Source organism: Nicotiana sylvestris, chromosome 10 (assembly GCF_000393655.2).
Source record: "Nicotiana sylvestris chromosome 10, ASM39365v2, whole genome shotgun sequence".
NCBI lineage: Eukaryota > Viridiplantae > Streptophyta > Magnoliopsida > Solanales > Solanaceae > Nicotiana > Nicotiana sylvestris.
This window is the reverse complement of record NC_091066.1, coordinates 148,845,983-148,917,453: the sequence shown is the minus strand read 5'-3', so window position 1 is coordinate 148,917,453 and position 71,471 is coordinate 148,845,983. Positions and strand designations below refer to the sequence as shown.

Here is a 71,471-nt window from a genome sequence, read left to right as displayed (position 1 = left end):
CATTATACTGGTGGGCGACCTAGAACTTAAAAGTATTCTCGCATTATACTGGTGGGCGACCTAGAACTTAAATGCATTCCCGCATTATACTGGTGGGCGACCTAGAACTTAAAAGTATTCCCGCATTATACTGGTGGGCGACCTAGAACTTAAATGTATTCCCGCATTATACTGGTGGGCGACCTAGAACTTAAATGCATTCCCGCATTATACTGGTGGGCGACCTAGAACTTAAAAGTATTCCCGCATTGTACTGGTGGGCGACCTAGAACTTAAAAGTATTCCCGCATTATACTGGTGGGCGACCTAGAACTTAAAATGTATTCCCGCATTGTACTGGTGGGCGACCTAGAACTTAAAAGTATTCCCGCATTATACTGGTGGGCGACCTAGAACTTAAAAGTATTCCCGCATTATACTGGTGGGCGACCTAGAACTTAAAAGTATTCCCGCATTATACTGGTGGGCGACCTAGAACTTAAAATGTATTCCCGCATTGTACTGGTGGGCGACCTAGAACTTAAAAGTATTCCCGCATTATACTGGTGGGCGACCTAGAACTTAAATGTATTCCCGCATTATACTGGTGGGCGACCTAGAACTTAAAATGTATTCCCGCATTGTACTGGTGGGCGACCTAGAACTTAAAAGTATTCCCGCATTATACTGGTGGGCGACCTAGAACTTAAATGTATTCCCGCATTATACTGGTGGGCGGCCTAGAACTTAAAATGTATTCCCGCATTATACTGGTGGGCGACCTAGAACTTAAATGTATTCCCGCATTATACTGGTGGGCGACCTAGAACTTAAATGCATTCCCGCATTATACTGGTGGGCGACCTAGAACTTAAATGTATTCCCGCATTATACTGGTGGGTGACCTAGAACTTAAATGCATTCCCGCATTATACTGGTGGGCGACCTAGAACTTAAATGTATTCCCGCATTATACTGGTGGGCGACCTAGAACTTAAATGTATTCCCGCATTATACTGGTGGGCGACCTAGAACTTAAAATGTATTCCCGCATTATACTGGTGGGCGACCTAGAACTTAAAAGTATTCCCGCATTATACTGGTGGGCGACCTAGAACTTAAAAGTATTCCCGCATTATACTGGTGGGCGACCTAGAACTTAAAATGTATTCCCGCATTATACTGGTGGGCGACCTAGAACTTAAATGTATTCCCGCATTATACTGGTGGGCGACCTAGAACTTAAAATGTATTCCCGCATTATACTGGTGGGCGACCTAGAACTTAAATGTATTCCCGCATTATACTGGTGGGCGACCTAGAACTTAAAATGTATTCCCGCATTATTAATCGTGGTGGTAGAGGGTGCCTTTCTGGCGAGCAATTTTCTCTCTTCCTCTTTTCTTGCTCTTTGTCCCCATAATTGGTTGGCGGGCAAAGTTGCCTGTTGGGGGTCTCTAGCCTGCTGGGGATTGGTTTTCAGTTTATCCCCTACTCTGCTTTCTCTTTAAACACATGATGTGGGAGTCTGCTTCTAACTCCTGAAACCACTCCCTTTTGGAGCATACTTCTTCCAACATTTCCGAGCACAATCCCTGCATTGCCTGGGGCCGGCCTTTAAGACTGTTTGTATTATCCTGCATTGGATGAATTCCCCTTCGGTTTCTGGTAGTAAGCTTTGAAAAATCCTTTAAAGACACATTTTAGGAAAAGAAATAAAGATATGGAAAGGAGAAAATCTTTCTGAACCAATATTTTGTGGGAGGAGACAATCAAAAGAACTTATCTGGAGGACACAACTGGTCCCCGTGATCATGGCGTGCACCATAGATTCCGACCCAGTCTATTTGTATCAATTGATTTGCCCGATGGTTTGACTTGCTGGGGATGATAAAGGAGTGTTCACTTCGTTGCGAATGTGGTAGCTTTTGCTGCTCTATCTTGTCGCCTCATAGTGCCCTTCGAGGGGTTTTCACTAATGAGACTCTCTCTTTTCTTTCATCTCCCGGCGCCTTATGGTGCCTGTGAAGGTTTTCACCAATAAGACTCTCTCATTTCATATCCCTTATCTTACGTCGCCTCTCGGTGCCTGTGAAGGTTTTCACCGATAAGACTCTCTCATTTTATTTCTTTCGAGGAATCGGGGCGTTGTAGATACGACCCTCTCTTCTGGAGATTCTTTTGACTATCAACTCATTCCCAGTCTTACGATCCTCTTCTTTGCTGGGGATCAGTGTATTATTCTCGGCCTTATTTGCCGGATTTGGCATCTCTCGAACATTGATCGGGAGGTCTTTTGGATGTTGACGTTGGTTTTGGTGTGGGATTGAAGAAAGGCTACAAAAATGAAAACAATTTGAAGGGTGATGTGCTACAACTTTTGGAATCTAACCTTTGTTGGAACTTAAAACATAACCTCTGCCCCAGTTTTCTTGCTTGGGGAATTTATTTTTTACGCTTATGTTGAGTTATGTGCGTTACGCACATTGTGCTATATTGTGCACACTATGTACATTATGCATCCTATATTCATTATGATGCATACTATGACCGAGCCGTGAGGCGCCTACGTATCCTCTTTGAGGAATCAGGTCAAACGTAGTTCCCACGGTTTTGTATTTCTTTATGATTTCATCTTCTTCTTTTTTTTCTTTTCTTTTTCTTTTTCTTTTCTTTTCTTTTTTTTTCGTATCTTTCCCATTAGTGATTCCAAAAGAGGGGTATTGAAAGAATTTGCTTAAGGCTCAAAGGGGGAAGCAAGGGTTAAACAGTGTTTGGGTAGAAGAAAGAATTGCCTCCGTCATCTCATTATCCAATAAATGCCAAATACAAACAAACAAACCGAATAATTGCCGTAATTAAAGAAATTACGCATAATATCTCTTGACTGCATCTGAATTGATAGCCATGTCGACACATCTACCCTCGACATCTGTCAAACACAAAGCACCGTTGGACAATACTCTGGTCACGATATAAGGCCCTTGCCAATTTGGGGCGAATTTGCCTTTCGCCTCGACCTGATGTGGGAGGATCTTCTTCAATACCTGCTGCCCTACTTCAAACTTCCTGGGGCGCACCTTTTTATTATACGCTCTAGCCATTCTCTTCTGGTACAGCTGACCATGGCACACTGCTGCCAATCTTTTCTCATCTATCAGGCTCAACTGTTCCAAGCGAGCTTTGATCCATTCATCATCATCAATTCCGGCTTCAGCGACAATTCGGAGGGACGGAATTTCGACCTCCGCTGGTATCACGGCCTCAGTTCCATACACCAACAAATAAGGAGTTGTGCCTATGGAAGTCCGGACGGTAGTGCGGTAACCCAACAAAGCAAAGGGCAATTTCTCGTGCCACTGTCTGGACCCTTCCACCATTTTTCGCAGTATCTTCTTGATATTCTTATTGGCTGCTTCGACTGCTCCATTTGCCTTAGGACGATATGGGGTGGAATTGCGGTGTGTAATCTTGAATTGTTGGCATACCTCTTTCATCAGGCTGCTATTAAGATTCGCACCGTTATCCGTGATGATCACTTTTGGGATCCCAAATCTGCAGATGATATGGGAGTGAACAAAGTCCACCACTGCCTTCTTGGTTACCGACTTGAAGGTTTTAGCCTCAACCCATTTGGTGAAGTAATCAATGGTCACTAGAATGAACCTGTGACCGTTGGACGCTGCTGGCTCGATGGGCCCAATGACATCCATGCCCCAGGCCACAAACGGCCAAGGTGCTGACATCGTATGTAACTCTGTTGGCGGAGAATGAATCAAATCTCCATGTATCTGGCACTGATGGCATTTCCTCACAAAAGTGATACAGTCGCGTTCCATGGTGAGCCAATAACACCCTGTTCGAAGGATCTTTCTTGCCAATACATATCCGCTCATGTGTGGTCCGCAAACTCCCGCATGTACCTCTTCCATAACCGTCATTGCTTGACTGGCATCTATGCATCTCAACAATCCCAAATCCGGGGTTCTTTTGTACAATACTCCTCCACTGAGGAAGAAACCATTCGACAAACGCCGAAGGGCTCTTTTTTGGTCTCCAGAGGCATGTTCTGGATATATCCCCATTCTGAGGTATTCCTTGATATCATGAAACCAGGGTTCGCCATCTGCTTCTTCTTCTATGGTATTGCAGTAGGCGTGCTGATCACGGACTTGGATATGCAGAGGATCAACATACATTTTGTCAGGGTGGTGCAGCATTGATGCTAAGGTGGCTAAGGCATCTGCAACCTCATTGTGAACTCTCGGGATGTGTTTGAACTTCACCGATCGAAATTGCTTGCTCAGATCATGCAAGCATTGTCGGTATGGTATGAGCTTTAGATCTCGTGTTTCCCATTCACCCTGAATTTGATGTACCAAGAGGTCCGAGTCTCCCAAGACCAAGACGTCTTGGACATCCATGTCAGCAGCCAAGCGCAGACCCAGAATGCAAGCCTCATACTCGGCCATATTGTTGGTGCAATAGAAGCGTAGTTGAGCCGTAACAGGATAATGCCGTCCTGTTTCAGAAATGAGTACTGCTCCTATTCCAACCCCTTTTGCGTTTGCAGCTCCATCGAAGAAAAGCTTCCAACCCGGTTCCTCAGGTAATTCCAAATCAGTCGTGTGCATCACCTCTTCGTCAGGAAAATACGTTCTTAAGGGCTCGTATTTTTCGTCAACGGGATTCTCTGCCAAATGGTCTGCCAGTGCCTGGGCTTTCATGGCCGTCCTCGTTACGTAGATGATATCAAACTCTGTGAGCAGAATTTGCCACTTTGCCAACCTTCCCGTGGGCATAGGTTTCTGAAAGATATACTTCAATGGGTCCAAGCGGGATATGAGATAAGTAGTATATGAAGACAAGTAGTGCTTCAACTTCTGAGCTACCCAAGTTAGGGCGCAGCATGTTTTCTCGAGTTGAGTGTACTTGACCTCATGCACTGTGAATTTCTTGCTAAGATAGTAGATGGCCTGCTCCTTCCTTCCTGTGTCATCATGTTGCCCCAGTACACAACCAAATGAATTTTCCAAGACTGTCAGGTAAAGGATTAGGGGTTTCCCGGGCTTAGGCGGGACCAACACGGGTGGATTAGACAGATACCCTTTGATTTGGTCGAAAGCCTCTTGACACTCTGTCGTCCAACCTTCTGCAGCATCCTTTCTCAGTAGCCGAAATATGGGCTCACAAGTTGCTGTGAGTTGAGCGATGAACCTGCTGATGTAATTGAGTCTACCCAGCAAACTCATTACCTCTGTTTTGTTCCTTGGCGGTGGCAAGTCTCGGATGGATTCAATTTTGGATGGGTCTAACTCAATCCCCCGTCGACTGACGATGAAGCCTAGCAACTTTCCTGATGGAACCCCGAATGCGCATTTGGCCGGGTTAAGCTTGATATCATACCTCCGGAGTCTTTGGAAAAATCTCCTTAGGTCTGCTACATGGTCCTCCTGACGCCAAGATTTGATGATCACATCATCGACGTACACCTCAATTTCCTTGTGTATCATGTCATGAAACACCGCAGTCATTGCTCGCATGTACGTTGCCCCGGCGTTCTTTAACCCGAACGGCATTACCCGATAGCAGTAGGTTCCCCATGGCGTAATAAACGCTGTCTTCTCAGCATCCTCTTCGTCCATTAGGATCTGATGATAACCCGCATAGCAATCCACAAAGGATCCGATCTCGCGCCCAGCGCAATTATCGATCAGGATATGAATGTTGGGTAACGGGAAATTGTCCTTGGGACTTGCTTTGTTAAGGTTGCGGTAGTCGACGCACACCCTGATTTTTCCATCCTTCTTTGGGACTGGTACCACATTGGCCAACCACTCGGGATATCGAGTGACCCGAATGACCTTCGATTGCAACTGCTTAATCACTTCTTCTTTGATCTTTACACTCATTTCTGTTTTAAATTTCCTTAGTTTTTGCTTGACCGGAGGGTATGCCGGGTCAGTGGGCAATTTGTGAACCACTAAATCGGTGCTCAATCCAGGCATATCATCATATGACCATGCAAAAACATCTTTGAATTCCCTGAGAGTTTCGATCAATTCTGCTTTGACATTCGGCTCAATGTGGATGCTAATTTTGGTCTCTTGGATGTTATCAGCGTCTCCTAGGTTCACAGCCTCAGTGTCATTTAGGTTAGGCTTGGGTTTCTCTTCAAATTGGCACAGTTCTCGGTTTATTTCTTCGAAGGCTTCCCCTTCGTCACCTTCGGATTCATTATCACAAACGACCTCTTGCATCATTGAGTCAGATTTAGATTGATTATTTAGACTAGGTCGAAGATCCGCTGTGCATGCCATGTCATTAGGACCAGTAAAAAGAGAACTGTTCAGAAAGAAAAAGAACAAAACAAGAAATTAAAATGGGACAAAGAAAAGAACTTTATTAAATTTGCAGGATAAAAAGGGTTCACACTTTTACAAAACGGGAGTAAAATTTGGATTACACCCTTGAATAATCCGATCAAACAAATAAACAAACAAAACATTAATCAAAGCCTACTACCAAGACTCCCCTCGGACAGGAAGAGGAGTAACCGTCCAATTGTTGGTCTTGGCCTCGGGCCCCACGAATTGTATCTCTGCTCTGCTGGAACCCTCTCCAGCTTCCACCATACTGACATCCGCGAATAGTCTCTCAAAACTTTGATTCAGGTCTTCACTTATGCCGATCAAAGGTCCTCGAATCTTTGGGATCGCTGACCCCTTGGCACTAGCTTTAACAAAAGACCTTGAGAGGCGTGGCACTGGTTTAGGCAGAAACCAAACTCTCTTCTTCATTTTTCGCGCTTGCTTCCTGTCTGCTGCGGTTGGTTTGAACCCCAACCCGAAAGTTTCCAGATTCTTAGGAAGGGAGACAGGTTGGACTATCCCTTGAAGTTCAACTCCCAGGCCTTTGCCCGGCACAAACCCATTACCCAGCATTTCTGATATCATCATGACTGTTGCGGCAGCTACCCTAGGGTGCGGGATGATTTCTCCTTCAGAAATTTTGTTGGCCGACCCTGTATCGAGAATCTGGTAGGCCCAGGGACCCTTGTCATCAGTGGTCTCTATGAAAGGCACAATGGTTCCGCCCATGGTGCATGTTGTATCCTCGCCGTGCAATACGACCTCTTGTCTTTCCCACTCGAACTTCACTGTCTGATGTAGGGTGGAAGGCACCGCTTTAGCTGCGTGAATCCAGGGTCGTCCTAACAGCAAATTGTAAGATACTGTGGCGTCCAATACCTGGAATTCCATGGTAAACAGGACCGGGCCAATGGTTAGTTCAAGTACAACATCCCCCACAGTGGCTGTTCCGTTTCCGTCAAACCCTCGGACACAGATGCTATTCTCCCGGATTCTTCCACGGTCAATCTTTAACTGGTCCAGGGTGGATAATGGACAAATATTGGCGCTTGAGCCGTTATCCACCAATACTCGGGTTACCACCGAGTCTTCACATTTGACAGCTAGGTATAGAGCTTTATTGTGCTCCGTTCCTTCCACCGGCAGGTCATCATCTGAGAATGTTACCCTGTTCACCTCGAAAATCTTGCTGGCAATGGTTTCCAGGTGGTTTACGGAAATCTCACTGGGTACATGGGCCTCGTTCAGTATCTTTAACAGGGCCCTGCGATGTTCCTCGGAATGGAGGAGTAATGACAATAGTGAGATCTGGGCAGGCGTTTTTCTCAGCTGCTCAACCACAGAATAGTCTTGTACTTTCATCTTCCTCAGGAAGTCTTCAGCCTCTTCCTCTGACACTGGCTTCTTGGTTGCCACTGGGTTGGTTTTTCTTAACTCCACCGGAGCAAAACATCGACCTGATCGAGTCAGCCCTTGCGCTTCACAACTGACTTCTTCCACCTGTTTTCCTTGGTACGTCACCACTGCTTTTTCATATTTCCAGGGCACAGCCCTGCTGTCAAGCATAGGCAGTTGGACCACCGGCTTTATGGTTACCCGTTCTCTACATACCCCTTTCAACACGACCGCCGGTGTGGGCAGGATCCCTGGTATTACCAACTTACTTGGCTCGGGTTTGCTTGCTATGACGGACGGGTTCTTCCCCCATAATACTACCGGCTTGACACCTTCTCCCTGCGACTGTACATTTGTTCCTCCACTGGTTAAGACTTCTTTTGGGGCAGCTTGGATCATCATCACTGTTTGTGAGGGTTTTCTTAATTCACCTCCCTCACACACCAACTCAATCATGTGAGCTTCGTGGTGCGCTGGCAGCGGATTTTGGTTGATGTTAGGAGCCTCCGGTGTCTGGACCTCGATCTTATTGGTGTCAATAAGATCCTGTATGGCATGCCTTAACTTCCAACACTTCTCGGTATCGTGCCCGAGCATCCCTGAACAGTATTCACAACTGATTGAACGATCCAAATTCTGAGGCGGGGGATTTGGTTCCCGAGTATGGACAGGACTAACCAAACCCAATTGCCGCAGCTTGTGGAACACAGCGGTGTAGGTTTCTCCCAGTTCGGTGAAGGTTCTTTGCTTCCGCAACCTGTCATTTCTGGCATCTGGATTTCCCCGGAAACCTGCCCCCGAAGGATTTCTATATGCCCTTGGTGGAGGGTAAGTGTTTTGTGGTGGTGCATATATGTTCTGGGGAGCCGGTGCGCGCCATTGTGGGCGAACCGGAGGCTGAGTGTATACCTGGGCTTGGTGTACGGAACAATGTGGTTCTCGAGGTGGATAGAAATTTTGTGGTGGGTTGTATGGGTAGTTTGACCTGTGAGGCCTGGGTTGGTTGTAGTGCGGCCTGCCAGCCCTGGACCAACTGCCTGCCTCGATCGTGGCAACCTCTTCTTTCTTTCTTCTTAGCGCACCTCCCGTGCCGCTTTGAATAGCCTGGGTTGTGGCCTTAAGTGCCGAATAGTTTAAGATCTTATCCGACCTCAAACCTTCTTCTATCATGACCCCTATTTTGACCACCTCGTTGAAAGATTTTCCAACCGTTGTCACCAAGTGACCAAAGTAGGTTGGATCCAATGTCTGCAAAAAGTAGTCTACCATTTCTCCCTCTCTCATGGGAGGATCGACTCTAGCTGCTTGTTCTCTCCAGCGGAATCCGAACTCGCGAAAACTTTCCCCGGGTTTCTTCCCAGTTCTCAATAACGTGAGACGGTCAGGGACTATCTCTAGATTGTACTGGAAATGACCTGCAAAAGCCTGTGCCAGATCATCCCACGTGTACCACCTGCTGAAATCCTGCCTGGTATACCATTCCAGTGCAGATCCGCTCAGACTTTGGCCGAAGTAAGCTATCAAAAGCTCATCCTTGCCTCCTGCCCCTCTCATTTTGCTACAGAATCCCCGCAAATGTGCCATGGGATCACCGTGCCCTTCATATAAATCAAACTTGGGCATCTTGAACCCTGCCGGGAGTTGGACATCTGGGAAAGGGCACAGATCTTTGTATGCCACGCTGACTTGGTTGCCCAGCCCGTGTAAGTTCCTGAAGGATTGCTCCAGGCTTTTGAACTTTCTCAACACTTCATCCTGTTCAGGGGCCTTAACCGGCTTCTCAACCTCTGCCGGAACTTCCAAATGGGGATTGTAAGCCTGTGGTTCGGGTGCATGGAATGTAGGCTCAGGGGGATAGTATTGTGTATCGTGAGCCTGAAACAATGGCTCACTGGTCGTTCGCTGCAAAGGGGCTGATGCAGGTCCCACAAAAATGGGAATATTGGGTGTTGGGAGAGGTTGATGGGGTGGTGGAGCTTGGGAATCATGAGGGCTTCTTTCTTGATGATAGAGGGGATTTGGGCGGCTTGTGGAGGGGCCAGAGTGAGGGTATTCCGGCATGTGTCCCAGTGTCTCAGGGCTCTTTTGTGTTTTGGCCAGGGCTAGCTGCATTGCATGCATCTCTAGTCCCATCCTTTCAATCTTTTCCATTGCCTCTTTTAGCAGCTGGCTCATCGGCCTTTCTTCCTCATTACTATTCTCTGAAGTAGTCATGCTTGTCGCTACCGGTCCTTTGGATCTGGTTTGGTATGAATGTGTTGCCAGAATTCTTTAACAACTAACTGTCTGATATCAGACAACAACAAACTTTGTTAGTGTTAGAGCTTAACAGATTTGATCATAACACATAGAGGATGCAATGCACCTAGGCAGTTAACCGTTTCTACATGCTTTGCTTCAAACCACATGCGTCATCCCGGTTTGTTCATTCGTCTCTTTTTAGAGTATTCTGCGAAACCCCGCGTTTTATTTTATTTACATTTTCTTTTCTTTATTTATTAAAAGCGGTCGAATCTTATGGGGATTGCCTACGTATCACGTCCCCGCGTGAATCAGACCAGGCGTAGTTCTGCCTCAAAGTATAGACACATAGAAATTCTTCCGGAGTCACTTAATTTCATTATCAAAATTTGCTATTACACATTACTTCAAACAAAATAGCAACAGTACAGACTCCAGGGTTTTAAACTTGGTTTGAGGAAAAGAAAACAATATTGGGGAGACAACAAACAAAACAACCAGGACTCGATTAACAACTAATTTTCCAACTTAGGGACCCACGAGGCATCTTTCGGCCCTTTCGCGGCCCTGGGTGTAAGGTCTCGTTGCAAGCTCTTCAACTCGTTCATAATCCGATGGACGCAGCCCATGATGGAAGCAATGAGGTTTTCCCGAGGTGTCTGCTCGCATGCCAAACATTTTAGGTAGATGTAATGCCCGACTTCGTCAATTCTTGCCCGAATGTTGTCCCTTTCTGCGAACAATTGCCTTATCTGTCGGCTCTTTAATCCTAGCGTTTGTGCATTGGCGGCGAGCTGATCCTGGAATATATCCATTTGCCTTTCCATCCTTGTCATTGTATTGTAATAGCGTCTCCGGTCGGCCTGGGCATCTTGTGTTTGCTTGAAGATCCGCTCTTGCAAAGCGGAATTTGTTTCCTTTGCTGCTTTGACGCTCAGTTCACAATTCCTCATGACTTGCTGTAGGCGCTTCCTCCGGGCCATTGTACCTTCTGCCCATTTGGCCCTCATCCTTGCTATGCAAGCCTTTGATTGGTCTAATTCTTCTTGGCTCTGGATGACCTGATTTCTCAAACTGGCTATCAATCTTTCGTCGGAGCAGCGCTTCTGTCGGTCGATGTTATTCTTACTGGCTTGGCGAAGGCGGGCCCTCAGGGTTTGGTTCTCTTGGGCTAACTTGTCTTTTTCAGCCTGCTCTTGGGCGACTCGCACGTTGTTTTCGAATACCATCCTTTCAATTTGTCGCTTCAACTTCCTAATTTCAACCAGGTAACCTTCCTCTTTTGCGAGCCAATCCCATTGTTCTTGCGATGACTCAACAAAACTTCGGAGGTGAGGCCGTTTGGTTGGTCGTTTCACGATGCTCTTCTTGTTCTGCCAAGTGAGATAGGCCGGCGAGACTTCACCTCTAGACACATCATTTACCCGGGTATTTGCCGTTAAGTACTGGCATTCACTCCATATGCAACGAACTGTCTTTTCAGGAAATTGGCCGTCACTGCTGACCTCGACTGCATAAGTGCTGAGATCTTCGTCCGGGTGTAGTACTTGACATCTTCCCAACTGTCTCATTACCCTGTAAGGGGCATAAGGTTGAATACCCCTGAGTCCCATCAAGAGGAAGTGAGGACCAGTGGCGGGCATGTATATGATTTCTTCCACAGAAAGCCAACCCAAAGTCCAGTTTACTTGGTCTGCGGTGATGATCCGGAGATAGGATATCCATTCTTCAAACCCTCCCGGTGATCGAAAACCTGAAACCCTTAGGCTATAACCCTCGATGCAGCCCCCATTTGTAGACATGTAGTGCATATACTGAGGATGGTGACACAAGTGTTCGATCATCCACATCTGTAACAACAAGTTGCACCCTTCGAAGAAGTCTGCTCCAGCTTTACAAGCTGTGAGGGCTCGATATATTTCTGACATTATCATGGGAGCAAGGATGCTTTTATCGTTGGTAATCAAGATTTTGACGATTCCAGCCACCTTTAGATCGATATTTCTATCTTTTCGGGGAAACACCACAAGGCCCAAAAATGCCACCATAAAAGCGAACCGCCTATGCTCATTCCATTTTACCAGATTTCCCCTGCTACAAATACCACTTTCTGGATCATTAAATCCTCCTTTGCTCCCGTACCTCTGGTATATGAATTGTAGGGTAGAAAAACCTCTATCCAGTTCAGCGTATGGGACTCCTTTGCTTATCTTCAACAGATCCATGAATTTGTGTGAATTCACAGCCCTTGGAGCGATCAGGTATTTGTGTCTCAAACCTTCAGTGACGTCCATGTAACCCGCCATTTCTTCTAAGGTTGGGGTGAGTTCAAAATCTGAGAAACGGAACACATTGTGGGCTGGATCCCAAAATGTAACTAAAGCCTTTATGATGTCGCACCGAGGCCTAACTTTCAACAAATCAACCAAACCTCCCAGGTGCAGTTTGATCTTGTCTTGCTCTGACCTTTCCAAATCCTCCCACCATAATCGCACTTCCAGGGGGATTTTGCTTCTAACTGTTACCGGCAAACTTGGACTCATACTCATTCTGCATGAGCATTGGGGTGATTAAGCAAAGATCCAGACTCATTAGACTCAAATACCAAATTGACACACTTCTAAAAGAAAAAATGAAATTTGGTTGTTTTTCAAAAAAAGCATGATGTTACCTTAAGAACTTTCGTTCTTTGGATTGTACCTATATTTTGAAAAACAAGTTGAGCCCGATGGGGGGTGCCTACGTATCCCGCACCATGCGAGAATCAAACTGACGTAGTTCGGGCATAAATTGAATTTTGGGGACACCCTATTTTTCTCTTAAAAATGAATCAAAGACTCCTTTTTTTCTTTTTAAAACAAATTAATAAGACACACATTTTTTCAAAATTCTGGCAGAGCTTTGACCATTTTTGTGACTTTTCAAGAATAAATAAGTAACCCCTTAACCGTTATTCCTCTTCCTTTTCCAAACATTCCCGATATTCAGAAACCGGTCAGCATGCAAGCCTTGAAACAAGTAAATGCATAAAGCAAACAGGATGTAGCAGGATGGTCTTTATTCTCAGGTTGCCTGTCCTAGACGGACCCAGCCCCTGTGCTGAGTCCCCTAAGTCAAATGAACATGATGCAAATAAGCGTTCCTACTAGGGATCCGGCATGAAGTTATGTTATGCTAAGCTGTAAAACCTAGGTGCTTGTTCTAGACCTGGCTTACCCGAGCGGACAACTCGAGCCGAGGATGGGAGCTGTGTACCGGTAACCAAAAGGCCATCCGACTTTGCAACTCCTCCGAATCCTCGTTCTATTTTGGCATATGACACTAACAGAAAGAAGCCACGACCAGCGTGCGCTCCTCAAGAGAGAAGAGAAGGGTTTCGGCACAGTTTATATATACAGTCCAAATAATATCAAGGCGGTAAAAGCAACACTTAGCACATTAGGCTCAAAACATGTAATAAAATCAGATAATAAATAAAACCAAATAGTAACAATTATTCTAAGCTCGAATTCTTAACCCTGAACCAGTGGTTCTGGGTGCTGATCCCCAGCAGAGTCGCCAGAGCTGTCACACCTCCTTTTTCCGCACCCGAGAGGGTACAAGGGAGTTTTTCCAATTAAAGGACAATCGAAACGGGATGAGTTTATTTATTTCAGAGTCGCCACTTGGGAGATTTAGGGTGTCCCAAGTCACCAATTTTAATCCCGAATCGAGGAAAAGAATGACTCTATATTACAGTCTGCGTACCAGAAATCCGGATAAGGAATTCTGTTAACCCGGGAGAAGGTGTTAGGCATTCCCGAATTCCGTGGTTCTAGCACGGTCGCTCAACTGTTATATTCGGCTTGATTATCTGATTTTAAATACAATACGAACTTATGTGCAAATTTTATCTTTCAACCGCTTTTATCATTTACCGTGATTTTTATCAAGAATTGCAACGTTATAAAATGTATCTCGAACCACGTTACAATCAATGTACCCGTGGTCATCGACACGCTTTGACTCCGTTGAGATTTGGATTTGGGTCACATCAATGTGCACCCGAGTTTAAGGAAATTAAATTATTAAAGGCGCGTCTAAAGCGACTAGCGTATTTATTTTGGGTAGGACCGTGAAATTTTACTAAACGGTCCATCCCGAAGTCTAAACAATTTTTAAAGCAATATTTATTGAGGGCCCCGCAATTTGTATTTTATTTGGCGAGGCTCATCTCGTTCTTTATTTTTAATGAATTTGCAACGTCATGGACATGCATCTCGAACCACGTCACAGTCAATGTACCCGTGATTAGAAAGGCATTTCGAATCCGTCGAGATTTGGATTTGGGTCACATAAATGTGCACCCGAGTTTAAGAAGGTAAAGTTTATTAAAGCGTATCCTAAAGAGACTAACGTGTTGTCATTTCAGGAAGGTTGCGAGATTTGCTAAGCAACCCGTCCTGGAAACTAAATGCTTCAATAATATACATTTAACAAGGGCCCCGCATCTGCGCGTTTTGTTTATTTCATCGAGGCTCATCTCGTTCTTATTTTAAAGGGATATCTTATAGCAACTACGTTTCTTGTCGTGTTTGTCTCTATCAATTGAAAACAGTAGAAAGTCCTAATTAATTACATGTTTGAAGATATTGTAACAACATTCAGAAAGGCTAAAAAAAAATCCGAAACGGGGCTGCATACATAGTCAGCCGATCCAGTAACCACGAGCCCAAATCCAGCCCAAGCATGATTGGCCAGACCCGGGCCACTGCTTGTTCGATGCGAGCCTGCCGGGTCTGTTTTGACCCGGGCTCGACTTCTCGTGGGGTTGAGATTGTAAACCGGGTTCTTTATCTAAAAAAAGGTTTTAGCAGTTATATACGGAACATGTATTGGAAAGGAAAGAAATTAATTTATAGTGTACAATTTTCATGCTTCGCATACATTACTTGTTTATACTACACTATTGCATTAAATCTGAGATACAACCCACTGCCTTGGGCATACTCTTACCACCATCCTATATACACAATCTAACATTCAACTACCATTCATTGACAGTTTACTAGGACTGTAAGCTAACTTTAGTATCCAAAACAAGAAGGTAAACTATTATACATTATATGAGGTCTAACATAATATTCTATGTATATATAGACATCTGCAGATCTTCTCCATTCATGCTCAAACTTTTCAAGTTACATTGGTAATATATTTGTGTACCTGGTATAGAGGACAACAGGAGGGAGAAAATGATCAGCTGAGTGGTATGCAACAAACACAGCAACAACAACCAAACAGTAACAACTCAACAACAAACCAACAGCCACAAATGCTCTCCACAGTCCAACAGACAAATAGCAACAGTTTCCAGAACAACAGAAACCACAGATGGTCGAGGCCCAAACAAACAATCCCAGAAAAAGAGTAATGAACCAGTAGAAAATCCAAGATACCAAATGTGACAGCAACAGAAAACCCAATAACCCCAAAGCTCAGCTAATACCCGATACAGTTCCAGCAATCAGGAAGACTAAGACTCGAACCACAGCCCACAGAAAACTCAGTATAGTAACAATCACAGCAGAAAACACACAGCCTTTCTCTTAATGGAACAGTAATGACCCTGGTTAGAATAACTGGCTTGGCCAGGATAGCCCAACCAATTTAACCCCTCGTGCAGTTTTGGGCAGTGATTGGTTAAAGTGTTCTGAAAATTTCCCCCTTTTGTTTTCTCTTTTTCTGAAGACTAAAAGTCCAGCCCTCTTTTTGTTTTCGAATGGCCTATTTATAGGCCAAATGAACCAGTACAGCTGAGCTGCCTGCCCTGCCAATTGGCAGAATGCCCATACCCTTTAAGCCCATGCCTAAGCATCTTTGGTGCCAGCCCCTTTGCTCCCCACGCCTGGTCTTTGTTTAATCAAGAGTTATGGGCTCGTTTTATTTATTCATTTTAAACCCATACTCTTGTGTCTTGTCCCCCCATTAGCATTAGTTTAATCCTAATTTCGTACCCCATTTGCCAGCTCACTTAAACTAATTACTTCTGTTCTTTTTGACACCCCAGAATACCCCTGTTAAACCCTGGTTATCACTGTCTTGACCTTTTTGCAGCATCAGGGCATTTTTGAACTGATGAGAGTTCAAATTCAGGACTGCCTAGACTGAACCCTTTTAGTCATTTTTATAATGCCAACAAACCATTTCAAACATTACTGGGACATTCAGTCAGTGTCCGAGTTCAATTAGTTACGTGAAAATACTAGCTCATTCGATTCATTAGTTATAGCAAACTAATCGACGACATTTATCGAGTCGACTATACTAATTATAACAGGTAATAATCAGTCGCTCACATAAACAATACATTTAGGGATCTAAAGGGCATCAGACAATTTTTGTTCAATTACTGGGGCCTATATGAGTTATCATGTTTATCACAGAGTACATTCAGAATCATACACAGAACACAATCGACCAAATAAAAGGTCTTTACAGAGATGAAAGAAATCCGAATGAAAAAAAAAATAACAAAAAATAACAAACAAACACAATGAAGCATGCTGACCACTTAATCAAAACTAACACAAAAGAAAGGAAAACTTACCGAAAATGTTTAAATCAAAACAGACCCAAATCTGATTCATCTTCGAACTTTTGAGGCCGAACAAACTTTAATCAGGGTGTTCTCACATGAGAACACCTTGATTAAGGTCTATTAGACCTCAAACCCATGTCCAAACCGGCCGGATTCCCCAGGTGCATGTGTTCTAAAGTCTGGATTTCCAGATCTGATTTTTAGGGAGTTGTGGGTAGATTCGGACCAAACCAAGCTTGGTTTGGTCACGAGGAAAGTCAGGGGAGTGTCTGGTATGAAGATGGGATGGTTTGGCATAGATCCGGGTTCGACTCAAATCTTCAAATGAAGATTCGAGACGAACGGAAGTGATTCGAGGCTCGTGGTTAGTGGATTTGTGTTCAGGACAGTGAGGTGGTCCTAGGGTGTTCAGGAGGTGGCCACCGGCGTCCATGCCGCCGGTTTTAATGGCGAGGGATACTGGGGCGGCATGCTAGGGTTCGAGGATGAGAAGGGGCTGTGTTTAGGACGAGGGTGTACAGTGGGGAAGGTGGGGTTTGGTTTGGGGGGCGTGGGGTGTAATGGAGAACTTATATATGTATTGAGGATTTAGATCCTGGCCGTTGGATCAAGTGAGATCTATGGCCAGGATCCATCCACTTAGGAAAGACGGTGTCGTTTGGGCGTGATGGTGGGTGAGACCGGGTAAAGGGCATGGATCGGGCCATGTTGACGGGTTTAGAGGAGGGCCTGGATCCGTTGGATCAATGGGGTTGGACGGCTTAGATCATCTTGCCTGAAACGACGTCGTTGAGGCGAGTTGAACAGCCTGATCTGGACCGTTCGTTTGAATCAGATCAACGGCTTTGGTAGGGATGCCGATACGGCGTCGTTTGAGTCCGTGTTTGGGCAGGCTTGTTTTGGACTGGATCAGAGTGCTGGTTTGGGCCTGTTTTATTTCATTTCTTTTGGGCCCAAACCGGTTTTCCCTCACTCTTTTACTTTTCTTTTTTCTTTTTCTTTTTTTTCTTTTTTTTTCTTTTAATAATAATAAAAATAGTGAAATTAAAATCAACAACACTGTGACATTTCCACATAATTATCACAAAATAGTTAAGTAAGTTAAATCACAACCTAGAACGAACGACGCACATATATTCATATTTTTGAATTTTCTTTTAACGACACATATACTTTATATATATATATATATATATATATATATATATATATATTTTTTTTTATTTTCGTTTGATAATGACTAGATGCAAAATGGACAGACCCACAAACACATGTCACGGACAGATCGAAAAATTGTACAGCGAAACCATTTGTCACTATTTTTATTTTCTTTTGGAGCGATTGTCCGTAAAGCAAAAATCACGTGCTTACAGCTGCCCCTCTTTGCCCGAAGACACGAAGGGTTTTCGCGCAAAGATAAAGCGAGCGATTTTTGCCCGTCCGAATACTCCGTGTGAAGCATTTTTTGAAAAAGAATTATCATCTATCCAATGACATGTCATTGTCAAATAATCATTTCCATTAATAGCATAGCCAATATCAGAAGTTAGAGAAACTCTACGAGGAAGGTGGCTAAAAAAATAACGTATATATGTTTGATATTGTCCATGAAGTGTAAAGATATCAGATCTACAAGTACTTCTAGGGATACCTTTAAATAAAGGATTATAAATCCTTTGAATATATATAATAAGATATGATGAAGAAGCAAAAGAAAAAGGTAGACAACCCAAAGCAATCATTTTTGCTAACTCCTCACGATACTTCATTTTATCATATTTCATAAGTCCTCCAGTCATATGTTTTAGAGTTGCTTGATTTTCATCTCCATCAGAGCCCCATTCTACATGATGCTCAATTCTTATATGTCTACTAAGTGTCTTAGTCCTCCCTAATTGTCCTCCAGTCATATGTTTAAAATCACCATTACAAAGTTTGCATTTAACTCTATCAGTACCTACTATTTCGTCAAAAAAATTTCAAACCTTACTTCTTTTTTATTCGATTAATAGTCGGAGCCACATGTGGTCTACTACTAGCACCACGACCACCACCCCTGCTACCAACTCCAATATTACTAGGTGTAAGTGGTGTCTCATCTTCAATTTCTAATTCATTATCCTCTATACCGAAACCTTCCAGTAATTATTCATAATCTATATTATTATCAGGTAATATTTTAGAAATATGTTCAGAGTCATTTACATTACTACCAGATGCTGAAATAGTACCTCTTTTTCTATTTCTCCGATTAGTAACCTTATTACAAACTCTTTTTTGCAGTATTAAACATATTGTGAAAATTTAACTATTAGCAAAAATTAAATATGCAAATAAAATAGTAAATAAGAGAAAGAGTTGGAGGGAGTGCACCGAATTCGGCAATGAATTGAACACTTGATGATTTCGCAACTCCAATATTACCACGAAGAAACGTCAATTGTTCAAACTTCAAATAGTAAATAACACGATCAATAAAATTCCAAAAAAATGAGACCCAAATACTTGATTGCACTTTAGGTGAAGAATGAGAGAATGATAATTGAGAATATGAGTTTGAGAAATGAGAGATGAGTGAAGAAATGAAGAAGAGGGGAGTGTATTTATAGTTTTTCAAATGGCTAAATTAGTAATTACAAAAAGTGTCAAATTAAAAAAAAAAAGGCTAAAAAAGGGCTATTTGTGCAAAACGGCCGTTGGGCAGCGACCCCTTAGCGCAGCTCACCGTTGCCAACGGTAACAGTCATTTAATTTTTTTTTTTGAAACAACTAGCCGTTAACCGTTTTGGGTCGATCTGGACTGGGCCGGTTAACCGGTTCTATAGAGAATCTCGTTGACCGGGTTTGACCGGTTCGATTAACCGGTTGAACGAAGGTGAACGGACCAACCCCCTTACCCCATTAATCCAGCCCACCCGCCCCCCTTTGTACCGGTCCGGGTCGATTCCGGTTTCAACCGGTCTGGACTGGTTCGGAAACGGATTGACCCGGCCCGTTAGACACCATTACTTTTACATGGAGTATAACATCTTATATCATCACAAACAAAACTTGTTGCAAAATTAACATCACTGCATATAAAAAAATAAAGAAGGAAAAAGTCCGTGTAGGGACATGTTGATGGCTAAAAGACCATTCTGTGTTTACCACTAGTCAAAACGAAGTTTCAATTGTTCGAACCTGGACATGCTGAATTTTTTTTTTGGTCAAGTAAAAAGAAGAGTAATTGAACGAATATTAAATTCATGATGAAAATTGTTCAAGACAACTGGTCTTTATTCATTAAAAAACTTGACACTTTAGAAGGATTTTCACAAACAAAATCAATGCTGCAATCAATTTAATTATAATTGAACTTAAGATCTCTCAACTATAGTTTGATAATGTTACTATTGTTCTGCATAAATACGGAATATTTTATGTACCGGGCTGCCCCTATCTTTCGTACCCTTCACTTGTATATGCCATCTTCAAAGGCGGATTAAGGATTTTTAGTATATGGAGTACACTACTAATAAAAAGTAAGAAAAAATGTATTTAGTGAGAATTGATACCTCTTAGTAAATAACTCAACCTTCAACCAAGTGGACCGTTCAACCTTATTTGGGTAGGGTGCCAGCAGTTAATATTATACCAATTTTAGAAAATATGTACATAAAATATCTAATTTTACAAAGAGCCTATGGGTTCATGTGCCCCGTAAATACACCTATAAATAGGGGTGTGCATTCGAATCGGTTTATCGATAAATCGAATCGATTATTTGTTATCGGTTTATCGATTTATCGATTTCGATTTCGAAATTTTCCTTATCGAGTTATCGATTTTGATTTCGATTTTATCCTCTTCGGTTATCGGTTTATTGATAAACTGATAAGATATACTAATTTTTTTTTACCCTTGTTCTATAATACCCTTTCCTTTACCCTAAGTCTCTAATCCTATTATTTCATCGACCACATTTAAGGAATGATCATATTTAAAGCTCAAGGGAATGAAGTTCAAATTAATGAAAAATAGAATTAGCCGTGATGATGTATTTTTTTTTATATACCGTTGGAGTGTTGGTGACATACATTTGATCCCTTACTTTAGTTTCGTTGCCTGTGCTTGTTGACACAATTTTTATGTTATAAACGGTGTTCGTCTTATTTTAGCTTCTTTTTGTCCATATTAGTTAGGCGTGTTTATAGCAATAAACTTTTCGTTGAATCCCGCGAATTTTCTTATTGGTGTAATCGATAACCAAATCGATAAATCCCAAAAATCGATAAATCGAAATTGAAACCTTATTGAAACGATAACGATAAGCATATGTACAAATCGATAATCGATAAGTAATTATCGATAATGGTCAAAATCGAATCGATAAATCGAATGCACATCCCTACCTATAAATCCGCCCCTGGCCACGTCAATATTTTATTACTCACGAACGTCTTTACATAATTAAGAGAAAATTAATGTAATTAATAATAAAATGATGTCTTCTCTAATTATCTCATTTTAGTCATTTTTCAACAAACAAATAGTAGTACGGTTTCCTCGTTTTGACAGTTGGTTGGAGTATCATTACCTTTACGGAAAAGGTCCAAAAATGTACTTGAACTATTCGAAATAGCTCAAAAATATTCTTCGTTTGCTTTTAGTGTCAAAAATATCCTTGCCGTCTATGTTTTGGCCCAAAAATGTCCCTAAACCGTCAGTTTTGCTATTGAAGCTGACATGGCAGTCCAAATGGGTGAGAATTGCTTACATGGTCGTCCACCTAAGCAATCCATATGTGAAAATTATTTTCTCAGAAATTTTATTTTTCCAGAATTTTTTAATAAAATATAAAATCAACATTTATTTTGAAAAAAGTAAAAAATTTCGAAAAAAATATTTATTTCGATTTTTTTTAATTAAAATACAAAATCAACACTTATTCCGAAAAAAATAAAAAATTTATGAAAAAATTATTCTTGATTGGAGTATATAATTTGATTAAAAAATTATTCTTGATTGGGGTTTTTTAATCAAATCATAAACCCCAATCAAGAATAATTTTTTCATAAATTTTTTACTTTTTTTCGGAATAAGTGTTGATTTTGTATTTTATTAAAAAATTCTAAAAAATAAAATTTTCGAAAAAATAATTTTCACATATGGATTGCGTAGGTGGACGACCATATAAGCAATTCTAACCCAATTGGACTGCGATGTCAGCTTCAATTGTAAAAATAATGGTTTAGAGACTTTTTTGGGCCAAAATATAGACGATAGAGATATTTTTGGCACAAAAAATAAATAGATGATATTTTCGAGATATTTCGTATAGTTCAAGAATATTTTTGCACATTTTCCGTTAACTTTATTTAACTTGCAATAGAAACTAATCAAATCAGTATTTTCCCTCCGCGTTTCAATTCCAGTTTTTTCTTAATTAGGCGTAGACTTGAAGTTCAGTACAAGCGACAACGACAGAGCAACAACGGGCCCATACATAAATCATCTTTCCCTCTCTATTTTACATTTTTTTAACTCTTCATGTTCATTTCTGGTACAAAATCCAAGTGTTTTTCAACATACATCATTTCTCACTAGTCACGACTCTCTAGGTACGGTTTTTCTCTCTCTCTCGTTTTTTTGATAGTAGAAAATGTTCAGCTTAACTTTGATTTTGTAGTTTTGCTGCTTAGTTTTCAGTTTTTAAGCGGTTCGATCTGTACATTTCGCGAATACTCTCGAACTACACTTCGTGTTTTTGTGTTCAAATTTTAGTGTGAGTTTTCTAATTATGTTTGTAATTTCTTCGTTTTGCTGCTTATTTTACAGTTCAAAGCTCTTCGATCTGTGCATTTCGGAATTTTCTTCTATTTCTTAACTTCTCCGGCATAATCAGGTATGCTTCGTTTTAATTAACATCGGTTTATGGAAGTAGAAATTGCTGGTTAATTTTTTGAACTTAAGAGTGATTTTCCGAAATTTCTTCTGTTTAGCTTGCAGTTTTAAGCTGTTCGATTTGTACATTGCGCTTCATATTGACGAAAACGCCGCATTCTAGGTTAATTGCTCGATTGGTGTGAATTTGCAGACCGCAGTGGCGTCTCCGAAGGTTCGAGAAGCAAATTCTTAGGTTTTTCTTGTGGAAATTATGGAGGAACTGGACATTTGTGAAAACTATGAGTTTGATTAAGTTTGTTTCCTTTTTTCCCGACTTCAGTATTTTTTTCAAAATTTATTCTTTCTTTTTCTTTTATGTTGTGTTTGAAGTTGAGATTGAGATCTGTAGTTGGTCACAGTTGAGTACTGAATGTTCTCACGCCTTGTGCCGATCTAAATTGTTTTTGTGTATTATATTTAAATTTAATTGTTTATTCTGTAACTTCAGGTGCTTGCTGGCTTCTGTCGCACAGCTGTTATAAAATACTAATATATTGAAGACTAAGCAGAATTTAGTATAGCATCTCAGTGTCTAAAATATGTGAAATAGTTTATGAGTATTTTAATTTCTCAGAAGACAGGGCAAGAAACTAGTATATCATATTTTTAAAATAGTTCTAATCTCTCAATTTTTTCGCTAGTCGTTGCTTTTGTTTCTGCCTTCTGATTATAATCCTCAGTTTTAGTTTTGTATCTTTGTATTTTTGCTTCAGGAATTGGTATGATTGCTGCTGCCTTTCCTTTTATCTTTCCTAAGCCGAGGGTCTTTCGGAACCAGCCTCTCTCCCTTCTCGAAGGTAGGGGTAAGGTTTGCGTACATACTACCCTCCCCAGACCCCACTTGTGGGATTACACTGAGTTTTTTGTTGTTGTTGTATGCTTATTTAGAGCATTTTCAGCTTTTCATGCTCCAGATAAAGTATAATACTATTTTTTGTCCTGATCGGTCTCAATGTTTCTTCCAATTTCTTTCCACTGGTACATGATCCTGGCAGCTGCAATCTTTTTTTTTCTTTTTCTTTTACCGGTCCTGTTAATAAAAGTTAACTACGCTTGGGATCGTCAAACGGCAGGTTTTATAGGTGTTTAGTCATTTAACTTCAAAGCTTGTTTCTATCCCTTTATGCTTCAAACTAAGAGTATAAGGTGGAAAATTGGACATTTATGTGCTTGTGTTATAATTTTTGAATCTTTTCTCTTGACTTGGTTGAATATGTTTCATCGACTTCGCCTTTTTTCTTGTCATTGATATAAAGGTACCAGTAAAACTTATCCGTGTTATTTAAGCTGCAGACACTGCTTCTTGGCTGCTGCCCTTTCTATTTCAATATAGCTAGGACTATATTGCTCTTTTGCGTTCAAGTTGCGATCTTCCTCTCGGAGCACTTTGATATTTATTCAAAAACCATTTTCTCTGTTCATTCTCTTATCTGCTGACAGGACTAGTATTAAAGCAGCAGTAGGTCCTTTAGGTGTTCAATTCAAACTACATCTTTTAATGTTCAAGAACTTGCCCCCTAAATTGATCATCAGCCAGTCAACTAGGTTTTTCGTGTTCTTGAGCAGTGCACTTAAATCTCCAATCTCATGTTTAGGCATGATTTTCATCTGCAACTACTTTCCAATCTGGGGAAATAATGTGAAAGTGCATCTCTTATTTGGTGTTATGAAGAAATGGGTATCGTTTCCTTTTGGCTTTTGCACTGTATCTAGCAATGGACTCACATGATCAAGATTCAATTTTGTTCTTCAAGTTAATTATGGTTCTTTTTCTCATTAGCATATGCAGATCATGAGATAAGCTGTTTTTTTGACATATCTGGGCATACTGTTGCAGGTGCTATTGTTCTATGACTTATCGGGGCATTACCATTGAGGGTGTTACTGTGTTTGACTCCTGGAGCTCTTCTAGTCTGGCATTAGTCGAATTGAATCCTAAATGATTAAACAGTTTTATTGAGAATAAAAATGAAGAAATGGTACGGTGGTGTTTTAACAACATCTTTGTTGATGTTTTTGGTTCTGGGGTACTGTGTGATGAGGAAACCTGTCAAGGAAAGTTATGTTACAAGTTCTGTCTACTTCAACATGACAAATCCTCTTGAGTGGATAAATGCTATGGCTCCACCTGCAGCTCACCAGCCAGAAAAAATTACTCAAGTTATATCTGCAGAAATTGTTGTCTCTGATCTCTTTATTAAGAGGAACCTGTCAGCTCAGGAGCAACAATCTTTGTCTACATGGTATCAGTTGAAACGCTTAGTTACTCATGATCAAGTCTTACCTAATGCTATAGATGCAGTTAAGGAAGCCAGTATCGCCTGGAACAACCTCATGACTGCAGTAGAAAGGGAAAAACTTGATGCAAATGATAGTTCAGTTAAGACAGGAAAACAGAAACAATGCCCTCATTTTCTCAGCAAAACCAATGCTACAGAAATTGATGCCAGTGGCTTTAAGTTGCGGTTTCCTTGTGGTCTGACTCAGGGTTCTTCCATCACAATAATTGGCATTCCAAATGGTCTTCTTGGGAATTTTCGGATAGATTTGACTGGTGAACCACTTCCAGGTGAACCAGATCCTCCTGTTATTCTGCATTACAATGTTAGGCTCCATGGTGATAAAATAACTGAGGATCCCGTAATTGTACAAAACACCTGGACAATTGCACATGACTGGGGTGAAGAGGAGCGCTGTCCCTTACCATCGGATGAAAAGAGTAAGAAAGGTAAGAGAATTTTTTCCCTCTTCACAAAAGGAAGCCCATAGCTTTGAAGCTCATTTACCAGCATTCCTTTCAATTCTTTCAATGATTTGGCTACTTTCTATGCTCTAGAAGTGATGCTGCATCCTCATGTGTGCTCAATTGAGTAACTGCAGTCATAATGTTGGGCATGCCATTTTTCGAAATAAACTTATTACCCTTGAAGTCTATGTCATCTCTTGAGGTCTAGATCCTGCAAGCATTTGGGATTTCTTTGTGTGCTGATATTATACTAAACATTCTGAAAATGGGTTTATCTTCATGGCAATTTTTGCTATTTTAGATATATATAGATTCCCTAATTTCACTATTTCAAAGTCTGCCTGCCTAGTTGAGTTTCAGTATCTTTCCTGTTGATATTGTCTCCCTCAATTTTGTCCCCTCCCATTGCTGCGTAAGCCTCAAGAGATATGCTGCAAACCTTTTCTCCAATTTCTTAAAAGCTGGTTGGTCTCATATAATTGCATCATCTCCTTTGCACCTCTATTTTCTTCCAAGAGATATAACAGGTTTATATGACTATCTAAATTTGGGTTCATCATAATGTTCTCCTGTTCCTCACTTGTATCATCCTTTGCATTATTAACTAACATTAGTTACCTTTTCGCCAGTGGATGAATTGGAACAATGCAATGAGATGGTGGGAAATGTCATGGCTACTCGACATGTCATTGCAACAAATAAATCTAGCCTGGCTCAGGACGGGTCTAAATCAAGAAAATATTTTCCTTTCAAGCAAGGATATCTCTCTGTCGCAACTCTGAGAGTAGGATCTGAAGGAATTCAGATGACAGTTGATGGAAAACACATAACATCTTTTGCTTTCCGTGAAGTAATTTTTTCCCTCTGTTTCTCCTTTTCTCCTCTTGTTCCTCTGAATTTTATTGTATTTCTGTATCATCATAATGGTTATCTGCTTCCCCAGAATCTCCTTTAATTTTTTATGTATGTCTTATCAGACTTTGGAACCGTGGCTTGTAAGTGAAGTGAGGATATCCGGAGACATAAAATTAATTTCTGTTGTCACAAGTGGTTTGCCAACATCTGAGGATTCAGACCATATAAGTGACTTGGAAGCTCTAAAAGCAGCTCCTCTTCCTCCTCGGAAAAGACTAGATCTCTTTGTTGGTGTATTTTCTACCGCAAATAATTTTAAGCGCAGAATGGCTGTCCGTAGAACTTGGATGCAATATGATGCAGTGCGATCTGGACAAGTTGCGGTGCGGTTTTTTGTTGGCTTGGTGAGTGCTTCTTTTCTTTGCACTCCATACTGTGAAACTACCATTGGATCTAAGTAGTGTTCAATACTGATGCTTATTTGATCCTAATTACTGGATCTTGGGGCTGCCCAGTTAGAGCCAGAAGATATTCCATTATTTATTCATCCTGAAAGCATCTTATTTTAAAAAGTAGATAGGATTATGTAATTTCTTAGTAGAAGTCACATATTAGAATTCAGCATGTGAAACTTCATTTGACATGATAATTCTGTGTTATGTATCTGCTGTAGCATAAAAACCAAATGGTGAATGAAGAGCTCTGGAATGAGGCTAGGACATATATGGACATCCAGCTGATGCCTTTTGTTGATTACTATAGTCTTATCGCTTGGAAGACCATTGCCATATGTGTTTTTGGGGTAAAATCCTGTACCTTCCTAATCCACGGAGTATCTCGTGCACGCCTTGCTGACTTCATTTATTGCACAGACCGATGTCGTTTCGGCAAAGTTTGTCATGAAGACAGATGATGACGCATTTGTTCGAGTGGATGAAATCTTGTCTTCTATGCAGAGGATTAACGTGACTCGTGGATTGCTGTATGGTCTTATCAACTCAGATTCCCATCCTCATAGGAGTCCAGACAGCAAGTGGTTTATCAGTCCAGAGGTGAATATCTTCTTCATTTCTCATAGTTCATAGACAATTTCACCCCTTGCTCTCTTTCAGCATTCATCAATGGGGAAGGGCATCTGTCTTAGCAATTGATCATGAAACGAAAATAACACATAGTTGATCTTAAGCTCTTATACGTATTGAATCTTGTTCTTTTGTTGATGTAAAGGAATGGCCTGAAGAAACTTACCCTCCTTGGGCACATGGACCGGGTTATGTTGTGTCCAGTGATATAGCAAAAACAATCAGCTCAAAACAGAGAAAAGGCCGCCTAAAGGTAAAATGTACCACTGTCTCTCTCTACTTATTCAACTGTCATTTAAGTGAATGAAGTTTACATTTGAAAGTGTAATATCCAGCGGCCCCTGACCTGTATCTCCCATTTAATTCTAAAAGTTACAAGTCCGCTGAAAATGCAGATGTTTAAGCTGGAAGATGTTGCTATGGGCATCTGGATTTCAGAAATGAATAAGAAAGGGTTGGAAGTGAAGTATGAAAAGGAAGAGAGGATTTTTAATGAAGGTTGCCGAGATGGTTATGTTATTGCACATTACCAAGGCCCTAGAGAGATGCTCTGTCTTTGGCAAAAGATTGAAGAGAAAAAACGGGCTTTATGTTGTGGCGAGTAATACAAATTAGTTTTTCTTCCGAGTTTTGAAGGCTCGTAAGTTTCTATTACTAAGATTTGACAAAAATCCTGCTGACCTTTTCTACTAACTGACCAAGGATATCTACTTGAGGTGGAATACCAATTAGGACGGGAAGAAGAGGCAAAGGTCATGCTTATTTGAGCAATACCACGTTGTTGTATAAGGAGGTAGAGTAGTTCCTAGCATATTGATATCAGTAGGTGATTAGATTAGCTTGTTAAACATAGTACTAGAAGATTGATTATGATGGTGGGATCTGTATTATAAAGAGGAGGCTAAATGGAGGGGCATTATACATTGTATAGAGAGCGGGTAAACTATGTTCGGTGATTATTTTGTATGTAAATCACACGATCTCTCGTACCCATTTCTCGAGTAAAATGGAGAGCATTGATATATACTACAGTATGTTTTTACATTGGAGTTGTCTGCCTTGTATCTTGAAGCTACTGCAATCCTAAGGGGTTGTTTGGTTGCTGGTTAGGAAGAAAGTTGTTCATATATCACGTTTGGTAGTTTTTTTGTTGCTTCGTATAAAAATCAGCACACGAAGTACGGTGTTTGGTCATCAATTTACAATGTCACATAAATAAAACAGGTATTACATGTTTAATGTAGTTTTTAGTTGCTTTGTAAAAAAAAATCAGCACACGGACTGCGTTGTTTGGTCATCATTTTACAATGTCACAAATAAAACAGGCAAGTTATGAGTAAATTATGTATTATTTTATGTGGAGTAGCAAATAGAATGATTAATTCCTGTATATCTAATTTTTTGCATTACTATAACTCGAACCCTGCATTACTTGGGGAACACGGGTTGCCCGTCGCTGCCGATTCCAATATGATTTTGTTCACCAATAAATAATTTTTTTTAAATTCAAAGCCAAATCAAATAAAATACTCAATATATTACAGTTGCATGTCAAACCATACTAAATTGAAGACTACATCATCTCTTATCAAATTTGTTTTAGTTGAATTTTCGATTTTTCTCAAATACCTTTGTAAACAACAAAAAATTGCAAATAAATAAATAATAGGAAGGCTGGAAACTTTTATTATAGCTCGCCATCCCAGAATTGGTCCACGGATTTGTATGGTCCATTTGGATGAACAAAAACCTCAGCTTTGAATCCTCTGCATTGAGGAATCTCTTGAATTCGAGCGATTTCTTCATTGCTTAGTTCCCAATCCAAAATTTGAAGGTTCTCTTTCATCCTATCCTTGTTAAAACTCTTCACTAATACAATAACTCCCTGCTCATATACCCACCTCAATGCAACCTACAATTAAATATCATGTTAGATATTTAGATAAGGACTAATAGCCGGTTTAGCCGAGTTCTTTAAAGAAAAAAAGGTGCTTTAAAGCAGAAGCAGAAACAATTTTTTAAAAGCGTGGAAAAAATAACTTCTTCCCAAAAATATTTTTTCAAAAAACATTTTTCATAAGAATATACTTTAAAATATTTTTTTAAAAGCTTGGCGAAACACTAATTACTGTTGAAAAGTGATTTTCCAGCCAAACACAAATTACTATTCATCAAAAGTACTTTTTTGAAAAGTATTTTTGATAAAAAATATATTTTAAAATATAATTTGATTTTAAAAATTTAGCCAAACAAACTATAAGTCAAATGTACTAACAAGAGAAAAAGAAAAAGCTGAAGCAAAATACCTGTGCAATGCTCTTTTGTTTATGACAGGCAATTTCCTTAAGGATAGGGCTTTGCATAACAGCATGGTTACCCCATAAAGGTATCCCATTTGCCCCAAGTGGAGACCATGCACTTACATGTATCCCTTTCTCCTTACAAAACTCTAACATCTTGTCTTGCCTCCATGTAACATGCATTTCCACCTGCCAATTAATATTAATCATTTCTCTTACCCTCCTAATTAGCGGTGACAAAATGGTTAAAAAATAGTTTTACATTCATATTATCTACTGAACAATATGTTAGATAATAAATTTTTTAAAAACAGGTCAAATATAAATAAAAGTTATATTATCCACTTAAAAAATGAATAAGTAATGGGTTTAACTTTTATATTTGTAAAGATTCAAATTGAGGGTTCCTCAAGTTTGGGAGACTAGGAATTCTCCCAAAAGTAATCATATTCAAGAAGCCATTGATAATATGGATATCCATATCATACGCCAGTTAATCCATTTTCTATCCGTATTAAATATGGGTTAGGTAGGATAATTTATCCGTTTTTAGTTACTCGTTTTCGATCCGCCCATATCTGACCCGACCTGCCCGTTTGCCACCCCTACTTCTAATATTCTTTCATTGATGAGAATTCCTATAAATACACTTCAAAACAATTGAACATTTTATGTAGCACAAATTAGAGTTAAAAGTTCTATATACTGAGTAAAAAACACAATCATATCAATTATAAGATAATTATACTGTAATAAGCATTAGTTTATGACCTGATTGAAATAGGAACTAACATGCTGTAAAAGGTTAAACCACACCAATAATGAAATTTTTGTTTTACACTTAATGTATACTATAGCCTAACTCTTTCTGTAAATTAATTTAATGGGCTATTCTATTTGGTATCCCATCTTTCATGTTTGTGCTCATTTGATCCTATTCTATGAACTTTTTAGAATTCTGTGCGAGCAGGAGCGGATGCATCATAGAATTATCGGGTTTAACTGAGCTAAGTATTTTCGACTTAAAGTATAAATTTATATGTAAAAAGTCACTAGAATTACAATAAATAGTAGATATACATCCATAACTTTAAATGCTGAACTCATAGAACTAAAATCCTAGATCCATCTCGATTAATGCAAGCATACCTGGTTAACGGCAGGAGGAATAGTAGCATGGTGCAAGAGTTGAGAGAGTTTTGTGCAGCTGAAGTTGCATACACCAATTGACTTTGCCAAACCTAACCTGCAACATTCTTCCATTGCTTCCCATGTTCCTCTCATGTCAAATGGAATTACATCCTCATTTGCAAACTTTATCTCTTCATCATTGCCGTTTTTCATCGTTGCTGGCCAATGTATTAGGTACAAGTCCAAGTAATCCATCCCCAGAGTCCTACAAACATTTTTCACATGTGCTTAAGTTCTATACATAATGATTGTGTAAAAATTATTTACAAAATCCGGTCACTCATAAGGTAATTACATATGAATTAGGAGTACTAATTAGCAACTTAGTAAAAGTGATAACTAACTTGTTGTACACATTTAATTAGCTGCATTGACAATATAGAAATCTTTGACATTCATTCGGTAGAAACTAGACGAAAAAAGAAAACTTAAAATTAAACTAGCTCCAACGACGACTATGATATTTTAGGCGAATCTCACATCAATAAAATACGGAAGAGAAGCTGGGTATACAAGTAAACAAGCCTTACAGTGGCGGAGCCAGAATTTCACCAAGGAGTGTCAAGATATAAAAAAATAGATACACCGAAAAGTTTAAGGGAGTCAACATATATTAAATATACATAAAACAGAAAAATTTGTGTAGCAATACAATGTAATTTTCTAACGAAGGGGTGTCGATTGACACCCGTTGGATGAATGTGGCTCCGCCATTGAAGCCTTAAACTCTAGTGACGCGTTTTTAAGCCGTGTGGGCCTAGGCCTAAAGAGGACAATATCATTAGTGGGGTGTGCCGTGTATGTGTGTGTGTATATATATATATATATATATATATATATATATATATATATATATATATATATATATATATATATATATATTTGATAAAATATGTGAAGTATAATAATATCGAATCTACTGTCTTTTATACTCTGAATCTGTCTCTCTATAAAAGAAGACTTACGCTAGAGATCTTTTGAGGGCAGGAAGAACAAGGTCGTGGCGTGTTTCGGTGCACCATAATTTGGAGGTAATGAACACTTCATTTCGGCTCATAATTAGTCCACGTTGAACCGCTTCCGCCACTGCTAGGCCAAGTGCCTCCTCAGACCCATAGGCAGCTGCCGTGTCAAAGTGTCGATACCCGGCTTCAATGGCACCTACAAATGTGGCGACTAATTCATCCAATGGTGGTAGTGAAGGTGCTGTTCCCATGCCTATAAGAGGAATTTCATGACCAGAATTCAGCTTAACTCTTGGGACTAATACTTGCTTCATATCCATAGCTATGACTAAAATGACTAAGTACTCGATGACCGTGTATTTATCTCAACCAATGTTTTTTGCATCAAGAAAACATTTGATAAAATTGGAACGACACAGGAAAATTAGGCAGGCGTTAGCTAGCATTTTTAATGTGCAAGCCATAACACCTTATCTTGTTGAAGTGATAGATTTGATGTGTGGTGGAGGTTGTCCAATATGAACCTTTCCCTCATTTCAACCGTTTGTTCAACATAAATACTTGAACTCTAGGTCTCTACCTAGCATCAAAAGTCATGGTTGTAATCTTCCTGCAAAATCATAACTTAACATTGAAAGAGGGATTTGTATTATAAACCATACGTTATTGTGCAGATCAGCATAAGTATACTACGTACACAAATGGTGATACTGGACCACTCTGATCTTTTTTCTTTCCTTTTTGTTTCACTATTTATGTCAAGTTCTTTTTAATTACCTGTCAATTTTAAATCGATTGTTAAGTTGTTTAACCGCTTCTGTTTATTGGTAAAACTTTGCTCTACATGTATAGATTTAACAAAGTATATATGAATTTTGAATAATCAACTCAATTCTGCATAAAGGAGAAGGTTACCTAGTTTACTAAACGAAACTTATTCTAAAGGGTGTTTGGATTGACTTTTAAGCTGGTCAAATTAATTTTTAAGCTTTCTTTAGTTTTTTTTTAATGTTTGACAAAATTAAAAAGTGTTTACAATAAATTAAAAACTGCTTAAAACAAACCAAAAGTAATAAGTTGGACAGCCACAACTTATTGTTTTTTGACTAAAAAGCTATTTCTGCTAAAACATTACTTTTTTTAAGCCAATCCAAACAGACTCCTAGTTATTATGAATTATGAATATTATGATAGCAAAATCCACCCATGTCACAATGATACAAACATAACCATACTATATTTGATGTTTACATCAATTCAATAAATATATAACAAATATCTTAACATATCATTCTTATTACTAAACTAAAGTTAATTATGACACATCGTAAACACTTACTGCAGGTAAGTGTCTACCTTTGCCCATGGCAGTTTCCTTTGTAAGCATAAACTTTTATTTATATCAGGATTTTGAACATGATAATCTTACATAAAATTATTATAGAAAACATACCTGAATCGTAAGTCATTATCGTGAAGCGGAAGCGTTTATCGAAATTGGTTTCTCGCCCCTTGCCCTAGCTTTCGTTAACCCCGACTTTAGTGATGGAAGAGAGAAATAAAATACAGTAACCCTAATGGGTGGGGAGATGACCAATTTATAGAGGTTCTCATTTAATCCGATAATTCCATCAAGTAACTGATCGGACATATGAGATTTGCTTATTAATTAAATATTAATTATGGGCCTTAAACTTATTGGTCCACCAATAAATTAACGTAAGAAAATCTTACATTCTCCCACTTGGCCCAATAATCACATAATATTAATATTTAATATAGGAACATTAGTTGCACATAAACAAATCTCTTCTATAATGTCCATCATAAATACCATAATACGATAAGCTACTAAATGTGAGTTATGTCAGTTATATATAATTTCTCTACATACTCCCTTCCATATACTACAATATTAGCAACTCATCGTACCAGGTCCATAAGCTATAAATTATTATGGTCCACAATAATGTCTCATTAAGACTTATACTGTAATATCTCAAAACAATAATGTGTACACCATTATGAGAAGCAGAAAATCACTAATGTATATCAGAAACACATAAATGAGTTCAGAGTGTCAAAACATCATAAATACATCAGTCATAAATACAGCCAAGACCCATTCTATGTACATGTTCTTTAAATATCTTTGGCTGTAAACCTTTCGTTAACGGATCTGCAATCATGGGATCTGTTCTAATATGCTCAAGTGACACTATTTGTTTCTGAACTTCCTCCTTGACGGTAAAGTACTTTAATTCCATATGTTTGGCACCTTTGGAGTACTTCTCCAGCATATTATACGGGAGTTCTAGGATAACTATGCTGGAACTCCAGCATAATATGTTGGAGTTCCAGCATAAGTACACTAGAACTCTAGCATAATATACTGGAGTTCCAACAAGTATAAATGTCTAGTAGGGGTGTACAAACCAAATCGATAACCCGCACCAACCCGAAAAAAACCCGACTAGTGGTTTGGTTTGACTCGGTTTGGTATTGGAAAATAAAACCCGACCACAATAGGGTTGGTTTGGTATTAACTAAAAAAAGTCAAACCGAAATCAAACCAACCCGACATTATATGTATACTTATTTTATATATTAGATAGATAAAAATATTTATTAGAATGTAAGTTATAATTATTTCTTAATTTTTATTATAATTTCTTTATATAGCATAATATTTTAAATTGGTATTATAGCCCATGTAAATATTTGTTTTTGCTTGGCCCATAAAAGAATAATTGAGCCCAAACCAAAACCTAATCTTAAAAGCAGATAGATTGTCCAAAAGGTGTTCTGAAACACATAAACAATTGAAATCATCTTGCCTCTTCTCCAAAGGCAAAAAACCTACGATCGTAAAGCTCTCATCGGTAAAGCTCTTTTGCTCTCATTTTACATGTTTTCTTTTAGCTGCATACATATACCTTGTTTTTCCCCAATTAACTAAGATGTGGCAAGCTAGCTTCAAGTCCAAGTGGTTACATTGGTCCTTTATCAAAAGATCAAAGTAGAAGTAGTTATACAGATATAAGGGAAACAAGTGAAAAAAGATGCTTAGCTTCTCAAGAATGTTGTTCCAATACCTTTAATTCATCCTAGTTGGATTCTTTTATAACAACCTTAATTTTACTTTAGCCCCAAATTTATGATTGGGGTGAATCTAAAAACTCATATTCTGGACCCTCCCTGCTTTATGCTTTCAATATAACAACCCCCCCCCATATTAAAAAATGTAGAAAGATTAGACAGTGATCCTGTTATTGCCCAAGAAGTTTCGCAATCCAGCTAATTCTGAACAATCTAGCCTTCTGTTTATATTGCTTAGTCCATGACCTCTATAAATATATTGAACCTTCTTTGGCTTCACTTCAACATAAAATGACCTCTATAAATATAGTCCAATGATCTGTCATTTGCTGTCACAATGCGAAGGTAAATTCCATCAGTTAAATAGTAACTGGATATGTTCTATTTGCAGGAACTCTTTCTAAGAATGGAAACTACAACTTCTGGAGCAGATGAGGTGGTTGTCAATAATCCTTCGCCAGTGACAACTCAAAAACAAAGTGCAGACACTCCTCATCGACGCACTCCTCCTAAGAAGCAAAAAAGAACGACTCCATCAGAAAAATCTAAATCTGGGAATAGTGGCAGAGAGACGTCCGAGATTTGGAATCACTTCTCCAAATTTACTGCTAAAGGAGGTAAATGTAGGGCAAAATGCAATTATTGTCCTAAAATATTTGCTGGAAAAAAGACATGTGCATTGTGTAAGGAGTAATTTTTCCTTAACACCTATTGCCATTCATTGTTTGGTTAACACAATAGCCACCATGGTTGTCATTCAAGTAGACCTGTTGTACTCAAGCAACATGTTACAACATGCTCATTCAAGAAAATGCCCCGTATAAGATTGATCCTGACCCCACAAGGTGTTATTGTCATGATCCTTCTTTGGTGTATAATTTTAGACTTTTATATTTGCATGGTCCTCCTGTTCTTTTTTGTACTCCAAGATAGCTGCAGGAATTTATCAGAATTTTATGATGGCAGCTATATATAGTTTGGAGCACAAGTTTATCGAAACGAAAAACCCGAGAAACCCGAAAAATCCGAGAAATCTGAGAAAACCCGATATTGAAAAACCCGACTTTTGTTGGTTTGGTTTGATCTATAGATTTAAAAACCCGATATAATTGGTTTGGTTTGGTAATTGCAAAATCCGAACCAGCCCGGCCTATGTACACCCCTAATGTCCAGTATAATATACTGGAGTTTGGAGCACCGGTGCTCCAGTCTCCCGTATATTATACAGGAGTCAGCAAAGTATACCGGTCCAGCATAATATGCTGGAGTTCGTACACAGATGCACCGAACTCCCGTATATTATGCGAGACCGGTCTCTGTTGCAGCAAAATAGTGGCTATTTTTCATTGACTTCGTAAACGGTGACTATTTTTGAATGACCAGTCCGAAAATTGGCTATACCGTGCTATTTTAACAATTTAGGTAGCAAAGTCCATTCTAATTTCTAGAAATATTGAGCTGTTTAGAATTGAATTGAGCGGAAATGTCAAACTTTGCTAGCGTGTTACTGTTTTCTCCACTGATATAATGTCTGGTGATAGTTACAACAACAATATACCAGCATATGGTGATAGTTATTTATATTTATAAAACAACCAATCGACATTAAATGATGCCAAATTTAACATTAACTTTGCCTCATTCAAACAAAGTTGAAGAAGATATAATCAAGGCTTCTACTAAAAATGTTACCATGACTTAATTCTAAAAAAAAAAAAAAAAAATACTCATTCATTGAAATTCTTTCAACATCTCATGTTTAGTGCCAACAGTCAGAGAGACATTTAATCAAATATTGAATAAAATTAAGGAATCAATATCCGAAATACTACAGAAAGTTAAATAATTTGAAGTTCCTACCATAACCATGCCTTTCTTTTAATAAACATTAACAACTGATAGAAAAAGGCTCCTAATAAATTGATCCATAGATCTAAACAATAACCAGAGTAGTAATTACTTAAATTACAGTACATCAAATAGTACCACAGAGAACTAACTAAAAAAATCCTCACATATACAATTGGAAAAGGAGAATCGAAAAACAAAAACAACCTAAAATTAAAGCACAACCCGCCCTAATTATTAAGCAGACATACATCCAATACCATATCTAGTATTGGGGAAAACAAGAAAAAGTCCACTGCAAATAACTCCCACCATTAAAGGAAAACTCCTCATAATTTCATCAAGTTCTTTTGCATGTCCAGGGAATAGACAAAGCGTCACTCTATGATCCGAAAATGCAATCGCCACAAATACCAAAACAGACATCATTGCATGTACGAAATCCGTAAATCCCACGACGTACCTGTTAGAAAAAGTAAACAATAGATTAAAACATGAAATAACGGCTTTGAAGTGTAAAATCAACTTACTACAAGAAAAATAATGTTCGTGACGAAAGAATAAAATCGTCACAAATATCAACCCACATGGATGAATTCTGCCATAAAACTGTTACAAAACTGTGACAGACGATCTGTCTATCATATCTATTCCGTCACAAATATTACCTCTCATCTTTTGGCACATCCACACCTAGTCCAGACTTGAAAACTTTCAACCCTCTTGGTGTCACAAATCCATAGTAAACTTTCCCATCGGGTCCACGAAAACTATCGGTAAAATGGAAGAAGAAGCAAGACAAAGTACAAAGGCCAAGTAGTGTTAAAATCATTAATGTAGTTACCGGTGAACAATCGCCTTTGCCATAGACTGATGGAAGGACCATTTCAAAAGTTAGAAGTGTGCCTGTTGGTAGAAAATTGACAAGCAATGAAGTTTTTGAGAGAGTTTTTTGAACCCCATTAGCCATTGCTCTTCTTTTTTTGCCACCAATTGCTGGTTGAGGCAATTCAGGGATCGGAACATCGTCATCTGGTGGTAAATTAGTAGGGTATATTGTTGTATCTGCACGTTTTGATGCACTGTAGATTTTGATCCCAATTCCCTCAGTACTTTGCTCCATTTTTTTGAGAAAATTGAGAAGATTTAGAGGGGTTGAAGATTGAGAAAAAAAGAAGAATAATGATCACGAATGAAGTTTTCAGTCAAAGATGATGAATTAGTTTGGAGTATTGGATACTTGATTTAATGTACTTTTTGGTTTATTTATAGTTTTGGGGTAGATAAATTAAACGGCATCAACAATTTTTGAATTTGGTTAACGTTAAGTAACTAACTGGTTTTGAATGGTTGCCACCCGTAAACTATTATTCTCAAATTCAAAATTTGCAATCTCATTTCGGTAGTTACTTTTTTTTCGTTAATTACTTTTTAAAAATAAATCATTTTGGGAAAAGGCAAAATGACTGCTATGATTACTCAAAGAGCACAACAAAAACATATTTGATTTACATGAATTTAGATATGTTCCTTCCAATACTGTTAATATAGACCTCAATAATCGAAAAGAATTAGTATTATTATTGGACTATCACTAGACCACTGCTAATTATAATGGTGGTCATTTCCAATCAACGAATTACAAGATAAATGTGATGTTCGGCCAAAAATGCATATATTTACCCATTGTTATCTTATATTCTGGTACTTTTAATCGTCATTTGAGTATTAGTTATATTATTTTGCTTAATATTATATTTTAATTGTATAGGAATAAAGCGGTGTGAAGATGAAAAAATTTGGGGTAAAATTGGATAAAACGTGGGAAAAAAAGAAGAAAGTAAATTAAAAAAAAAAAAAAAGAGGACACCCTTTGGTTTTGACTTTTGTCCCCCCAAGTGGAGACAAACAACACAAGAAAGATAAAGAATGCAATTGCATTCTAAATGCAATGGATGAAAATTAACGTGAAGGAATTGAACGAAAAGCTCACTGCCTCCAGCGCCACGGTCAGCGCTGGGCGCTGGCCTGGATGCTGTGTTGCGTGGGTTTTGCTATTTCGTACGGGACAATGTTATTTCAGTCCTACACGACCTTAACTCATATAAAAGGGGTCTCTAACTTATTTTGGAGGGGGAGAACATTTTTTGAGAATAAAACACAAGCACAGAGCCGTCGTGGAGGTCGGAATTCATCAAGTTCCATCTTTCTTCCTCAAAACTTAGTAATTTCTATGTTTCTTTGTATGATTTATTGTTTGGCTACCATATCTATGTGGAGCTAAACTTCACGTTCTAGGGTTGTGGTTCTTTCATGACTGTTATTATTCGGATATTGATTTTGATTTCTTAATTTATCATATTGGTTTATTTATTCAATCCCGCACTTAATTATTTGATTGTTTGATCACCAATTAAATATTATCTACGAACCTAGAGTTGAACTCGAAAGTGGAAATTCTAGATTGCATATAGGATTGAGTTGAGCAAGTTCTTGAACCTGAGCATAGGGGAATAGATTCGCGGTTAGGATAGACATATACCTAATTGTCTTGCTTGGTTGATTTACAGGAATTATAAATGCGTTCTTGCTGATTCTAACTCCATAGACATATAGACGTTAGGTTAGCTTGAATAGGCGAGTAAGAACTCGACAGATTCTTATTAGCAATATTAACCATGTTAACCAATAAACTAGACAAATTATTTAGTCAATTCAATTGAAGAATATAATAGGATTGTTAGATAGCCCATCACCCTAGATCATTTTCATTACATTGATATCATAAAAATCTGCTCTTTCTCTGTTCAAAGTTCATTATTTATATTTCTTTATTTAATTAGTTTGAATCGAATATTTCTAGGTTTAATTCTTGTTTAGATAATTAGGATAGTCTAATTTAGTTAATAGTTAATCACAAGTCCCCGTGGGTTCGACATCCGACTTTTAGTCACTTTATTACTTGACGACCCGTATACTTGCGTGTGCGTTTGGCCGCAAAAAGTTTTTGGCCGCAAAATGATAAAAGAGTTCAAATTTATGTGCCATGACAGTGAAAACCTTTTTTCTCCATCAAGTTAAAGTGAACTACAACAGAACCTGTAGTCTAACTTGGTAGCCTAGAAAATAATGTAAATTACATGATAAAATAAGTTCAAATACATTGATAGCATAAAAATAAGTGACCATAAGTTATCCATAATGAAATTTACTATTAAGGTAGTTACATATGCTTCTACTTGACGCCCCAATTAGGGATGACAAATAGGGCGGGGCTCGACAAAACCTTAATGGGGCAGAGCAAGGCAAAGTCTTAATAGGGCCGGGCAAGCAGGGTGGGTCAAAACACGCTTTGAAGAAATAGTTAATGGGACATGGCAGGGGTAGGGCAGGATTTTAGCTGCAAAGTCAACAAAGAAATTAGAATTTTCTTTTACTTGCGTTTGCCTACTTCATAGGATGGAGGTTTGTCTTTTTTCTATGTTATGTTTAGATGTTCTGTTTTTGTTTTTTTTCTGGTCGGGGGTAGATATATAAAGTGTTGTCCACAATTTTTTTTTTTTGGTAAATAAAAGATTTTATTACCAAAGGCAGTTAGTACAAATAATAAGGAAAGTCTAGGGATAAATTCTCACTCCAAAAACAAAACAAAAAAAAAAAGAATACAGGCCACTCCTAGCAACTATAACAACCAATCTTCTCTAATTACTCTCCACAGACTAAGCTATTAAGGATAAAAATTCAGCTTATCGAGTTCTTTAATTAGTCTGCTCTTTTGCGATCCTCGATAGAATACTTCTTGGATGATTCTTCTAACAATGCTCCTATGGCCAGTATGCTTAGCCTGAAAGACCCTTTGATTTCTTTCAATCCATAGATGGTATACACATGCTGCCAAGGTCATTCTATAGAGTTCAGCACCTGGACTTCTTCCATTGGCATGGATTTCTGCCCACTTCAGTTCTTCTGGCCAACTCATATTTTTTCTCGCTATTTGTTGCCGTTGCAGCAAACTATTCCATATCTGGCGTGGATTTCTGCCTACTTCAGTTCTTCTGGCCAACTCATATTTTTTCTCGCAATTTGTTGTCATTGCAACAAACTATTCCATATCTGTGCAGAAACTTTACATTGGAAAAATAGGTGGGATATACTTTCTGTCTGAGAAGCACATATCAGACATATTTGATTGTCAACAATTCCCCAGTTCATCAATCTATCTTTTGTGGGCAATCTCCCATGAGCTGCTAGTCTGAAAATAAAGATCCATTTGGGAGATCCATAGTTGTTGCAAACCATTTTCCTCCACTGAACTTTTGGAAAGTCACCTCTCATCATTAGATACATCTTCTTGATTGAGAAGGCCGTCATGCTTTTTAAGTCTTCTTCCACGATCCCGGCTAGCTGGACATAACTTTGCATCTTTTCAATTTTTTGCACTACCCATGAAGCTTGTTTAGGTACTGCACCCCAAATTTGTCCACCCTTGATGTAATAATTATGAACCCACTTAACCCAGAGTTTATCCTTTTTACAACATAGGTTCCATAATAGCTTGCTAATCGCTGCTCTGTTCCATATAGCTATATCTAGGATATTAAGTCCACCAGCACTAGCAGGATAACATACTTTCTCCCAAGCAAGTAATGCTCTCTTTGTCAATTCCACTCCTTCGGTCCAAAGAAATCTTCTACATGTAGCTTCGATCAGCTTTATCACTTTAGTAGGCAGAACAAAAATCTGTGACCAGTAAATCTGAATGGAGAAAAGAAATTTTTTTATCAACTGAACCCTTTCTGCATAGGAAAGGAACTTTGATGTCCAGTTTGTAATCCTTCCTAGCTTTTAACAATTAAAGGTTGGCATTGGTTGATTGACAGTCTTTTTGTACTGAATGGTACACCCAAATATCTAAATGGTATCTCCCCTTTACTGAACCCAATCATCTCTATTATAGCCCTTTGTGTCTCATCTCTCACCCCTCCAAAGTAGATAGAGCTTTTCTCTTTATTTGCTATCAAACCAGATACCTGAGAAAACTCCTGGAAGCAGTCATAAAGCATCTGAACAGATATTAAATCACCCCTACAGAATAATAGTAGGTCATCAACAAAGCCTAATTGTATCAAATTCATTTTCTGGCATATGGGATGATAATTGAAATTTGGTTGTTCACTCAGTCCTTTCAACATTCTGGAAAAGTAATCCATAGCGAGAACAAAAAGGAAGGGGGGTATAGGATCCCCTTGCCTCAATCCTCGTTTAGCTGCAAATGGCTCTGTAGACCATCCATTAATGCCAGTAGAGTATGAAACTGAACTTATGCAATCCATGACCCACTGTATGAACAAATTAGGAAAGTTCATATGTATCAGTACTTGTTCAATAAGCTTCCATTCTAGTGAATCATATGCTTTTTGCATGTCCACTTTTAGCATACATCTTGGAGAAATCCCTTTTCTTCCCTATCCTTTTACTAGTTCGTGACTTAAGATAATGTTGTCACTTATCATTCTCCCGGGCACAAAAGCTGATTGGCTATAATCTATGAGGTCACCCATCACGCTTTGCAATCTGGTGGTTAGGATCTTGGAGATCAATTTTGTTATTAATTCTAGGCAAACATTTGGTTATGTAATATTGGTGGATCTTGGGTGGGAGATATTTTGTGAATATGTTAAATGAAGCAAGAGCAAGGGTGCAGCTACAGTGAACTCCAGTGGTTTTTGAGGGGTTTATTGCTCCAGGTCTTTAGGTAGATATACACATACATACATTAGAAGAAGTCAATCAACTGTTGGGTACAACTATTAGTACTTACTATGTCAGTAGATGTACGGTCTATGATTCTGAACTTCTTTTGATTAAAGCGTTGCGTTTGCTGTCTTCCACGTCAAAATGTTAATTTTGCATGTACAGATATGATATTCTATTTTATACTACACTCTTTTCCTTTTTAATCTCTTGTCAAAAGAAAGACATCATTCTATTTTAGCCTTAATGACATGTTTTTAATAAAGTAATTTTACGTCATGTAAACCGAAGCCATACCGTTATCAGATTTATCATGGAAATCATATTCATCTTTCTTTTTATAATAACATGAATAGTTACAGTTCCAAACTTAAAAGAAAGGAAGAAACAAAAAAGCTAAACGGGGCAGGGCGGGGCGGGGCAAGTTGAAAAAGAGAAACACTGTTAAACAGGGCAGGGCGTGTTGAATTTGGGGCAGGGCAATGCTTCACCTGCCCTGTCCTATTGCCATCCCTAGCCCCTATGAGAAAGCTTCAGACTTCTGAAGGCTATAAATAATTCACATAGAAAAGAAGGAAGAAACTATCTGGACAGGAAACCATGGCGAGAAATGGCAATCTCAAACGCTTGCATTCTTTCTCCTCCAGCAAAACCATTGCAATCATAAGATGAAATCTCATTGATGTTGAGATCAACACAAGTCTGCACAAGTTTCTCACCAACACGTTCCGCTGCTTCCTGTGATTGAGAGGGACAAAGTCAAGGGATGATGCTATGACTTGAAAATCCCAAAACGCATTGGAACAAGAAAACATAGAAAACTGAGAAGCAGTCTTGAAATACCACTCACTATAAAATTTGCACTAACATATTTATAATTATGTCTTAATATGCTAAAGATACTCACTACAGTGCTGCATGGTGGATCACCCCGGATTGATTTTTGCAAAGTGCTCCCGTAAAATAAAGACTTCTTATTTTGGTCATCCACCAATGTAGCATATAACTGTTTTTCTGAGCAGAAGACTGAAAGTCTTGGTTTTTCAGGAGTTCCATTAAACTGCCAAGACCGAGAAGAAGTTTAATGATTACAGTGAATCAATAAAGTTATACATATATGCTGTGTGTGTTTGTGCGAGAGAGAGAGTTCATGAAATGATTTTAGAGAACAATTAAGATTAAGCATTGCATTTGGCAAGCCAAATGGTAGAACAAATCAAGAAAAAGGCAAATAAACTTCATCAACATGGGACAAGCCAAAAGACATTTGCAGAGAACTTGAAACACGCCCGAAGATGAGAAGCAAGCTTAAGCTACAAGTTTACAAAGGCAATGGATAGAAGGATGACAAGGGCAAAAGTACAAATGCTCTACCTATTTCCACTAGACATAAAGATATGCAATGTTTTAAATGTCAATGTGTGAGTAAAAATGACATATGAGTATCCTAATAAAAGAGCTATGTTGTCAAAGCCTGACGGACCTTATGTAACCGGGAAATGTATGAAACAGCAATCCATTAGGTTAAAATCAAAGTCATCGTTGGCTACTTCTATACAAAAATATGCCAAGAATAAAAGTAAACTCTTTACATTTACCTTATTCAATTTTCTATACTTGTTTTGTTCTAAGGAAAAATGACTAATTTCTGCTCAACAATGTATGATCTTAAAGCCCAGTTACAGTTTATCTCTTCCAAGCTAAAGCACTAAATGCACCATTCCCAATTATATTCTCCTAAACTAGTTTCTCCCTCTTGTCCAAACACAAAAAATTGTAATTAAACCCATCAGCACCGAATCATGTAACATGATTCATGTTCACTAGCATTACCTATTAGTGCAGCCAAATGTAGTACATAATTGGGGCTATAAAGAATCTCATGTGTTTTATTTACCAATTTCATGTGTTATACTTTACTGATCTCCTGTGAAAAATCCATCTAACTACAAGAAAATTTGTAACCGGTCATAAAAACCAATCTCCTCAATTATGTCTGGGGAAAAATATCAAGAGCATAATTTTACAACATACGTACCTTTTTTCGAATTCGTCTATTTCGAAGTTTAGCACTCTCAGTTCGAGAATTAGCTTTAGCTGTGGCTTGAATAACCAATGGCTTTATTTCTAAGCCTACAAATGATAATATAGAAAGCTAAGTACACAGCAGAAAAGGATTTCCAGTACCAAAAAAAAAATCTATGAAAAGCTATAAACTTTAGAACAATTGACAAAAAACTTACTTTTATTTTGGATAGGAAGGGTATATAAGTGATTTACACAAATTCCAAAGAGCTCACAAGTCTTTATTTGTAGCGAACAAACATTACCCAGAGCCATAGTTGTCATTCTTACCGTAAGTTTCCCAAATATTTTCACTTGCTAATAGAAATTACAACAGGCCCACTTCTCAAAAATGGACATTTGCGTGATTAAAAGCTAGCACGGCTCACTGGAGTAACCATCCGCTCCTTTGGGAATTTAATCAAACAGGTTGTCTGCAATTCACCTTCTTGCATGCCATAGTTTTTATCTATCTGTGCAGAAGATAATGAGAATGGAGAAGCGGTCAATTTATGGACTCGATTAGGGGTATATTGGGTTTGGGCTGGATATAAGCCCAACATAAGAAAAGTAGCTTGAAGATCCTTACTTCTTTGTAAAGAAGTTGACTGCTACTATTAGTTCAGAGAAAAGAAGAGATAAATTAATGGCAAAGGGGGAGCAGTAATAACCATTATGGGTGGTTATTTTTGCAACTAGCATTCCCTTTCTTATTTCTTCATGAAAGGAGGTACTTAACTTTAGCTGTTAGAATCCAATTAACAACCTCCAAACACGATTTATATGATACTATTTTTATATTAGTTTGTATAAAAAAACTAATTTGTTTGTATGAAAAAATAATATATAAATTAAGACTTCTCACTTTATTTTTAAAGTGTTAGGACCCGGTGGCACTAAACACTACTGCACAGCGGAATAAAATAAATGATCAACGAAACCAAAAATAAATGACACAATATTTAACGTGGTTCACCTAAAACGTTTAGGCTACGTCCACAAATCCGACACCAACTTCCACTAAAACATTTAGCAGGCATACAAAGAGAGACTTCCCCAATAATTTGGAGGTACAACAATTCCTGAGCTCTACCCAAAATAGTGGCGCACACAAAAGTGTTTCCCGAAAAATACCCGACTAGTATTCTACTCACTATTTTGTCACTCCCCTGTTAGGAAACATTCCTAAAGGAACTATATCTCTCTCCCTCTAAAACTCTTTCTTCTTGAGTTTTGATATTTTTTTTTTTTGGTGTGTTATACAATGAAATGGAAGGGGGTATTATAGTTTTGAGATAGGGACCAAAAGTGCAAATCTCACCTACCAAGAAGGATCAATTTGCAATATTCCCATCTCACCTACCACTCATTGCATCATTGCTTATCTCGCTAAGGAGAGTTACATCATTGCTTACCTCTCCCATACATCACCATAATTGTTGGAAAAACTAACATAAAGGGATACTTTTATAGTCACAAAAAGTACATCCCTAACCCCAAGTTCAAAGAAAATATATGGAACACAGTTCGTGAAGGTGTTAGAGAGAGAAAGCCTAACCAATCTCTATAATTTTTAAATCCCCTTCCCCTTAGTATGGTCTCACTGTCGCAGGAGCAAAAACTCAAAATTCACCAACCATGGAAATTCTCGATCATCATCAAGGTGTTTGGACTTGTGGAACTATACTAAGATGTTGTTATTGTTTGTTTGTCATCAAGGTGTTTGGAAGAAAAATCCCCCACCACCTCCTGCGGACTAAGCTCCAACAACTCTGGACCCCAATGGAACAGTTCATCCTTATCGATCTAGGATAGGGCTTCTTTATAGTAAAATTTGCGAAGGAAGAAAATATGATCAGTGCACTGCACGGAGGATCATGGTTCATCATGGGTCATTTTCTATCTGTTCAGAACTGGGAACCCAACTTTGTTCCTGCTAACATAAAAATATAAGTCACAGCCATGTCTACCCACCAAATTTTATGACAATAAAATTCTAGAAAAAGTGGGTAAAAGAATTCGCAAACTCCTAAAGATAGATATGTGTACCTCTGCTACTTTAAGAGGTAGATACGCACAGATCTGTATTCAGGTGCAAACAAAGGTACCGCTTCAAGCATCAGTAATAATTGGGGATCACAAACAACCCATAGTGTGTATTATCTGCGAAGAGTGTGGGTGAATTGACCATATCTACAAGAAAATGCCCTTAAAAATAATCGTAAGCACACCGGAGTAGCCGGAATCCATAACAGGTAGTCAAAAACCATCGAGTCTACAAGACTGGAAAATAGTTGAATTCCCCAGAAAGATGTCACACACCTTCTATCTATAAAAGTTTCAAGACACGCTAAAAATAAAATTATTTTGACATGCTAAAATATAAAATTATTTTTTTCAATATTGTCTTGAGTGCAAAAAAAAATTATACTTAAATAATTGAATATACAATTAGAGGAATATTAATACTTTTAATATTATTAATTATTAAGAGCCTGTTTGGCTTAGCTGATTTAGAGGGGCTGATAATCGTTAGTTGCTGAAAAGCACTTTTAAGTGCTGAAACTGATTTAAAAAATAAGCAGTTACGTGTTTGGATAAAAGTGCTGAAATTAATAATAAGCAACTGAAGAACTAGGTATACGAAGAGTTTTGTTTAAAAAGAATTATTTTAGGGATAGAATAGTAAATATTTTGGTTAAACCTAAAGTGCTTATAAGCTGAAATTTAATAAGTTGAGGGAGACCAATTTATGGTTTTTTGCTTATTTTTGGCTTATAAGTACTTAACTTATAAGCACTTTTAATTTTACCAAACGCATAGATAAACCAAAAAGTGATTATAAGTCAGTTTAACCAACTTATAAGCTTAGCCAAATACCCTCTAAAAGTGGGTATCGTTACATACTTAATAAGTCAAAAAAAAAAAAAAAAGCAAAATAAGACATTTAAGAATCCCATATACTAATAGATTCCATTGTAAGCTAAAGGCATAAAGCCTTGGACGAAAGAGTGGCCAGTAAAATTTCAAAGAATACAAAACAACCAAAACAAAAAAGGCAGAGACTTCTACAGACAAGAACCATAAGCATAAAATTCTAGGTTTCTTTACAAATTACTAATTCTTGAATTAAGGTATATAAATTTTATATGCTCAATTATCCTACAATATAAAAATTGAATAGTTAATTTCTTTCTTTCTCTGTATCAATATTAAGTTCAATGTTCAGGTGTGTGAAACTTTAAAATTAATTAAGATACTCTGGTTGTTGTAGAATCGATTGGTCGATATGTATAAATTGGGTCGAAGCCTACATATTGGCTCGAGGAGTTTTGAGGTGCGTTGATATAATCCTTTACTAAAGTGGTTTAACTTACAAAAGTACGCATACAAGGGGTTTGATGAAATGCTTAAAAGAGTTAATATGTACTTAATTGGAGTGAGTGAGTACCTATTAGCTTAGAATTATTCTAGTTAAAGTTTAGATGATTTATTCTGATATATGTGCTTAAAATTTCAGATTTTTGTGTAATTCTTATATGTCATTTTCATGCTGAAAAAAAATATATGAAGAAGCAAGAATCTTTAGAAATACTTTTGAATGTTTATTTTATTCTTATGACATGCCTTACATTTAAGGATAACAGTATGAGTATGTATAAAAGATAGAGACTTGACACAAGAAGAAGTTTTAGAAAGAAAAGATTTTTGGGAGTATCGTTATCATCCCGGCCGAGGTTTCTGACCAAGGTGTTAACTTCCTGAAACTACTTGTGCCAAAGTAGGGAGCACATGAGCCGAAGGTCTTCGTTGCTGAGAATTTACTTAGCCAGGCTAAGGTATGATACATGAGCGCCGAGAACCATGAAGCGAGTGACACCTCGTGGATTGGACCTATTCGATCAGGTTGGGATCGAACTCGTACCGATCATACGGTGACTAAGACAGAAATTAGTCAGGATAGTTCGAACTCCCAAAGTATAAAGTGGAGTATTTTCTTTATAAGAAAGAAAAAAATTTCTTTTAGAATATTCATAAACTCATATTATGCAATTATTTTAGAATCGTTCTTATAAGCTTTATGTTTTTCAATATTTAGAATCTTTGCTCGTAATGTATATTTTAATTAAAGTTTCATCCCCTGTCGTTGAGACTCTCTGAGTACAATGGATGGTACCGACGTTCTCTTTTGGGGACCTACTTTGGTCTGCGGTACAACGTAGGAACTGGTTTTGCAGGCGAGCAGGCTACGAGTTAGAACTTCCCTCACTTCAATTGCTATTGGTGAGCTCCACTTTTGTTTGTGGAGTACTTCTTTGAGTCGTCATTATTTAGATATTTCTTTTTTTACTTAGAGAACTCGCCAAGAAATCTCATCTCCTGAGTAGTGCGTCAGTTTATCAGTGGAGGTTTCATAGACACAGTCGGTGAGTTAAGATTCAAGTGTAGTGGGTTAAGATTCAAGTGTTTTTAATAATAACTTTGCAATATTTCAGTAGTTACTACGAATAAATTTTTAAAGTTGGTTTATTTTAGATATTTAAATTAATTAAAAGTATTTGGTCAAAATATTTCCTTTGTTGCATATAAAGTTTGAGGTTATAATAGTTTTGATAAGTACAGATGGTTTGCTCGTTCAAGTTTAACGACCGGGTGCCCGTCACAGCTTATTCAGAAAATGGTCGTGACAAAAGAACATGCGGTAAGGGAAACTAACAAAGAGCCAAAAATAGAAGCATTTGGTAGTAAAAGACGACGTAACAGTGACCAAGATCTACAACCTGGATTCCAATAAGTTCATTGTCCTCGGGGAACACGGGGAATGGGGGCAGGAAGCCAAGAATTGGACAGGCCCACATGAACAGGGCCAACACTCTAGAAATGGGCCTGTTAGCACAAACCCAATTAACGGGAGTTTACAAAGCCATGTTAGGGCGTCAGACCAACACAATGAACCACAAGAGAGAAAGCCACACACATATCCATAGGCCCGCCCACCACACACCCTAACACACGCCTAAAACGAGCACTAATCCCGCCCACACAATCCCTGACACTCATAATACCTGATCAAGTTGTAAGGTCTGTGTACATACTATCCTTCCCAAATTCCATTCCCAGAGCCCACATGTGAAATTATACTGGGTTGTTATTGTTGACATCCAATTTTGTCCCACTTTTTTCTATTTAATTTCCTTGTGCTTCCTGGTCATTAATGCTCTAATAGTGTATTATTATTTATTTTATGGTTATTATTACCATTATTATAATCATATTACTTGTAGGATTAATATCACTGTTAATAATATTATTACTAATTATTATTATTGTTATTATTACTAGTTGCGGTAGTTATTATTAATTCCATAATTATTATTATTAGTGATATTGTCATTAGTATTTAAGTATAATATTTTATTTATATAAACTAACTACATATTTTGAATAATCTTTATGTCTATCATATTATTATATTATGTCCAAATTAGCAAGACAAAGGAAGCTCAAAGAAATTAATAGGAAGAAAGAAAATGCCATCAAATTAGGCTCAAAGGATAACCCATTTTTATAGATGAGCCCAAGGTCTGCCAAAATGATTAGCCCATGTAATACAATTCCTTTTGAAGACTAATGAGCCCAAATGTAATTTATTAGATTTTCATTTAATTCCAACTGAAGCCCAATCCGCCTGGACCATTTAAAAGAATCACCAGAAGCTCTTATCTTGGCCGTAGGATTAAAATTAAAACGATCCAATGGTCCTCCTTTCTTAAGACTTAGATCTAATAATATGTAGACTTGTAAGGGTACTTTTTGAAATCTCATGCAGTCGGCCCCACCCCCTTACCTCTCTTTGACAAAATTCCAGCTTGCTTTAACTTTGAAACTTCGCCATTTTCAGAAAAGTCTCATTCTCTCTTTCATATCTATCTATAATTAAAAGCAGAACACAAAAGCACCTCATGAAGCCACAGAACAATAGAATGATACATGGCATGTTAAGACATTGCTCCTAAATATTAGGAAGTAGAATTCAAACCATTCATGAAAAAACCGTAAACACTTCTGTACAGTTTTGTTAATTTAAAATTTATTTAAATTATTAAATCATTGTATTTGGAAAAAACAGCCCGTTTCCTCAAAAATAGGACTGGCCTTCCGCCCCTGTTGCAGTTCTAAACCGTTCAAACTTCTCTTCAATTATCTCAATTTTTAATGTTTTTAAATTATTAAATCAATTTATTTGTTAAAACCTTTTACTCCACAATATTAGGTAATTACTTTTTACCTTCAACTTAACCTATATTTTCTCTTCAAAAGCACGATGGATTCAACTGCTTAACCCACGTATCGTATAGTGGGTATCAACTGCTCAAGCGTAGAGGAGTTTATATTTCTTCCTCAACTACACGTTCTTCAATTCTAAAGTTCCTTCTTCTATCAAGATTTCAAGAAAACTTACGACTTATGCAAAAGATGGCTACTCACATTGATTTCATCAAGGATATAACAATTTCGAAGATGCAATGGAAGTTGAAAGTTCGTGTTGTCCGTACGTGGGAAGTACCAGATCGTTTTAATCCAGACACTATATTCTCGATTGAATTGGTTCTACAAGAAGAAAAGGTATTTTACATATGTTATTACCTTGCTAATTCGATTTGATTTTCGGAATTGTTATATGCTTATATATATTTATATGATTATATATATATATATATATATTTGTTTTGCTCCTCCAAATTGCTAATTCGATTTGATTTTCGGAATTGTTATATGATTATATATATATTTGTTTTGCACCTCCAAATTGCTAATTCGGTTTAAATTATACATGACTTAGGCAGCACTCTGCAGCAAAGTAGTTTTCGAAAGCAATGCCAGAAAAATCCATCTTCTTCAAATGATCCTCCCTTCTGAAGAGCATATGAGCTGCACATTTATAGATTTGTTATGCTGAATTTTTGTCATAGTTGACAATAGCCATTCTTGAGATTTACTCTATACATATAAGTGATTACCTATAATTTGAATCTCTTAACTGTATTGATGGAACTATATCCATTTTCCACATAGGTTGTCAACTTTTCCAACTAAACTACGTTATTAGAATTCACATTACCTTATTAGTTGATAGCTACGTTAATGCAAAAGAAAGCCAGATGCCATTTGCAACAATCACAAAACATGGAAAATTGGGAAGTTCTTAAATGATCAATACTCATATAATGCAGGACACATTACTGTTTATCAACTTTCTGCTATTAGAATTCACATTACTGTTTATGTAATTATATTTCACATTACTGTTTATCCTCCCTTCTGAAGAGCATATGAGTTGCATATTTATAGATTTGTTCAAATTTACTATGCAGTACATTTTTTCAAAATTTTCATGAAAAATATAAACTAATTCCTTTGGTTCTCTGTTTCTCGGTTTTGTATTCGTCCTCAAAACATTTGTACAAATATAAACAGGGGACAGAAGGGGTTGAAAAAAATTTATTTCGAACTAAAGTTATTTCGAATTACCAAAAACAGTTTCACTTGCAAAAAATGGATTTCTTTCTCTATTACTACAACTCAGCTACTATGCAGCAGATTTGCATATCAAATCTCCTGCTATATTAGTGATTTTGCACCATCTGCTAAAGATAATCAGGATTCCAAGCCTGAGGCTATAAGAGGGATCTCTTTAACTTCTGTATTTGTAAACTCAGAACCAGTTCGGGAGGATCAAGTCCAAAATGCCATCAAGTTTCTTTCACATCCAAGAGTTAGGGGATCTCCTGTCATGTATAGGCGTTTTTTTCGAATTACCAAAAAAAGTTTCACTTGCAAATCTGATTTTTTTTCTCTATTACTACAACTAATTAATTTGTTTAACTCTACTGTTTACGACTATAGTTAATAGTTAATATAAATTACCATTAATACAAATCATAACATTGCATAGTCGGCATAAAGGTTGCACCAGAAGACATGTAACAGGATGCAACATTATGTACTCATCACGTTGTTTAATACTGCCAAAAACATCAATCTATGCTTCAGTCTATTATGTAATGTAATTTTTTTTGTAGGGAGATCGCATAAGTGCTTCTATTGGCAAGTCAGTTTTGCATCTTTTCAAAACACAAATTACTGAGCTTGGATTATATAATATGGCGAACTTTATTGTTTGTCATAATAAGGAGAAGTTCAACACCACGAAACATAGGTTGAGGCTGACGTTTACTCAACGGACAACAATGGCTGAAACAACTGATTCACTTTTCCCAATCAATATCTTTGATTTGCGACCATATGATCAATTGATAAATAAGGTTGACGTGAACAAGGCTGAATTATTTGGTAAATAAAGATTTTACGTTAATTTTCTAATTATGAATTTATCTACTATTTATTTTAACAATTTCTTTTTCTTTAGATGTCATCGGAGAAATTGTCAATTTCAGTGAGGTACAAACGCAAAACCAAGGTGGAATTTCTAGGAAGTTTATGGATATTGAACTAGAAGATGACGAGTAAGAATAAATATTCATCTACTAATTAAGGATTGATTTGATAATTACATATGCTAAAATTACATTCTTATTTCTATTTGACAGGAGGAAGAAGTTGTCTGCTACATTTTGGGGGGAGTTTATTGATGAAATTGTTCCTCATCTACTAAGTGCTAACAACCAGCCTATTATTGTTATTATGCAGCTCATAAAAGCCAATAAATATCAAGGTAAAATACAATTACTCAATTTAACATTACTTTGTGAAAGTTATTCATTATATCTTACACGAACGTTGTTTTGTAGATTCATATTCTGTGCGCAATACATGGAATGCATCAAAGCTGTGGATTAATCCAAATTTTCCTCAATCTGATGAATTTAAAACACAGTTCAATATATATATATATATATATTGATTTATTTATATAAAATTTCACTGCTTCTATACTCAAATCAAATTTTCCAAGTATACATCTAACTGTTTTAGTTATTCATAAATACAGATTACTTTCTGTTCGGATAATAACTCCGAGAGGCTGACTCAAATCATCTCTCAACAAAGTTACTCTGTCTCGGATGAGTTGGAGAAGGGCATTGTTCAAGTTAAAACAATTGGCTAATTAGTGGAGTCCATGCAAGTGAGTGACGTAACTTCTGTAGTATTAATTTAACTGTTGTTTCAGGTTAAAAGTTGCAAAAATGCACATCTTTGTTTCTCTCATTTTATGGTTTGAAAAAGGCAGTTTTTAAATTTAGGTAAAGATGCACAGAAGATAGTGAACAACCAATGAAGAAACTCTAGCAGACAAATAGAGGGAAAAAAACAAGTAATTGTTCATTATCTACATGCTAAATGATTGAGCAGTAGTATAGCAGGATTGAAATTAAGATATAGATTATGTATTCCTTAAGTCAACTATGCTAACACCATTTAAGTTATAGCTAGATAAACTGACTAGAGGCCACAAACAAATTAAAGACTAGAAGTAGTTCAAATCTTCTTTGTCATCTTTAATGGGATAGATTCCTAATAAACAACTACCTAGCCTAATATGTAATCCCCAGTAGACCATCTACCAAATTACTACATTATTATATAGACCTCATATGATCTCAGAACCTCAGTTTCCTACATGTATAATGCAGCAAGCCACATGCGAAGAAAATCGCACAATAGTAACAATTCGACTTATCTAGAAAATCATCGCAACCAGAATGATGATTATAGCTCAATTTATCTATATTTGAACTCTTAACTGATATAAACTAATTTGCGTTCCTTGCGATCAACGGCATGTTGGCACAGTACCTCTAAATCCTAATCCATATCATATATGTACCTATCTTTTCCTCATGTCACTGAGTCGCCACATGGACCATTTTTTTTTATGTCTTTACATTACATATGAAGTTTATTTTTGGCCTTTAGTCCTCTTATTTTATGGTTTTAAAGAGTGTTTCCTCATTTGGAAGATGAAAAATTCTTCAATTACATTTATGTTATTTCTTTGATATTATGATTGACCATATTCTCTATGTCTTTTCATTACATTTGTCTTATCAATTTATTCAACAATTGTCTTATCACTTTATTCAACAGGAAGGTCCATGTTGGATTGTCGCAAGTATTGAAAATTTAGAACTTGAAAAAGGATGGTCGTACGTTAGCTGCAAGAAGTGTCAAAAGAAGGTGGATAAACTAGGAAACATTTATTAATGCCCAAACCCCAAATGTAAACATGAAGATTACTCGGCAGTTATTAGGTAAAATCAGCAGCTCTATTTCCTTAATCCATCAAAATATTACATTTATATCTCAAATCAACTGTGCAATTAGGTACAAGCTTCAGGTTAGAGTAATGGATACTACTGGATCTGTTTCCCTATTGCTCTGGGACCGTGAAACCATGTTTCTTATAGGCAAATCAGCAAAAGAATTGAAGGAAGGGTTTCTTGAGGTATATCAACTAATTAAGTTTATATTTGTTATTTGCATAATTCTAACTTAAAATTTCATTCTAGAATACTGGTGCTGTTGATAAGTATCCCTATCCAGTAGAGCTGAACAATATTCTCCAAAGAAAATTCATGTTTAAGGTTATTATCAAGACAAAGAACATTCACCAGCAAAAGGAAGTTTATAGTATTGTTAAGCTTACGGATGAGGAGCAACTGATAAACAAATATAGTCCTGCTCAACCTTCAGATGACTTAACTGTATGTCATATTTGTTCACAAACTTCATAACATATTTAGATTGCAAATTTCTTTTATATTGCATAATTTGAATCATAATTTCAAACTCATTTATTTATTATTTTTTGATAGGAACCTGACTTCAATAATATTCAAGTCTTGGATGGAGAGAAGGAATGCGAGGTAAATACATAACTAATTTGTCCTTTAACATTAAAACGACTTACATATCTTGAAGGATTTCTTTCTGAAATTTTTCAGATTTGGAGTAGTTTTTTTATAACTTTAAAAGTTCTAGATGTTCACTTTGTTTTTTCTATGGGAATCTATGAACACAGTATTAATATTTCATAGAATAAGATAAGAAAACCTGTTAAGCAAGCTTAATTATACTGCCTCTGTATAAATTTATTTCCACTTTCAATACATATAAACAACTGTGAAGTGAAAATAAGGAGAGAAACCAGAAAACTACTGCTATTGCTACTTTTTACTCCTCAAATCATACCTGGCTCATTGGCAATTTGTCGAAAATCTTGTGTTTCCTCTTCTGTTGTACTCACATTTCACCCTTCCCATCATTCTCTGCGGTTGGGAAAAACGGACCAACTATATTCTGGATCTCTTCCGTTGTACTCACATTTTCACCCCTCCCATCATTCTCTGCTGTAGGCAATAACGGCCCAATTATATTCTGGCGGCAAGAGGCAGCTTCCTTAAGCTTCTTTCGTCGTAGCCTCTTTCTCTGGGACCTTGTGAGCTTCTCATCAGTCCCATGATTAGACGCTTGGTCGCCAGAGGAGGAAGAGCCCCATCGTCTTCCACTTCATCTGTATATAAAACCCAATTACTAAAAATGCATTGGTAAGTAACAACTGCAGGCACTAATTTTGCACTAAATTTTTATTTTATATATGCAGGATTCCACTGAAGATAACGATACAACCGATATTGCACATACACCTGACCAGATAGGTATAACTAATGCTGCAACAATGGTTGAAGAAGATCCGAATGCACAATTGTCAGGAAATAAAATGAAGAGAGTATTTAAGAAGAAGAAAACAACATAATGTGTTTGGGAATGTTACAGTTGGAGAAATCAAGAACTATTTTATGAGTTCATTTAGTATATTATTACTACTCTTCAGGAATGTCTATACCTGACAAGCAGTATGTAATGAGGGATTGGATTATGCTTATTTATGCACCAAACAGAACTGAAAGACTTGAGTAAATATGATAAGAATATGTATCATGGGGATTGGATTATGCATTTTTTAAGCGCACCAAACAAAACTGAAAGAATTGAGTACATAGGGTAAGATAGGAGAATTGTTATATATGAGAGTTCATCCTCAACAATTTATAAAGCTAATGAATTGTCCATGTCCCTTGGACATTTCAATGTCAGAGCCAGCTTCACAATTTCAGAAGTAAAATCTGTAGAAATTGGCTATTTGTACTTAAGAGTCAACTCTATGAGTTATGCTGAGTTTTTGTCATAGTTGACAATAGCCATTCTTGAGATTTACTCTATATATATAAGTGATTACCTATAATTTGAATCTCTTAACTGCATTGATGGAACTATATCCATTTTCCACATAGGCTGTCAACTTTTCCAACTGAACTACGTTATTAGAATTCACATTACCTTATTAGTTGATAGCTACGTTAATGCAAAAGAAAGCCAGATGCCATTTGCAACAATCACAGAACATGGAAAACTGGGAAGTTCTTAAATGATCAATACTCATATAATGCAGGACACATTACTGTTTATCAACTTTCTGCTATTAGAATTCACATTACTGTTTATGTAATTATATTTCAGTAAATAGTCAAGCAAGTATAGTTGCTGGATTGATCGCATCCCTACTCTTGCCAAAAAGGTTTGGACTGAGAACAATCCTCTACTGCTACAAGGCCAGAAGTTGCCATGGAAGGCTGTTAATCACGCTCTGGTCACATAGCCACGCCTCATCAACTAGACTTGAAATTAAATTCATTTCTTTAATTAGTTTACATATAACCTTTAAACTTTAACATTAAAAAGGAGGAAGAATAAAGGAAAAAAAATACAAACACTTGAAACGTAAATAAAATAAGAGAAAATGTTAATATTGAGTCATTTTGGGCAGCAAAGTTGTTAATCACGCAGCGAAGCGAGGGTCAGTTTGTGAAACCGGCACCGGAGCATAAGAGACAAGAAAAGTCTTGGACAGCGAAGCCAGGGTCACTTCGCGATACCGGGTCAGGAGCAAAAGAAACCAGAAAAGTCCCGGACAGCGAAGCGAGGGTCACTACTACGAGTCCGGTACTAGAGGAGAAAAGTTTAGCTTCTCATATTAAAGAAAAGTTAAAGGAATATCATATTTTTCAAATATTGGACAATATTTTGCCGCAACATATTTTCAACATGAAAAATCATATGTTGCATGGTGTAGAGGGATATCATTGTCGATAAAAAGAGTTTTTGGTCGTAACGAACCAACCAAAGTGTCAGAAAGGAACATAAGCAAAAAAAATACTATCTACAAAGAACTGTTAGTTATGATATTAAATTGAAGCATTTAAATGATTATTGCATTTTTCACCCCTTTATTAATAATTTTTATTCGCTTGTGCGCGCGAGTGTGTGTATATATATACTTTCTAGCAAATTATCTCATACTTGCTCGACGAAACCACAAATTTACTTTTCACCTTTTTATTATGAGTTTAAAAATACCCTCAGCGAGAGGCGGATAATATTTGACCAAGAGTCTAAACAAGAACAAAATTGCTCGATTTCAACTAATATATAAATAAATTAGACTATTGTCCCATGTTTAAACGCAATTGATTTGAAAATATTATGGGAAACACCTATTAGCAGAAGTAAATGTTAAGGTATATCGGATAAAGCAAAAGAAACACAACTTTTTAAAATACACTATTTCTTTCTCCTCGACAAATCTAATTCTATTTACGTTGTGTTACATACCAAAACTGAAATTCAATATTACCGATCTGGAAGAAGAAAATACTTGGATTTATATTAAAATATTGATTTAGTTAAAAAAATTAGATGAAATAAAAATACCCCATTAAAAGCGGAAAAGAGGCGCCCCTGTTTCGTCTACTGTAAAGACACTCCTTTACAACTTCTACTGTAAAGACACGCCTTTACAACTTCTCAGCCCTAAGACAGTTTCTACTCAAATTTGACATGGTAGAGGAGAAGAAGCTCGCAAGAAAAAATCGGATGAACACCTTGAAGCAGAAAAGGCCGAAATATTGTTCGGATAATAATGGTATGAACTTTTATGCACTATTTCTTGAAACAGACTCTGTGGTTAATGATTACAAATACCACATTTCGGTTATATATGATTTTCGTCGGGCAAATTTCCTTTGAGTCGCACTAATGTCCTGAGACTCCGTTAAACCTGAAATTGTGCGCATTGCGTTGTATATTAACTGTATTGGTTAGTACTAGATAATTTGAACATCATACCACCAAGACTCTTCGCAGCATCCTTGAGACTTCCAGCAAAATACTGTTGCAAAACCTCTAAGCTTATTGTTTTCTACGCTTTTCCACGTTTTCTCTCTGATTTCTTACCAGTGCCTTTATTCTCCTTGAACGAGCTATGATTATGGGCTTCATCTGTACCATTTACGCCCTCTGCAACTTTTGCAACATTCAATTCCACAGGGGACTCTTGCTTTTTCATTAGATCAGGACGCACCCTTCCTTCATTGAAAGAACACGCCTTTTTTTTTTTTAGTCTATTTCTAAAGTTGTATGTACGGCTGGGCATATATAGGATAAAGCTGGTAGCTCGAACCTAAAAAAAACTTATTGGGTTATTGGTATCAGGTTATTGGGTTAACAGTTTCTCTATGCATTCAAGGAAGCCGGCGATCCATCATGTAATACTTAAGCCTGTAATGAGTCATTGTCTTGCTTCTTTTTCCCTATAAAAATAAACGTGAAATATTTTGTCCGATGCTTATTTGTTTTGTGAATTATGATCATTTTCTGGTGTAGCTACAGGAAAAAAGAATGAAGAAAGTTAATAGTTACATAAACATACTTGCAAATCTCATATTTTACCATGCAAACTTTTGGGCAGCCACTATTTTTTTTTGGAGATAGTGTTTACTTTATTCTTTTGCCAATATTCTTACCATTTTCAAGACTATAATTCTGACCTAAGAGATATATAAATATGTAATTTTCCTCCATTGTTCAGTGAAAGCAAGGGCAATTCGTCTTAGTTATTGTCTAAATTACAAAAGTTGACAATTGTTACCATGTAGTAGGATTATTTTAGAACTGATGTGTTATGAGTGGTTTAAGCATTTGCATTTAGGTATTCTTCGCACTTTAATATCCATGAGATGTTAGTTTTATGTATAAGTTCTGTGAATGATATTGCATTTTTTTTTCTTTGTCCAAAAGGCATACCATTTGAGTGATGTTTATCTCTTTCCTGGTACTGATGCAATACCTATACTTTATAGCATTTACATCACAATCTATAAGTTACTTACTTAGATCTGCCAATGATGTCTGATCTTTGCTCTTATATTTTCCAGCTTTACGGACTGATAGGATAGAAAATTCATGTTCTACTTCTACAGGCTAATATCGTGAATCATTTTGCACATTGACTTTCTTATAGTGACCACTAAATTAGATGCCTTCATGTCTTCCTATTGAACTGATGATTGTGTCCAGCAAAGTCAAAAAAAATTATTTTTGTTGTTTATTAATAGCTCAAGCTTATTTAAACTCGCCATTCTTCAAATTTTTTAGGCTTTTAATCATTTTGAATTATTTAACTTCTGCCTTTGTATTATTAGCGGTTGGTGCTTATAGTTTTTTTTGTGTTTGTACCTGCCTGCTTATTCTATCTAAAATTTAAGATTAAATCATTAAGTTTCTTTCTCCTACCTTGATTTGTACTTTGCAGCAACTACGCTTTGTAACATGGCAAGGTTCTTCATCTATTTAACAAACTAATAATCCTTTTGTTATTATTGTATGGGATGTAAACGCTTTTTATAAAAGAATAATCCTCTAAATATGAAAACTATAAATATTTTGAATAAAAATAGGTATGCTAACCTAGGATACAAGTTGCTTTTATGGTTTGGTCAAAAGTGAAATTACTTGAATCAATACTGTCTTATAACGTATATTTTACCAGAGTATTAGGAATTCAATATAATATGGACATTAGTTTGTGACATGATTGAGAAATTAAAGCGTGCAACTCCAACGACATTTAATTAAATTTCTTTATATCTACTTGTGTACACAAAGGTTTCGCTACAAAATTAGTATATATGTTTATAATATCAAAGTTATTCAATTATATATTTTAGGCATTCATTTACTCCAAATTTACAGTCCCTTATGAGTGTCAAGAATGGCTGTATTAGCAATTGTTGGTGTAACGTCATATTGCTGATATTTTATTCCAATTTTTTTTTAAGCTGATTTGTATGTTTTATGGTTTGCATACTTTATTTGTCCTGTTACTATCACAGGGGATGCATTTGGAAAACAAAAGGCACCACAACCTTTAACAGACATAACCAATCGTCAACATTTCACACGATAACATTATACACACTTTAGAGAGTTGTGCACACGCTTCATCGTCTCAATCTGGTTTGTCAAATTCAAATGTGCTGACAAATTATCTTCTACCAGATTTAAATGAGCTACCCCTATTGCCAGGTTCGTGTTATAAATAAATAAATTAATATAACATGAATCGTTTATTTATATTAATGGCATTTTATTATAATTTATTATTAGAAGTTGAGGATGTCAATATTGATGGTGATGTACCAGGTATGTTTTTAATCAATCAAATTTTTATCTATTAAATTACACAAATAAACTACAGTTATACTAATATTCAAAATAATGGTAGTTTGATTAAATACTTAACGTAATAATACGTAAAACCAATCGCAGAAAATAATGATGCAACTGAAGATGAAGACGAGTATGAAGGTATGTCTATCTTATCACAAACAATGATTCATTCATGTCCGCCTTTTCAATTTATATGGCTAACTTAATATGATTTTAATACTATTTAGAGCCTGATGTTAGATATGCAATTATTGACAATGAAGGTATGCATATTTATTATTTCTATATGTATATACAATAATTAGGCTAACCATAATATAACACCTTCACATTAATCTTACATTTGCTTATTTTATTCATAGAGTTCTGGGATATAGGTGATCCTACATGTGAATGTGAACATTGTGGTGCTTACTTTTGGTACGAAGAAAGAATCAACAAGAATCACAAAGCTAAAAAACCAGAGTTCTCTTTGTGTTGTAATCATGGAAAGATACTCTTACCAAAGCCAAAAGAACCTCCCACAATTTTAAAACAATTATTATTCGGATCAGGTAACAAGAAAATCTACTTTTACCATACTTCAATAGTATCTTCTAATATATGAAAAAAAATTTATTCACCAACAAATACTTTTATGTAGGTCCAAAAAGTAACCATTTCAGAGATAATATTAGAAGTTATAACTCAATGTTTTCATTTACCTCAATGGGAGGAAAAGTTGATGCTTTTGTGAACCAAACAAAGGGGCCAAGAATTTTCAAGTTATCTGGACAAAACTATCATCAAATCGGTAGTTTATTGCCTCCCGAAGGATCCAATCCCAAGTTTGCACAATTATATATATACGACACAGAAAACGAAGTTCAGAATAGAATGCATGCACTGGGGTTAGTATTTAATTATTCCAAATTTATATATGCATGAATAATCTAACAAAAACAAAACTTATATCAATTTTATAAAACATTTTTTAATGCAGTCGTGGTGATAGAATAAACCAATTTCATGCTGAAATTGTTCAAGATCTGAAACAAATGCTTGATGAGCATAATGTTTTGACAAAGTCATTTAGAATGGTGAGAGGCAAATTTCATGAAGAAACTCACTCCAATTTTAGACTCAGATTGATAGGAAAACGGAACTATGATGGAAGAAGATACAACTTACCATCAATTTCAGAGGTTGCTGCTTTGGTTGTTGGAGATTTTGATGTATCTAGATGTGACCGAGACATCATAGTTGAAACCCAATCTGGACATCTACAAAGGATAAATGAGTTGAATGCTGCCTATTTAGGTCTTCAGTATCCTTTATTGTTTCCTTTCGGTGAAGATAGTTATAGGGAAGACATTCCTTTAAATGAAAATGACGAAACAACTGGAGGAAGGCATTTTGTTAGCATGCGTGAATATTTTGCATACAAAATTCAAGAAAGAAAAGGCGAAGTACCAACAATTGTTAACTCAAGAAGATTATTTCAACAATTCTTGGTCGATGGATTTACAATGGTTGAATCGTCTCGGTTGAAGTATATCATAACTCATCAAAAACAATTGCGAGCTCATATGTATAAAGGATTAGAAGATGCAGTTTTACATGGAGAGATAAATCCTTCTTCTCTAGGTAAAAGGATAATTCTTTCATCCAGCTTCACAGGAGGTGCAAGATACATGATCCAAAATTATCAAGATGCTATGGCAATCTGCAAGTGGGCTGGATATCCAAATCTCTTCATCACATTTACTTGCAACCCAAAGTGGCCTGAAATTAGTAGATTTGTAAAGAGCAAGGGCTTGCAACCAGAAGATCGCCTAGGCATTTTAGCTAGGGTGTTCACAATCAAATTGGATCGTTTAATAAAGGATTTGAAAGAGAAACAAATTTTTGGATCAGTTAAATCAGGTATATATTTAATCTTTTTTAATAAATTCTTATCAGATTTATAATGTAATTTAATAAAACATTTTGTCTTACATATAAATTACAACCACTTACCCCAATCGCAAATTATTATTTTTTGCAGTGATATATACTATAGAATTCCAAAAGCGGGGGTTGCCTTATGCACACATATTGCTCTTTCTTCATAATAAATATCCAAATGTTGGAGATATAGATCAAATAATTTTTGCTGAAATACCTGATGAATCGGTCGATCCGTATTATTATAAGGTCGTGAAGAATTTCATGATGCATGGCCCGTGCGGTTCTGCTAGAAAATCCTCTCCTTGCATGCATAATGGTAGATGTACAAAACACTTTCCAAAGAAGTTTGTAGAAAATACCACAATTGATGAAGATGGATATCCTGTATATAAAAGAAGGGACAATGGTAGAACTATCCAGAAAGAAGGAATTGAATCGGATAACAGGTACGTGGTGCCACACAATAGATATTTATTGTTGAAGTATGGCGCACATATAAATGTTGAATGGTGCAATCAATCTCGGTCAATCAAGTACTTATTTAAGTACGTTAATAAGGGTCATGATCGTGTGACAACAGCTTTTTCTCAAAGTGTGCATGAGGAAGACTCATCGGCTATTGATGAAATAAAAATGTATTATGATTGTCAATACATATCAACCTGTGAAGCTGCTTGGCATAGAGAACCTTCGGTAGAAAGACTTTCCTTTCATCTACCAAATGAACAAACAATTATTTTCTCTGATGATGGTCCAATTGACCATGTTGCCAATAGACCAAGTGTAAAGGAATCAAAGTTTTTAAGCTGGTTCGAGGCAAATAATACATATGAAGAAGCAAGAGAATTAACATATGCAGAATTTCCTCTTAAGTTTGTGTGGAATAAAAAACTAAAAAAGTGGGAAAAAAGAAGAACTTCAGCTTTTTCAATAGGAAGAATATTCTTTGTACCACCTGGAAGTGGAGAGCAATATTACCTTCGAATGTTGTTGAATGTAATTAAAGGACCTAAGTGTTATGAGGATTTACGCAGAATCAACAATCACGACCATTTAACTTTTAGAGATGCATGTTATGCAATGGGTTTATTAGATGATGACAAAGAGTATGTGGATGCCATAAAGGAGGCAAGTAACTGGGAAATGTCATCATATCTTAGGCAATTATTTGCTATGTTACTATTATCCAATTCAATGTCACGACCAGAATATGTTTGGGAGGCAACATGGATTTTATTATCAGATGATATCTTACATGAAGAAAGAAGAATGTTGGATAATCCAGGTATACAATTCGACCTTCTACTTAAGATTTTAATATTATAAAATTGTTAAATTATTTTTTACATTATTTGTCATACAAATTAAATCTTAGTTTATTCTACGATCTACATTTAGGCTTGCAAATTATGAGCGATTAATTATTAATATATTTTGTTAAAGACATAATTGACGTCGCCTTCCAACGAATTAAGGTTACATTAATTTTCTTTTATTATTTCCGAAGGAAATCATTTTGATCTTATCTTTATATGACTCATGGCAACTATATACTTTTATGATAAATTAATTAATTATATACTTTTATTATTTTAGAGGCTGAGCTAACAAATGATGAACTAAAGAATCGTTGTCTACAAAAGTTGAATTTTTTTTTGAAAGGTTGCGGAAGAACGTTATACGATTTTCCAACAATGCCAAGACCGGTTTTCAATGAAGAGGAAATTGACAACACGTGAAGAAATGCATTATAATAGGTGCTCTTTGTCTGGGGAACATGAAGATTTATTGGTTAAATTGACAATGGAGCAAAAGTTAGTTTATGACAGAATTATCAAAGCAGTGCATGAGGACAAAGGTGGATTCTTCTTTTTATATGGTCATGGAGGAACCGGGAAGACATTTATTTGGAGGACTTTGTCATCTGCCATAAGACCTAAAGGAGATATTGTGTTAACAGTTGCATCCAGCGGAATTGCATCTCTTTTGTTACCAGGAGGCCGAACAGCTCATTCGAGATTTGCAATCCCACTAAATGCAACTGAAGATTCAACATGTAATATCAAACAAGGTACTCCTTTATCAAAATTGATTGTCAAGACAAAGTTAATTATTTGGGATGAAGCACCAATGATGCATAGATATTGTTTTGAAGCTCTAGACAGAACTCTAAGAGATATTCTTAGATTTAAAGATGCATCCAATTTAGATCGTCCATTTGGAGGAAAAACCGTTGTTCTTGGTGGTGACTTTAGACAAATACTTCCAGTCATTCCAAAAGGTACTAGACAAGATATTGTTAATGCTACCCTTAATTCTTCATATTTGTGGAATCACTGTCAAGTGTTAAAGCTAACAAAAAATATGAGGTTGGAAGGAAATCAGGTGGATTCACATTTGAATGATCTAAGACAATTTTCTGATTGGATTTTAGCAATAGGTGATGGTATGATTGGAAATTCTGTTGATGGTATCGATAAATTTCACATCCATGATCTTATCATAAATAATTGTGGCGATCCAATTTCTGCGATTGTGGAAAGTACATATCCAGATTTTTTAAGTCATTGCAGTGATTTAACATACCTGCAACAAAGAGGAATTCTTGCTCCCACTCTTGACATGGTTGAATCGATCAACGAATACATGGTTTCACTAAACCAAAGTCAACCAAAAACATTTTTTAGTTCCGATACAATTTGCATGTCAGACGATGCTTTTACAGGTTTGGAACACATACATACACCTGAATTCCTAAACACTATTAAGTGTTCTGGAATTCCAAATCATGTTATCACTTTGAAAGTGGGTGTCCCAGTGATGTTCTTGAGAAATATAGACCCATCTTCAGGGCTATGTAATGGAACAAGATTAATCATCACTAGACTCGAGTTATCGAAGCAAAAATTTTATCGGGAAATATGGATGGACAAAAGGTCTTCATTCCGAGAATGTCATTAACTCCATCTGATGCAAGAATACCTTTTAAATTCCAACGAAGACAATTTTCAATAGTTGTATCCTTTGCAATGACGATAAACAAAAGTCAAGGACAATCTTTATCTCATGTTGGGTTATATTTGAAAAACCGGTCTTCACACATGGCCAGCTTTACGTTACTCTATCACGGGTTAAAAAAGAAAGGGATTAAAGATTTTGGTTTATGACGATGATGGAGAAATTTCAAATAAAGCAAAAAATGTGGTTTACAAAGAAGTTTTCCATAATTTACTTGGAGAATGATAGCAAATCTGATATATTTTCGCAACATTTTTGGTTCTCATGCTTTTGTCTTTGCTAAACCATATTGAAAATAAAGTTCAGAAACAACAGTTGACAACTTCAATTGGTAAGCTTAACTTTTATCTCATCATCATTTGTTGTTACTATTTTCAGTCACTTTTAACTATTAACTTCTTAATGTTTACATCTACTAACAAATAACTCGCAAAGTTATATTTCTTCCAATATTATACGCTACTTCAATTCTATCCTTCCTAATGATGTCATTTGATTTCAAGTTAACTTAGGGCTGATGCAAAATATGGCTACTGATTTTTATTTCATTAAGGACATAACAATTTCGAGGATGCAACAGAAGTTTAAATGTCGGGTTGTTCGTCTATGGAAAGCCCGAGATTGTTCCAATTCAAACACTAATTTCTCCATTGAATTGGTTCTACAAGATGAAAAGGTATTACAAATCAATTTCTTTTACTTACAAGTATTTTGCGTCTTTAATTTTAAATAGCAAAATCTTCAATTGTTGTTATGCTGTTCACAAATTTTTAAACCTACTTCCTCGATTGGTTGTAGAAGATTTCAATATACTACAACAATTCACTTTTTGTTGTTAAAATATTTGGATTAATAGTTAAATTATATAACGAACATAATCTGGATACTTATATAATCTTTAAGGACTTCTTTACTTAGCTAAAAGAGTTTCAGTGTAATTTCTTGCTCTCCCATCATTGTAAAGAAATGAATTATTTTTGCTCTTTGTCGGTACTATTGACTAAAGGTACTTCTTTGCTTATGAAACTGAAAAGGATGAGGGCTTTTATCAGTATAATAATTTTACTGTTTCGTTCTGTTTCTTCGGAAAATACTCTTGAACTTATTATGACACTTGCACTTTTTTCCAATTTGTTTAACTAGATATCCTCTTTTTATTTAAAAACTGTATTTTCTATCTATATATGCAGTCAATCTATTCAACTAATATGTGATTTTAAAATGTCATACAATGGGTGATAGTTTTAAATCTGTCAGTATGTCATTTTAAAAAGTCATACCACTGTCCTGCACTTATTGTTGATGAAATAATCTGATTTCTTCACATTATTACAATACCAATTGCTATATCTTAGATAGACCATGACATTTATTAATTATTATACAATCTTCATTTATATTGTCTATAATAATTACTAATTTTACACTTTTTCAATTGGTCAATGTTATTGTAGATGTCAATGTTCTGAATGCTCATTATGAATAAGAAGAAGATTATCTTCATGTTGGCACAAGTTGAATACATAACTCCTGAGAAAATTGAGATTGTTTATGCCAAATTCAAATTTGTTGCACAGTGCTTTGTCTCTGGTAAGCACATAAAGAACTTTTCTCTTATGGATTCGCTAAATGGTGCCTCCTTTGATCACTGCTGCAACATTGCAGGTGATAACTTTAATTCCTCTTTATTAGAAGTAGTTTGAGTAGAGCCAGAAGTATTTAATGAATGGGCATCATACGATAGAATCAAGGTACCATTTAATCTTCAATATTTAGCCAATGCATTTACATTTTGTCAAATGCTTCACTTAAAGCAACTTCTGTGGAGGTCATCATTTAGATTTTAATGTTGCATTGCATTAACCATCATATTTTGCATTTCTTATCATTAACTCTGCACAAAGCACATGAGTTGTTCTTATATTCACACAGGTAGAAAATTACAACTTGCTTCTACAGCTTCCCATAAGATATACTGGTAATTAAATATTTGGTCAACTTTTTTATTCTCATGATGGCTTATTTTGATATATTACTGTTAGTTATAATGATTGTTGCTTTATACAAAGGTTGTGCAGAAAATTTTCATAACTGATTTCGACTATCTTTTTCCCTTTCTCAATACAAGATGATTTACCACTTGTTCGTTCATTCTGGGTAATTTTGTTTATCGGACATGTCCCGAGGGATGTAGAGAAGCTATAAAATCTTTGATTTCTGCAGCAGCAAGACTCGCCGACGTGCCAGAATTACGCCTATTAAAAAGTATATAATATATGATTGCCTAGCCCTGTCTTGCCTTTACCTTTTTATGTGAAAGTTCTGACACTTCATTTTTATCTTGTACGGTCCAGAAATTGGAACAGGATTTTTAAAATATGCTAAGCCTGTTCAACTTAAATAGGGTCAGGAGATCACAATCTCAACTTATTACATCATTAAAGTTGATGAGAGTATGATAAGCATGAGCTACAAAAAGTTAGCATAGGATGTAAAGCCACAAAGTGTGATCATCTGTGCAGATGGCACAATCACCTTTACAGATTTGTCTTGTGACAAAGAGAACGGTTTGGTATGATGCCGCTGTGGGAACACTGCTGTTCTTGGCGAAACAAATAATTTCAATCTCCGGTGAGTAATTGTGGATCTGCCAGCATTGACAGATAAAGACAAGGATGACATTTTAAATTGGGGAGTTCCGAATCTTATTGACATGATTGCGTTTTCTTTTGTTCGTAACGGTTCAGATCTCGTGGAGGTTCAGAAGCTGCTAGGTGAACATGCAATGAAAATTCTTATGATGTGTAAGGTTTGCTTCTGACCAGCTAACTATGTAGTCTAATTTTTTCTCCATTAAGTTGCCTATTCACTTGCTCATGTTCTCATATACTGGTTCGGAAACTTGCTCATGTTCTTATACACTTCTGATCCAAAGTACAATACAACAAAATGTGATGTCTTAATTAATGTGAATTACACATATGTATAAATGCTCTTTGTTTTTTTGATAATAACTAAAGACAAATTTCTGCTTTTTCAGGTGTACTAATCCTTTTAAAGAAAAAGACAAGTACTTCTGTAGCATTACTCCAGCATACTCCATCATTACTCCATATCCGTTGTATGCTAAATTTGTTTCGTTGATTAAATCTGATCCAGTAATACATACGTTGCTTCTAATTTCGTCGAAAGGAGAAGTCTTGATGTTAATGGGAAAATTTTTGATGTAGATAAAGATGACTTCTTTATGTTGACTACTAAGGAGGGGAAAATGATTGTTGAGAGGGATCATTTCAGGGTTAAAAGGGAAAGTGAGTTGCGTAATTTAGACTTTGAGCAACATCCTGCTCAGATTCTTGATGCTTTCATGCCACTCTATTTGAATAGCCAGATTTTGAGGGCACTTGAAGAGTCATTTGCGAGTGAGCTTGCTGCTAGGATGAATGCAATGAGTAATGCCACGGTAATGGTTTAATTTCTTTCAAAAGGTCATCAGTTGGTTTTAGATGCTCGTGTTGTTGGTTCCACTAGGGTATTCCTTTACCCACAGTATGTTTCTTTCTGTTGAAGTGTCTGCAGGAGCGGAGGGAGAGTAGGAGATAGGGGTTCGACCGAACCCAGTGGCTTTGGTGCAAATCATGTATATGTCTTAAAAAATTTATTAAATATGTATAAATTACTAATTTAGAACCCAGTAATTTAAAGAATTTAGAATCTCGAACCCACAAACTTCAAATTTTAGCTCCGCCTCTGAGTGTCTGCCATTAATTTAACAAACTTAATAGCTCAGACCATTAGTCATTGCATTGGCTTATTTAAGTTGCAAATTCTTTTCATTCGCTTCAATAATCATGCAATGTAAGCTATTTACAGATGCATGTGACTAAGCACACTTTCAGCGCTCTTTTAGCAGTTGCATAATGCTGCCTTGAATTTTCTTTGAATGCTTTTTCGCAGTGATGCTGCTGCAAATGAAAGTAAAAAGACAAAACCAGCAGCAGTTGATGGTCTTTCATCAGTCTCACAGCATTCTTCTGGATATCAACCTACTTGGGGGGGGGGGGGGCTGCCATGTCAAGTTTCCATGGCTGATATTGTGAAGATGGCTAAGCCGCAGAGAAAAGTGCCGAGTGTACCTAATGTATCTCACCACAATGCCAATGCCCACCAAAACCATATTCAAGGGCTGCCGTCTGGTGCATCACATCAAAATCAGTTTTCTGACAATCATACATCCAATGTTTCTGATGTATATCGAAACTCTGGGATTATCTGGTGCAGCATCGTTCAACCGATGTGGAATGGCCTCTAATCGACCAGCCATCAGTTGCTAGCCAGCCCTCTATCTCAGAGCCTCCCACAGATTCTGAGCTGCATCCTGATCCAGCTAACATATCATATGACAGAATTAATCATCAAACTGAGATTGATGAGGTTCAGGGGATAGATGACAGCACTGCTGAAAATCTTGGTAGTCCTCCAAGCAGAAAGTTGCAGGAGAGGGTCTGATTTTTTCCGATAGAGCATAACTTCTGCGTCATAATAAACTATTTGCTACCCCAGCTACGTCTTCCACATTTTGAATTATACTATTAGATGGCAGACCATCAATAACTTCATATAGAATTTCTGCAGTTTAAATTATTTATGTTCATGTTTTATTATCGGCATTCAATCTTTCCCCTCAATAGCACTGGTAATCATGTTTGGACACCAGTAAACACTTTAAGATTCACTGCTTAATTAGCTTGTCTTAGCTTCTCCAGGTTTATGATCTAGACCTCTCTCCTCTCACTAATAAAGAACTCAAGTTTCATGCTGAATATTACCATGTGTTAGCTCTTTGCCTTGCGTCTGACTCATTGGATTCTTGCACCACGTACGGCCTTCCTCTTACCACAACCTTGCACTACGTACTATCTTCTTTAAATAAACGTCTGGACATACTACTCTTACAATTAGATAAGCTTTCAAAATGTGATAGAATTACTGAAATATAGCTGTTAATTCAAAGGACGTCGCATAAATATTACACTTTCAAGTAGTTAACGAACATTTGATAGAAAATCAGTTCATATAGAGCTAATCGATTATTAAAATGCAGAATGTTGGTTACTCAATTGTCAGCGGGTACTTCTAACTCCATCCAAGCTTTGACATTTTATGAAGAGTTAATTTGTATACACGCAACAGGGTAAAATTCATTGACTTAAAAATTAAACGCATAGGGTCACAGTTGCAGTGCCAAACTTTCAACTGAAAGCAGCAAGTGTTTTTGAATCTTTGTCATGTTCGGTTGCTTAAGGTTATATCTGTAAGTTTTATAATCTCTGATATGAATGTAGAGGTCATTCATTGTATCCATTAAAGCTTGTAATTCATTACAGGATAGCCACATCCGAGGCCGAGGCTCAATTAGATTTATTTTATCTTAATCTCAATTTCGGTCTATTTATCATTATTGTTCTTCATTTCATTATACGCACTTTGGATTAATCAGATTGCTCTAAAATACAAATTCAATTATTTATTCTAAAAC

At 36.8% G+C, this 71,471-nt stretch overlaps 5 protein-coding genes and 1 long non-coding RNA gene across 21 annotated transcripts; 2 read left to right on the top strand and 4 right to left on the bottom strand.

Moving 5' to 3' along the window:
- Positions 1-22,043: 22,043 nt before the first annotated feature.
- On the top strand, positions 22,044-28,218 carry LOC104224212 (beta-1,3-galactosyltransferase GALT1). 13 transcript variants are annotated; one of them, XM_070160262.1, is made up of 11 exons: positions 22,044-22,166; positions 22,384-22,450; positions 22,548-22,663; positions 23,205-23,288; positions 24,329-25,219; positions 25,867-26,087; positions 26,215-26,496; positions 26,766-26,894; positions 27,049-27,144; positions 27,320-27,427; positions 27,570-28,218. In XM_070160262.1, exons 5-11 carry the CDS (start codon positions 24,460-24,462, stop codon positions 27,777-27,779), a joined length of 1,806 nt encoding a protein of 601 aa, XP_070016363.1. In that variant the 5' UTR covers positions 22,044-22,166; positions 22,384-22,450; positions 22,548-22,663; positions 23,205-23,288; positions 24,329-24,459; the 3' UTR covers positions 27,780-28,218. The 13 variants fall into 13 exon arrangements, with proteins under 13 accessions (XP_070016363.1, XP_009774116.1, XP_009774117.1 ...); XM_009775814.2 differs by having other exon boundaries at positions 22,046-22,166; positions 22,643-22,663; positions 26,965-27,144; XM_009775815.2 differs by having other exon boundaries at positions 22,046-22,166; positions 22,643-22,744; positions 26,965-27,144.
- Positions 28,219-28,648: 430 nt separating this feature from the next.
- Positions 28,649-32,252, bottom strand: LOC104224214 (protein REDOX 2-like). The gene is made up of 4 exons (XM_009775818.2): positions 31,631-32,252; positions 30,624-30,870; positions 29,481-29,663; positions 28,649-29,086 (listed from the first exon to the last, which is right to left on the bottom strand). Exons 1-4 carry the CDS (start codon positions 31,948-31,950, stop codon positions 28,862-28,864), a joined length of 975 nt encoding a protein of 324 aa, XP_009774120.1. The 5' UTR covers positions 31,951-32,252; the 3' UTR covers positions 28,649-28,861.
- A 4,432-nt stretch (positions 32,253-36,684) lies between these two features.
- Positions 36,685-37,769, bottom strand: LOC104224215 (protein DMP8-like). Its single transcript, XM_009775819.2, has 2 exons — positions 37,246-37,769; positions 36,685-37,040 (listed from the first exon to the last, which is right to left on the bottom strand). Exons 1-2 carry the CDS (start codon positions 37,698-37,700, stop codon positions 36,815-36,817), a joined length of 681 nt encoding a protein of 226 aa, XP_009774121.1. The 5' UTR covers positions 37,701-37,769; the 3' UTR covers positions 36,685-36,814.
- Positions 37,770-42,638: 4,869 nt separating this feature from the next.
- Positions 42,639-45,645, bottom strand: LOC104224216 (uncharacterized). The gene is made up of 5 exons (XM_070160676.1): positions 45,372-45,645; positions 44,575-44,868; positions 44,370-44,464; positions 43,239-43,391; positions 42,639-43,069 (listed from the first exon to the last, which is right to left on the bottom strand). The coding sequence occupies exons 2-5, from the start codon at positions 44,678-44,680 to the stop codon at positions 42,914-42,916; spliced, it is 510 nt and encodes a 169-aa protein (XP_070016777.1). The 5' UTR covers positions 44,681-44,868; positions 45,372-45,645; the 3' UTR covers positions 42,639-42,913.
- Positions 45,646-45,849: 204 nt separating this feature from the next.
- LOC138880478 (uncharacterized) lies at positions 45,850-46,698 on the bottom strand. Its single transcript, XR_011403170.1, has 2 exons — positions 46,445-46,698; positions 45,850-46,328 (listed from the first exon to the last, which is right to left on the bottom strand). It is a non-coding gene; the product is annotated as an uncharacterized lncRNA (long non-coding RNA).
- A 3,992-nt stretch (positions 46,699-50,690) lies between these two features.
- Positions 50,691-56,549, top strand: LOC104249953 (replication protein A 70 kDa DNA-binding subunit A-like). 4 transcript variants are annotated; one of them, XM_070160591.1, is made up of 10 exons: positions 50,691-51,022; positions 52,480-52,750; positions 52,827-52,923; positions 53,008-53,132; positions 53,409-53,543; positions 54,506-54,669; positions 54,743-54,863; positions 54,928-55,122; positions 55,234-55,284; positions 56,022-56,549. In XM_070160591.1, exons 1-5 carry the CDS (start codon positions 50,864-50,866, stop codon positions 53,426-53,428), a joined length of 672 nt encoding a protein of 223 aa, XP_070016692.1. In that variant the 5' UTR covers positions 50,691-50,863; the 3' UTR covers positions 53,429-53,543; positions 54,506-54,669; positions 54,743-54,863; positions 54,928-55,122; positions 55,234-55,284; positions 56,022-56,549. The 4 variants fall into 3 exon arrangements, with proteins under 4 accessions (XP_070016692.1, XP_070016691.1, XP_070016690.1 ...); XM_070160590.1 differs by having other exon boundaries at positions 53,209-53,543; XM_070160589.1 differs by having other exon boundaries at positions 53,008-53,543.
- The last annotated feature ends 14,922 nt before the right edge of the window (positions 56,550-71,471 follow it).

Bases quoted from the DNA above. Each gene is read 5' to 3' on its own strand.
- LOC104224212 (XM_009775814.2), top strand. From the start codon at position 24,460: ATGAAGAAATGGTACGGTGGTGTTTTAACAACATCTTTGTTGATGTTT. The intron at 26,895-26,964 runs GTAAAATCCTGT...TTTATTGCACAG, and splicing joins TTGCCATATGTGTTTTTGGG to ACCGATGTCGTTTCGGCAAA. The intron at 27,428-27,569 runs GTAAAATGTACC...CTGAAAATGCAG, and splicing joins AGAGAAAAGGCCGCCTAAAG to ATGTTTAAGCTGGAAGATGT.
- LOC104224214 (XM_009775818.2), bottom strand. From the start codon at position 31,950: ATGGATATGAAGCAAGTATTAGTCCCAAGAGTTAAGCTGAATTCTGGT. The intron at 30,871-31,630 runs GTAAGTCTTCTT...AAATGTTTGTAG, and splicing joins GCCCTCAAAAGATCTCTAGC to GACTCTGGGGATGGATTACT. The intron at 29,087-29,480 runs GTATTTTGCTTC...ATTTAATTGTAG, and splicing joins AACAAAAGAGCATTGCACAG to GTTGCATTGAGGTGGGTATA.
- LOC104224215 (XM_009775819.2), bottom strand. From the start codon at position 37,700: ATGGAGCAAAGTACTGAGGGAATTGGGATCAAAATCTACAGTGCATCA. The intron at 37,041-37,245 runs GTAATATTTGTG...TTTTTCTAACAG, and splicing joins GATGTGCCAAAAGATGAGAG to GTACGTCGTGGGATTTACGG.
- LOC104224216 (XM_070160676.1), bottom strand. From the start codon at position 44,680: ATGACAACTATGGCTCTGGGTAATGTTTGTTCGCTACAAATAAAGACT. The intron at 43,392-44,369 runs GTACGTATGTTG...CGGTCTTGGCAG, and splicing joins ATAGACGAATTCGAAAAAAG to TTTAATGGAACTCCTGAAAA. The intron at 43,070-43,238 runs GTGAGTATCTTT...TCTCAATCACAG, and splicing joins ATCCACCATGCAGCACTGTA to GAAGCAGCGGAACGTGTTGG.
- LOC104249953 (XM_070160589.1), top strand. From the start codon at position 50,864: ATGCAAAAGATGGCTACTCACATTGATTTCATCAAGGATATAACAATT. The intron at 51,023-52,479 runs GTATTTTACATA...TTTTTTTTGTAG, and splicing joins TGGTTCTACAAGAAGAAAAG to GGAGATCGCATAAGTGCTTC. The intron at 52,751-52,826 runs GTAAATAAAGAT...CTTTTTCTTTAG, and splicing joins GAACAAGGCTGAATTATTTG to ATGTCATCGGAGAAATTGTC.